The sequence below is a fragment of the Neltuma alba genome, unplaced genomic scaffold, assembly GCF_004799145.2.
Source record: "Neltuma alba isolate B1F8T4 unplaced genomic scaffold, ASM479914v2 tig00011380_pilon, whole genome shotgun sequence".
NCBI classification, from domain to species: Eukaryota; Viridiplantae; Streptophyta; class Magnoliopsida; order Fabales; family Fabaceae; genus Neltuma; species Neltuma alba.
Window position 1 is genome coordinate 54,911 of NW_021636073.1, and position 72,089 is coordinate 126,999.

Consider the following 72,089-nt stretch of genomic DNA (forward strand, 5'->3'; position numbering starts at 1 on the left):
CTCTACTCACTGAAATCTAAGGACCACTTTGAGTAACTGTAAGTTATGACCTGGTTTACCTAGTTGAATGGAGTCATCAACTCGAGTCAAAATACTCTCTGGAACACCTCCAGGGAGTTACTAAAATAATTCCAATTAAATTCTTTTATCTTGATTCAATCATTATGAAGAGTTATTAGAAATATATTTAAACTTGTATTAAACCAGAAAACAAGTTTTACTGTGCAGAAAGCAATATATTGATCATAATGACTCGTTCACTTACTAGATATAATAGGTGATCATAATTTTTACATCCTATGAATAGACTCAAGACTTGTGTGAATTGTTGAGTGGTCCGTGTAGGGGGAGTGATTAAGTGATTACATACTATAAAAGTCTATGACTGTAAGTGGTTTCATTAGTACCCGAATCCGACTAGCAATAATTGAGATTGTGAGTGGTTTTATTAGTGCCCAAATTGAATTAGTAGGATTGTAGTGGCTTCTCAATTGCCCAGATCAAATTTGAGGGATAGTGGATTCGGTTGTATGGACTTGGATTATGCCTTAAGGTATGAAAATCCTCCAAGACCAAATGATGCCTCAGACGATAAGGAGGCAAAGAAAGGTACGGATTATGGGAGCGTAGCCACATCTTATCGCTTCTGCTTATACAACAAAGGATCACTAGAAGCATTAGGGGAGCAATCCCTAAATGTAAGACGGCCAAAGGATACCTGGAAGCTTTGCATAAGCAGTTCAAGCCGACAAACAAACAGATGGGTGGTGCCATCATGGCTAAATTATGTGTTATGAGGCTTACAGGTATTGGTGGTGTGATGCAACATATAATGAAAATGAGAGACCTAGCCTCTCAGCTGAAATCCTTTGAAATGGAACCTATTGAGCAGTTCCTAGTGCAATACTCACTTCCTGCTCAATATGATGCTTTCAAGGTCTCGTACAATACACATAAGGAGAAATGGTCAATGGATGAATTGCTATCCATGAGTGTTCAAGAAGAGACTAGATTGCTAATTAGTAGGAAGGTGCACAAAAGGAGGCTTATTTAGCATAAAGTTCCAAGGCTAGCAGCAAAAGGGGAAAGAAAGAAAAGAGGGAGAAAAAGAAAAAGGAGAAAATCCCTGCTGTTTTAGCTGTCTACAAAAGGAATGCCAGATGCTTCTTCTATAAGAAAAAGGGACACATGAGGGATGAGTGTCTCAAGAGGAAGGCATGACTAGAAAAGAGAAGTATGTTTACCTCGTATGTTACTTTGAATCTAATTTTTCTAGCTTTAATGATGACACTTGATGGATTGACACTAATTCAATGATCCACATTTTGACTCCCATGCAAAGATTTCTAACAAGCAGGCCTCCACATCCTAATGAGGAAATCATCCTTTCTAGAAGTTGGAAAGGAGATCCTATGAAAGTTGTTGGAACTTTTAGCATAACTTTTTTGAATAATCATGTTTTGGACCTTTATGAAGTTTTTTATGTTCCTGGTTACAAGAGGAATTTGATTTCTATGTCAAAACTGATTCTATTTGATTACCATTTAGTTCTTTCTAAGAAATTTATGACATTGTTAAAAGACTCTGTTTTGACTGCGAACTTAGTTATGATTAATGGTTTATTTAAAGTTATTTTTGATTTGCCACAATCCTTTTCGTTATGCATGGTACTAAAAAAAGTGTCATTGATGAGAATTGTGTTAGCCTGTGGCATAGGAGATTGGGACATATCTCCATTAAAAGAATCAAAAGGTTAAGTAAAGATGGAATTCTCTCATGTTTAGACTATTCAAAATTTGATTATTATGTGAACTGCATAAGAGGAAAGTAGACCAAGTCACATAGAGGGGCTAAGAGAAGTTCTAAATTGCTAGGAAATTATACACACAGATATTTGTTGTCTTGATTTGATTGTGCATGGTCAAAGGTGATAAATTACTCATGATACATGTATGCCTATATTCTTTATAATAAAAGTGAGGCGCTAGATGCTTTTAAGGAATATAAAGCAGAGGTAGAAAACAGATTGGAAAACCAATCAAAATTGTGAGATCTGATCGAGGTGGTGAGTATTATGACAGTTACACTAGTGAAGGACAAGCACCTGGTCCATTTGCTGATTTTCTTTGAGAGCAAGGTATAGTAGCCCAATATACCATCCCTGGCTCACTTGATATGAATGGTGTAGCTGAAAAAAGAAATATGACCATATTAGATATGCTTAGGAGCATGTTGAGTAGCTCTAAACTTCCAACTTCCTTGTGGAAGAAAGCAATCAAGACACCCACATACATATTAAACAGGGTTCCAACAAGGGTAATGTCCAAAACACCCTTTGAAATCTGGAAAGGTTGGAAACCCAGTTTAATTCATTTCAAGGTATAGGGTTGTCCTACTAAAGAGTGTACAATCCACAAGAAACAAAACTAGACTCTAAGGCTATTAGAGCTTACTTTGTAGGCTATGCAGAAAGGTCAAAGGATTATAAATTTTATTATCCTCCACCTTCTAAAAGATTTGTAAAATCTAAGAATGCCAAATTTCTTGAGAATGATGTGATTAGTAGGAGTGATTGTTCACAAGATAATCACATAGAGCAAACCACTAACACTAATTATGAGGGAGCATCAATAGTTACTCTCCCGCTGTTGGAGTTGACATTGAACATGATGTGAATCCTATAGCTCAAGTTGACAATACTACACAAGAGGAACACATACAAGCTGATCAAATTGTCACACAAGTGGAACTACCACAAAATGTGATAGAGGATGTTCCTAATCAGCAATCTGAATCAACCCAAGAGGTTGAATTAAGGAGATCAACTAGAGAAAGAAGGCCGGCATTACCTAAGGCCTACATAGTGTACTTTGCTAAAGTTAACTGTAATGTAAGTGTTGAAAATGATCCATTAACGTTTACTCAGCCATGAAAAGTGCAAACTCTAAATTGTGGCATGATGCTATGATTGATGAAATGAATTCCATAGCAAACAACCATATTTGAAAACTTGTAGAGTTGCCTAGTGGGTCTAAGGCCATTAGTTGTAAATGGGTTTACAAAACCAAAAGGGACTCACAATGTAACATTGATAGATAGAAGGCTAGGTTGGTTGCTAAGGGTTTCACACAAGTGGAAGGAATCAACTATAGGGAAACATTTTCACCTGTATCCAAGAAAGATTCATTCTACATCATCATGGCATTGGTTGTGCATTTTGATATAGAGTTGCACCAAATGGATGTGAAGACTGCATTCCTCAATGGTGAACTAGAGGAAGAAGTCCATATGAAATAACTTGAGGGATTCATTACAGAAGGTAAAGAGCAATTAGTATGCAAGCTAAAGAAGTCAATATATGGTTTGAAACAGGCTTCACGACAATGGTACTTAAAGTTCCATGAAGTGATCACATCATTTGGTTTTGTTGAGAACATCATGGATGACTCTATATACCACAAGGCTAGTAGGAGTAAGATCATATTCTTGATTTTGCATATGGATGACATTTTGCTTGCTACGAATGATCTGGGACTATTGTGTGAGGTGAAATAGTTTCTATTCAAGAGTTTTGACATGCAAGATATAGGTGAGGCATCTTATGTTATTGGCATAAAGATCCATAGGGATAGAACCCAATGTCTTGTAGGCTTGCCTCAAAAAGCTTATATTGGCAAGATTCTTGAATGATTCAAAATAAAAAACTGTTCATCTGACATAGCTCCTATTGAAAATGGAGATAAATTTAGTTCAAATCAATGTCATAGAACCGAGCTTAAAAGAAAACAGATAGAAAGGGTCCCATATGCCTTAGCGGTAGGAAGCTTGATATATGCACAGGTTTGTACAAGACCTAACATCACTTTTGCTGTGGGTATGTTTAGGAGATATCAAAGTGATCCTAGGGAAGCATATTGGACAGTTGCAAAGAAGGTGTTCAGGTACCTACAAGGTACTACACACTACATGCTCATGTGGAGAAGAACAGAAAATTTGGAAGTAATTGGATACTCAGATTTAGATCTTGGAGGATGTGTAGATACAAATGAATCTATAACCGGTTACCTCTTTCTATTAGCAGAAGGAGCTATATCATAGAAAAGTGCAAAGCAAATCAAACAACTCTTTCTGCTGGTAATACTGAGTACATTACATGTTTTAAGGCAAGTTCACAAGTAATCTAAATAAAGAATTTCATTGCTAGGCTCAAGATTATAGACTCAATCTCTAGGCCAATCAAAATGTATTGTGATAACGCAGCTGTGGTGGCCATAGCAAATAACAAAAGGAATAAAAGTCGAAGCAAATTTGTCAAACTTAAATTTGTCAAATAACACAGCTAAGAGAAAGAGTTCAAGATGGCCAAGTTTCAGTTAAATGCATTAGTACAAATGATATGCTAGCTGATCCTTTGATAAAAGGGTTGAAAGCAAACATTTTTGTTCACATGTACCTCACATGGGACTTTGTCCTTTATTTGATTAGTTGAGGTATGAGAAATGAAATCAAATTTACAGTTACGTTTATCATTTCTAATTTATGATTGTATACATTTGTGATATTGAAATTGATAAACATTGAGACAAGAACTGAATAAACATTGAGTTTATTTATAAAGCGATACCCATTAAGTATTGATGCTACTTGTAATGCATGGAAGGTAATACTCAATAAAAGAGGACTTATCGTCATAATTCTTGTAGCATGACCTTAGTTAACCTTGACATGGCAATGATATTGAGTATATGGGCCTAGGCGAAAATGATATTTTTATAATATTATGATTATTTAGATATTATTAGGATAATTAATAAATATCCTGAGTGTGGCCCATAGTCATTTTGGGCCCACTCTAAGGTGGATAATTGACTCAGTTAATTAAAGTTAATTTTCTAATGGTGAAAAATAACATACAGTATATTGAATCTAGAGTGAAACTCTAATTCTCTTCTCTACTCACTCTCTGAGGGTTCCCCACTGGTGACGACTACATTCCAGTCACCATCATTGTGCCCAATCACCAACTGGAACATTCCCCGTATTGTTTTCTCTAACAGTGTTCTTGGATTCACAGCTCCTTATCATTCAGATCAAGTTCTACATCAAATCAACAGAACTAATGGCGAGAGGTATTTATAAGTCTTACACTGAACTCTTTTGAGTATCATATACATGTATATAATTTGGATTGATTAAATAATATATATGTGTTGTTTTGCTAACTGGACCTACTTTGAGAATTGATATTGGTCCTATATGCAAGACTTATTTCACATGTTTATTAATTTTTTTTCAAATTAATCCTATTGATATTCTTTCAATAATAATTAGGTATGAGAGGAAGAGAAGGAATTAAAGAAGATGATTAGGATATTTTAGGAAGAAAACATATTATACTAACTACTTTAACTAACATTTTTAATCTACTCAAATCAGTTAATTAAGTCTTGCATTAAAGATTGGAGGAGCATGGTCTAAGCTGTGGAATAATGAAATCTAAAAGGATAAAAATGGTCCCATATGTCACAACAAGAATCCAATATGGGACCCTCTCCGTGTCCATATAATTCCTCTCTGGGATAATGAAATCTATAAAGGATCCAAATGGTCCCATATGTCACAAGAAGAATCCAATATGGGACCCTCTCCGTGTCCATATAATTCCCCTCGGGTTCTCGTTTATCATCATCGGGTCATTTCTTTGCAAACTTCAGCAACTTGTCTCTCCAATAATGAAGTTTCCACTCCTTTCCATCATTGTTTTTCTGACTGTAAGCTTCGATTCCCTTTCTTGTTTTCACTTTTGCCCCCCAAATAAAGAGCTAAGCTGATGAATGTGTGTCTCTATATGACTCCATACACATACACAATATGCGAAATTGCAGATTGTGTTGGCGGCAACACATGCGATCTTATCTCCTGAAATGTACTGGAAGTCCAAGCTTCCTAATACTCTCATGCCTGAACCCCTCAAAGATCTCCTCCACCCAACTGGTTAGCATAGTTCATGGGTTACTTTTTTGAGTTTCAAAATTCACATTTCGTTGATTGTTTTGGTCCATATTGGCAACTCAGGTTTTAGCACCTCCATGCTAGTCATTGTTGGGTTAAAAGGCATCGATAAACTTTTGATCGTTTATCCACGGATTTTATATGGCAACCGCATCTTCCAACTTCTGCAACGCAAGACCCAACTCCATTACAACAACTCCAATGAGAGTCTCTTCTTTTTGGAAAAGGACTTGAAGGCCGGTCATAAAATGAACTTGCTCTTCGTGCACACCTCCAACCATGCCTCCTTCCTGCCTCGTCAAGTTGTAAAGTCCATTCCCTTTTCCTCAAGCAAGGTATATTAATAATGTCAGATTCATTATGCTGAGAAGAGATATGCATGTAACCAAATCATACATGTTATCTAATATAATTCTTTTGATTTGTGGTTCTTTACGTATACTAACAGATGACTGAAATATTGAACAAGTTTGCCGTTAAACCTGGCTCGGTGGCTGCCGAATTTATGGAGATTACTATGGAAGTTTGTGAAGAGCCAGGAATGAAAGGGGAAGAGAAGTATTGTGCGACATCGTTAGAATCCATGGTTGATTTTGTGACTCTAAAGCTTGGGAATAGTGTGAATGCTTTGTCTACAGGAACCATGAATCAAACAAAGGAATTAGAAGAATACACAATAATGCATAGAGTGAAGAAGGTGGCGGAGACACAGGTGGTGTGTCATAAGCTCAATTACGCGTATGCTGTGTTTTACTGTCACAAAATAGAGAACACAGTTGCCTATGCGGTGCCGCTGGAGGGTGCTGACGGGAGCAGAATGGAAGCTTTGAGTGTTTGTCACAGAGACACATCACATTGGGACTCAAATCATTTGGCCTTCCAGTTGTTAAAAGTGAAGCCAGGGAGTGTTCCTGTGTGCCACTTCCTTTATCAAAACACAGTTATGTGGGTTCCCAAACAAAATTAATGTGAACTTCAGTGCTATGCTTCAAAAATAAAAGGCACAAATAGTGTCTGAAACTAGCATGTCAAATGAATTTTAATATCCTCTCTATCTTTAAGATTTCTATGTACTAATATTTGCAGGTGGCATGTCTTTGTTTATGTATTTTGATATATGATTCGAAATTTGGATATATACTCTTTAAGTTCTCATTTTCTTTTTACTTGACATCAGTAAAAGCGCATAAAGAATCTCACATTGGCCTCTGGCATGCAATTTGGTTCTTCTCAAGACACAAAAACGACTCTCTACGCAAAGAAAATAGAGTTGAAAGCAAACAGGTGATATATATCATGCGTTTAAGGAGAGGAAGTGGATCATGTGCATAATTGATACTCCTCTCATCCTAAATATAAAACCCATTTTATAGTATAAATTACACTATAAAATAGGTTTCTAGGATCAGAGAAGTACAATTTAGCCAATAAAAGTACACCCCGAAATATTTAATAATATTGACGCTAGAAATCCACCGGTGGATTTCATAGCCATATATTCATTCGAACACAAATAAATTAAATTTAAATGGCTGTTAAAAAACTCATAAACTTTGTAATCATTAAATATATCATGTAAATCTTGAAGGAAAAAACAACCTCTACCCTCGAAGTGAACGTTAAATATTTCTTTCCAAATATCTCAGGGCATTTTTATTCTAGATAAAATAGTGCACCATCTTGAATCCTCATGCTAAACCATTCCCAAAGTTTAATGTTATTTCTAGAGATGGTTTCTTTCATTTTAATTTGCTTTCTATTGGTTTACCTACAATATGTACTCTGTAAACTTTGCTTCATTTTAATATCATTTTATTTTAAGCTCAAAAAAAAAAAAAAGAAATGGACCGACACTTTTAGATGCAAAATTAAATATATAATACTATTTCCCTTCACAAACACACACATAAATATATATGGTTTGATATATGATTTAGTTACTTGCTTATACGTTGCATATTAAATATTTTTAAGTATTAATACTATTATTTAATATTTCTGTTTAATTTTTAGTATATTAAAATACTTATTTATAATCTATATTGTTTTTTAAAATATATTTGATACTATAATATTTATAACATATGTTTTTATTTGTATTTATAACATTGGTATTTTTAAATATATAATATTATTAAAAATTCACATATATTATATTAACATTTATGCTATAATTTTCATTTTTAAATTATTATTTTTAATATAAAATGGATTACAAATAAAATCTGTTTTAAATTTTAAGCCTGGTTTTTTTGCCACTTTTAAAATTTTATTTTTATGTTTTCAATAACAATAATGTATAATTTATAAATATACACACAGGCACCCATGCACATGTAATGTAATATTATATTATAGTTGTTTTTTTATATATTAGAATAGAAACATTCATCATATTCCTAGATATCCATGTTGATGTTAGATTCAACAGAGATTTAGGTTATTTGAATAAGTGAAAATAAGATTGTTTTAAAGGGAAATAAAAAAATTTTTATTTCAAATTTATAATTATATAATTTTTGATCAACTACATTATAGATTGGATTGGAATACAATATCCCTCTAATTATTGAAGTAGATTTTAAGATCAAATTAATTATATTTTTGACCAAGTCATTCTATCATGATATAATTAGTAAAAATATAATTATCCAAAAGATTATCTGTTACAAAATCTAATTATTCTATTGTACCCTAATTTTCTGATTTAGGAAGAGTAGACAGAAAAAAAATTTATTAAAACTATTTAAAGTCTAAATAAAAATGGGAAAAATTTTGAAATATTAATTTTGAGGATTTATAAACTTTACTAAAAAATTTTATTCCCCAAAAGTGACTTAAATAATTTTAAAGTTATCTTTTAGAGCAAAAAGGGTCTATTTTTTCCAGAAAATTTAAAGAAAAATAGTTAGGGATTTATATTTGAGTTAAAAATTTTAGGATAACTATTTTATGATGTAGATAAGCTAATTAAGACATAAAATTTTTAAAACAAGTTAAGAATTAACTTCTGAAATTAAGTGCTATTTTTCTAGAAAATTTCAAAAAAATAATCGGGAATTGATTTTTGACCAAGAATTTTTATGAAAATTATTTTAAGAGTAAAGAAGCTATTGGATAAAAAATCCATATAAAAAATTGTAGAATAATTTCTGATTTTATTTTACAATTACAGAAAAATAGAAAAAGAATGAAAAGGAAGACAAAACTTGTTGAAGGGCATAATGGTAATTTCAAGGATACTAGCATCTCCTTCTGTCTTCGTTTTGCGACGAAAACCGGAGGAAGAAAGGGAGAGGAACCGAGAAGAAGCGGAGAAGAAGAAGGTAGCGATCGGAAGCCTGAAACTTGTATGCAATCTTGGATTCTGACTAAGGTGAGCCTCATGAGTTCCTTCCGATTTTCATTTTCTTCATTTGGTGCTGTTTTTGGGGGGTGATTGCAGAGAAAGAAACCTGATTTTAGTGAGAGAAAGTGAGAGAAAAAGGATATCTTGATGGATTAAGGGTAGGAAATGCTTGTGGGATGCTCGATGCCGTAATTAATGCACTAAAAGGAATCCTTTTAGGTTGTTGGAGACTTTCAGAAGTTATGGAAGGGTAATTGCTTAATTGAAATATAATCTCAATGGATATTCAAAGTGTTTGGTCGAAGGATATAGGAAACAAAAGAAGTTAAGAATTGATACACATGTTGATGTTTGGGGTTTTGAATTAACGATAAGATTGATTGAAATGTCAAAGTGACAGCTCAAAAATATTTTGGAGGTATTGTTAAAAAAGTAATGGGAAAATGATTAAGAAAAAAGTAAGGAATAGACTGATAGTTATAGAATGAAAAGAATGAGAAGTTTTAGAGATTTAATGATTGAGATTAGAATTAAAGTTGGCGGCTGTTTTGGGAATCAAAGAATTTAAACTAGGAAATTGATTTGAAAATTATTGCTTGAGGTTTGCTTGTGGTGGGTGGAGATTTTAAAAGGATAAGCTAATACTTATGGTATTCGAAAATTATTTCAAAGGTATGGGATGAAATTTGTAATGAATAAAAATTTATTAGAAGGGTTGTTTGTGGAATACTAGACCAAAGTTTAAGAAGGTTAATGATAGTTAGAAATTGAAATTTGCTTGGTTTGGATTAAATGATAAACATTAAGTTAATTGTGAATTAAAGCTAAGAGAGCTCATGGAATTATTTTGCAAGAGGGATTAAGCTATTAGATGACTTGGGGAATCTTAGAGATTAGGATAGCTTGAAAATAAAATAAAATCAATTAGTGCGATTATGTATATAATTGTTTATGTGTGTGTCCTGGCCATGGCTGTAAAATTAGCAGTGTCATATTTTAATTTTTGTTATTTCATTGGAATTAATTTTTAAAAGTATGAGTTTTGAAGAGCCATTTTGAAAAAAAAAAAAAAATTTGCTCAGTTTTTTCCAGGCCAGCAACCTGATATTAGTGGTTTACAGTCATTATATTAACCCTTTTAGTATATGTTAGAGTGAGGTGTCACATCCATATAATAAAATCCAATTTCCTTCCAACATTGGCTTTGCAAATAATGATAAATAGAGGTGTACGCGGACAAGTTCATTTGTCGATTGTTTCTACATTGTGTTACACCTTTTAAAATATTATATAGATGGATGACGCAACTATTTCTTTGTTATATTAAATTTCTCAAGAGAGGAATTGATTAACTCAGCGTAAAATGAGTTTTCTGAGAATTCTTCTTTCTATCTCTTTAAGAACCTGATGCTAACATTAATGATGATACCCTATTTGATATTGTGCCACCAACCTTGTAAATTTATTAATTTATTTTGTAATTGAAAATGTATTTAAATGATTTTATTATTAATCATGTCATTATATATATTATTGTAGGATTATAATTAAAAAATAAAATTTTAAATTACCGATTTAGTTGCCATGAAAAAAGGTCAATCACTAATTCTGTCACAAATCATTTAGCAACATATTAGTGCAAAATATTTTCATCGCTAATCTTTTTGTAATGGCATTAGTGTCATATCCTAGATTTTAGGTTTAGAAGTTCAGGAATACATTTTAGATAAGAATACTATAAAGCCTAGTTGAGAAAGATCCTACCAATATCCTGAAAAGATAGAGTGGTTCTTACCTCTCAAAGACTCCTGCTTAAATTAAAAGTTTTTCAAGAGCTAAAGCATAAGTATTTTTAGAAGCTCCGAAAAGTTCTAAGTGCTTATATAAAGAGAGCATGGAGTTATTAATTGTAAAGGAAGAAAGGTACAAGTTAGGAAAGAAAAGATGAAAAGTGTATAGGAACCAAATAATAATAATTGAAAATTTAGGGTATTAAGTGTAAATAAATATCATGAAAGTAAAGGCTAATACCCAAAACTGGTTGCTGATACAAAGAATATTTTTAGGCTAGAAAGTAGCTAGAAAGAACTTATAAGTTATTTTAAGACTCAGGATATGTTTAACAACATTATATGAATGGCAAGTTATGTTAATAATTTTTGAAAGTTTCAATCCATTAAGTGTAATTGTAACAAATTTAATCAAAAAAATAAAGAAAAATTACGAAAATTCAGGAAAAATAGGAAAAAGGTTTTTAATGGATTTTAATGTCTATTTGAGGTATTTAAGATGAAAATGCCTCAGGAAGTAAGCCTAAATTAAATTGACAACATAATTGTAGGAGCAGTAAGGCCCAAAATGATGTTATCCATAAGAAGTAAAGAGAAATTATCATAATTCAAAATTAAAGTATTTATGATTATGGAATTAATTATGGTAATTAGAAAATTTACCATGGTAAAAGAAGATTAATCTCAGTAAGGTAATTAAAATTAAGATAAATATTATGGTTATGGAATTAATTATGGTAATTAGAAAATTTACCATGGTAAAAGAAGATTAATCTCAGTAAGGTACTTAAAATTAAGATAACCAATATGAAATGTAAATAATATTATTAAAACTAACCATGATTGGAGAGAAATAATCATTGTTAAAATTAATTATAGTTAGCAAAGGTAATTATGGTTAAAGAAAAGTAACTATAGTTAGCAAAAAGTAATCATGGTTAAAGGGGATAAATAATGACAAGATTAGGAAACAGCATCACATCCAAGGCCACAAGTGGGAGAGTCAAATTGATCTCATGGGCAAGAATGGAAGATTAAAATGGATGGTCAGGACTTAATCTTGAAATGTAAGGCTAACGATTAGAATTAACAATTTTGGCAAGATTTGATTGGTTGAAGCCAAAATTGCCAACTTGGGATGGAATTATAGATTGACGATGGCCCTCTCCGGATTTGTACATGGTTTAAGAAATATAATTTTGATGGATTTTATTTATGGTCTTAAAAGCTTGATTTAATATTGTTTTTGGAAGATACTTGATTTTCAAAAGTTTTTGCAATTTTGGGAAGCTACTTTTCCAACGGGAGATGCCCAATTTTTTATAAAATTAATAATTGATTAGTTAATGGATTAGTCATGGGAATATGGTTTTGAATCAAGCCTTAAACTGTGGAAAAATCATAGAAAAACAAGCTGATTAAAGCCTAATGACCAATATTGGAACATAAACAGGCTATGTCTAAGTCAAGTATTTTCGTGCGGCAGCTTCGAGAAGTTGGTAAATTTGATTTCACATATGAATTTCTCATAAAAAAATGGAATGGGAGAAAGACCAAGAGAATAACCTTAGGAAGTCAAGGAAAAGAGAGTGAAAATTTAGGTAAAAAAGAACAAGCTTGAGAAGCTAAGAGTCTTAGCATGTTCAGTGGCTCTAATTAACAAAATAAATGGTGTATGTTGGGTCTTTAAGGTCATGAGATATAAAGGAAGAGGAATTGAAGGTTTGGTCAAGTAATCTCAAAGAGCGAAAGAAAGGAAGGCAAAAGGAAGTTTGTAAAGCTTAAAAGTATCAGCTTCACATGTTTTGTATTTAAGTTGTAATTATGTTATTATTATATGCTTCTCAGATTTCCATGAGTTGAATAATTATTTTATGTTGGACATGTGAAATTATTTTCTTGAATTATGTCATGACCGTGGTTGACAATTCTATGCTTATATGAACATGTTCTTGATTGTGTCCTTTCGTAGTGCTATTGTTATTGAGTCAATGATGGAAGCATAACTTGATTGCTTGAATGCTGATTGTTTGCTACTAGGATTTACTTGAATCTCACACCATCGACTAAATATGCTAGTTTACAAGCTTCCAAAGGAAAAGCTAAAGCAAATTGGAAGTCATAGAATAGCCTTGAAATTATGAATTTATCATGCATGTTTTTTATTGCCCAGTTTGTGCTCTCTTCAGAGTATAATCACTATTTGATTGTATAATATATGGTGAAAGATATATATCCAGTGCTCATAGGCATGTGAAAAGTAGACACATAGAGGGTTCTAACAAGTCCTAAATTAGATCAATTGGATATAAAATAACATGAGTTATGAATCTTTAAATTCATGACATAGATTCAGTCCAAAAAAACATATTTTAGAGCACACTCATACAATGTTTCTAGAGTTAATTATGTTTTTTCAAATTTGGACAAAGATCTAGAAATAATAGAACACAAAATTTAACGGGGCAAACCCTAATATGAAGGATTAAAAAATCTCACAAACAACAAGAAATTCACAATAAAAAATAGAGTTTATAATAATCATCTGAATCTGATTTGTATAAGGACAGAAAGGCTTGATATATATATATATATATATATATATATAGAGTTTCTAAAAAGACCTAGAAAAAATAACTTGGCCGATAAATAATATATCCTATAATCTCAATTATAAATACAATAGAGATAAACATAATAAATAAAAAAAGCATAATGGGCCATAGGATATTGAGGCACAATCTCAACTCCCTCTGGTCTGATCGGCTAGCTATAGGCTCTGCACTGGTGATAGACTCATCTTCTTCAACAATGAACTGATCATTATTTGTACTGCTGTATCCTTCATCTCTCGTGTTTCGCCACCTTTCAACGTCTTCTTTACACAATACACGCCACCCACACTGTTCTATTTTAAAAATTGACTTCTTCTGTTCACCTTTGTTGTAAATGAAAAATACCATTTGAAGTGGTTGTTCCACAACAAATGAGGAAGAACGAATGTAGATGATACATCGTTGATGACGACAACTAGACTGCACACAAATGCTACAACAACGAAATGAATTTGAATATTCATCTTCAGAAACTCTATAAGTCCAACAAAGGACGCCAGCATCATCAAATTCTGCAGCTTCCAAATCATGTTCTAGCACTAAGCATACGGCTATGCCCCACCATTCACTTGATCGGCATGAATCAGGCAGTTCTATTGTGAATGACACATTTGTTGGAGTATACTCATAAGGGAAATCTTTCGCACAATAATAGCTTTGATTGTGAAACCATGATGGCACTTCATTACCAGGAATAGTTAATAAGCGAGTAGGTTGCATAAAGAAGTCAGACTGTGATGAAATATTATTCATGTTAGATGTCAGGTGTAAGGGATAGTAAAATAAGAAGAGCAAATAAAACAGAAATTTAATAGATTCAAATAACTCACAAATTCTGAATCCCAAGTTACAATGGCAGACACATAGTCGCTTAAAAAGTGACATTTCCAGTCATGACCTGAGATTTCACTTCGGCGTAGTCGAGTCTATAACAAAAAAATTGACATGATATAGAATTATAATGACTAAAATGAAAGAAATAATAGTGAAGAGAATTAAAATAAACCTGAGATTCGAAGTGCTCAATGAATTCCCATAATTGTTGTGAACATGCATAATGTTTCAATGATGGACAATCACCAGCTTGTATAATCGACAGGTTTTTTGGAAGTTGAGGCAAAGACTGGAGCCTTGGGCAATTATTTAAACCAATAGATTCAAGTTTTCGAAGTTTGGAAATGAGGCCGGAAGGAAATTCAACAAAGTTGTTTCCACTCAGATCTAATGCCGTCAATGAAGATAAACTGCTGATTTCATTGGATAGTGATTCATCATGAAGATTGCAATAACTTAAATGTAACGTGACCAAAGATGATAGGTTTGAAAAAGGAGACCCTGAAAACATTGTTGAAGGCCTTTGAAGCCTAAATGCCCGCTTGGGAAGGGAGTAGAGATCCCATGATGATGATGATGATGATGATTGTGAATAACCACTGCATCGGCTAAGAGACAATACTCTTAGATTACGGAGGGATGAAGGCACTTCTTTTAGAGCAGTTCCACTCACATCAAGGTCTTCCAATGCCTCATTTTCGTTCAAATTTTCTGGAAGCCTTGAAAACTTTGGACAACCAGAAATATTGATGTTCTTTATAGCTTTCAATTTTTGAAAATCACTTGGAAGGCAAACCAGATTTTTGCAATTCGCTAAATTTAATATTGCAAGACCAATCAAATTGACGAATGATTGAGGCAGTTTTGATATAGCAGTCTCCTCTAAATCAAGCAACGATAAATGTTCCATACCTTTACCAAACTCAGGAAGTTTCTTAATTTTTGAACAACCAGAGAGAATAAACAACTCTAAGCAATTCATCTCGATTTTGGTTGGAAGGGTTTTAATACTTTTGCAACCTTTAAAATCAACAATGACAAGTTTCTTGTGTTGCCCTAGAGAGTAGTGAACTTCAACAAGCTTTGTACACCCTTCAAGAATCAATCTTTGAAGATTAGGAGTTCCATCAAAATTTGGTGTTCTGATAAGATTTGTTGAATGACTCAAATCAATGAACTTCAAACTTTGTAGAAACTGAAAAAAAAAAACCAAAAAATAAATAAACAAACAAAAGCCTTCAAAAGTTAACAACGAGCTAGCCAGTAATACGTGCATCAAATCATAGACCTAAAAAAATTAAGCCAGGGACCTTATTAATTACCTGAGTTCCCGTCCAAAGTTCTTTCAATTTGCTGTGTTGCATTCTAAGATCAACAAGTTCATTCAGTTGAGTCTGACTTGGCAAGAAATCTAAAGGATACCCCTCCCATTCTATGACTTTCAATGTGGTTGAAAGGCAATTAAGTCCACGAAGGAGATTCAATTGCATGCGTGAATGTGAATGACTTGATATCATAAGTAACTTGAGATTACTCATACTTGAAAAGGCTTCAGGGTTGAAATGCATTGCATATGGTTTGTCAAATCTTACCACTATGCCATAGATTGCTTCAGTCCCCTATATATAAAATAATAAATCAAACTTATTGCATATAAAATGCATAAAATAAATTATTGAATCAATAGAGCACAATAAAAGTGGCGGAATGTTACCCTCTTATTCCCTAACACATGATTAGCATCCTCCAAGGACCATATCCTACTACGCTTGCCTGCATCATTTGGTGATTCAAGAAACACAATTTTCTTACCCATTTCTCGAAGCATGTCATGCACCCACAAGCACCCTTCAAATTCAGTTAGCAATGATTTCTCAATAAGAACCGGTATTCCAATTCTTGGGTGAAGACCACAATTTTCTAAAATTTGGATGACATTATCCTTGGCCTCCCCATTGAAAAAGCAAGCAATATCTAAAAATATAGTCTTCTCATTATATTCTAGTCCATCAAAGCTTACTTGAAGTATCTCCAAAATGTCATTTGGAGGAACCTTACTAAGGGTATCCTCCCATTCTGATTTACTTCTTCCACAAAGAAATGAACCGAATACTTTGAGGGCCAAAGGAAGTCCTTTGGTAGATTTAATCAAAATTTTAGAAAGCTCCAAATAATCTCCATTTGGATGATCTCCTTTGAATGCTTTTTGAAGAAAAAGTTGACGGGACTCATCTTGACTTAAGAAATTCATCTTATATTGAGAAACACCATACTGAACTAAAAGATGCTTATCTCTGGTTGTTATTATTATTCTACTCCCTTTGCCAAACCATCCTTTCTTTCCAGCCAAATTCTCAAGTTGGTTTATGTCACTCACATCATCAAGAACAAGTAGAACTTTTGTATTGCGCAACTTCCTTCCTATTAACTCTCTTCCATCGTAAGAATTACCGACTTCCGTTCTAGTTCTTCTTTTCGGGTGAGAAAGAAGTTCCTTTTGCAATTCAATTAACCCACCATTTTGTGCAGATTTCTCTCTGATATTATGAAGAAAGAAATGAACTTCATAATTCTTTTTTATTCTCTTATAAACAGCTCTAGCAAGAGTTGTTTTGCCTAACCCTCCCATTCCCCATATTCCAATAAACTGAACTCCCTCCGATGTATTGGCTAGAAATGAATCAAACTCTGCTATCTTTGCATCAATACCAACTAATCGATCATCATTTAAGTGAGTTTTGACCACACCTTCATCATTTGAGTTGAAAGATCGTTGATCATCTAATTTTGACCTCAAAATTTCAGCAACATTTTCAATGAGTTTTGATTCGTACCTACAAAGGAAAACAGAATAATTACATTTATCATCAAAGTTAATTGAATTTTAAAGTTTTGCAAAATATTACAAAATACTTTTACTTGCACTAGGGTGTTTGGCTTCTTTAAAAAGTGCTCTTAAAAAGTATTTTGTTGCAATTAGAGATAAACTTCTCCACGTATTTATTTTATATACCGTAAAAGTATTTTTAAAACCATGATATTGATTCCATGCATACACACTGAAATGGATTAAACCAGAGTTCTCAAAAGATGCATTTAGTGTCAAGAGGGAAGAGGGGAACGCAAACAAGCTCCTTCAAAAATGTTTTAATAGAAAAGGTCGATGATGGAGCGGAAAAAGGAGGTTAGAGTTTAAAAATAATCAATATTATACAAAACCCTTTCTAATGAAATAGTGGAAGATGAAAGTAATTTGATATCATATTGTTCATATTCATATATATATATATATATATATATATATATATATATATATATAGCACGTGATAATCAATGCTGGTCAACTATAAATAGGTGTCATATTTGACATTTCAAATACTGACCAAACATGAGAAACAAGGGCATTTATGGGCTAAATAAAATAGCAGAACTCAAAGCTAGGAGAGTTATGAGGAAAAAGTCAAGTTAGGATAAAAGCATAATTTTGAAATGTTTTGAACCAAACACAGTAATTATATAAAAAAATCCCGAAATTCATAAAATCAAGAAAAAATGGTAAAGAGATTTTCAAGGTAATTTTGATGCCTAAAAGGGTATTTATGATGAGAACGCCTCAAAAAATTAAAAAGTGAAATAAAATAGCCTTTTTTTTTTTTGCTAATTAAGTAATACAGGCTAATTTGAAGTCCTTATAGTTCCTTTCAATTTTGAGTCTGATCCTTAATTTTTTTTTATTTTTATTGAGTTCTTTAACTTTCTGCCGTTGGATTTGTTAGCCCTACAGCTAAATAAAAACAAACATCATTAAAATCTCCACCGTTATTTTTTTTTATTTGTCGTCTGCTCTTTACGAGGTGTGTCGGATTAATATCGCAACAAATGGAGAGAGATGAGAGCAAATGAAGGTTACCGTGAAAACTGGAGAGAGATAGAAGTTTTAGGTGGAGAAGACGTTTAGCAGTTCTTTCTAACGGAAATTCTAACGGTGTTTATTTTTATTTACCTGGAAGACTGACGGATCTAAAGCCAAGAGGTTAAAAGAATTCAATAAAAAGGGGGAAAAAAAAAGGCTCAAGAACCTCATTCAAAATTTAAAAAAAAAACTATAAGGACCTCCAAATTAGTTTTCCCTTTAAAAATTATGTAAATGTCCCAAATAATTATAGAAAAATGAATAATAACCATTTTGGGACTTTAGAAAATTTGCGGAGAAAATTATTTTCCAAGAGGTAGAACTACTAAGTTTAAAATTATTTTTCAGACTTAAAAGTGTAATTTCCCGAAAATTAAAGGAAAAATAATCAAGGGTCAAATTTTGGCCTGAGAATATTAGATACAGTTTTTTAAGAGGAAGATGAATTTTTTAAAAGAGTTTTATGGATCTTTATTAATTGGAAGTTAATTATGAAATTTAATTCCATATATGTTAAGAAATAATCCAAAATTCGTACCATAAATCCAAAACTTACAAAATTCATCCAAGACCATTCCTGAAAGTCAAAAGTAGTCTTACCCATGGTCAGCTAAAAAAAAGAGGACTTCTTTTGACCATTTGACCCAAACGTTTAAAAAAGAGAGAAAACAAGGAGGCGAATTTGAAGGAATTATATATCAAATCTAATTAATTTACTTCTTTTCACCCTTTCGGTCGTCATAGCCGGCCAGTAGAAAAGAGAGGAGAGGATAAGGATGAGGACGAGGACGACGATGATGACGACGACATCGATAGAGAAGAAGGAAGGAAGGAAGGAAGGAGATAAAGTTGTAACAAGTTATTTCCTAAGTGATTCCTACATCTAAATTACTACCTCCGGTTTCTAATATAAGATCCTATTTGACTTTTATTTTAGTCCTAAAACTCTAATCCACTTTGTCTCTCATATTTATATATATATATTTTTTAAAGTAGTCCTTCTAACAATGATAGTTCTAACTAATACATTTAATTAGTAAAGATATTTTAGGAAGTACAACACTTATTTATTACAAATAACTAACTTAATTTTTTTCCTTAATCTCCTCAAATTAGTCAACTAGCTCTTATAATTAGGACTAGAGTTAGTACTATCTAAGCTTGGTTTTCTCATTTGGCACTTGTTTTAATGCCTAAACCTCTCTCTTAATAATTGTTAGCAAGTGGTAGAGAGAGAGAGAGCAAGAAAACCAGTTTTAATGCTCATCACTTTGATTAACACTCTAGGCTCATTAGATTTGGATCGTCTATACTCATTAGATGGTCCAGATTTAATATCTTTTTTATTTTTATTTATTCAAAATAATTTTTATAATATGTAGAAAATCTAAAATAGAGATAATCTCTTAACTATCATTTTTTAAAATAGTTTTTCTATTTAAAAATAATTAATTAAAAAATTTTAAATCTGGACCATTCAAATCAGATATAAACAGTCTAGATCTGATAAGCTTAGAGTGCTTATTAAGATAATGATCACTGAAACTGGTTCTGAAAAACAAGGGTGTGAAATTGAAGGAATCAAGCTTTGATGAAAAAGGCATCTAGTGCTGTGATCTATTGGTTGTTGTTGGTGTTTCTCATATCTGTTGTTTTAAATTTTTGACAGTATGAAATTCTAGGGAAAAGCTTACGCAATTTTCCAAAAATTATGTTTAGCATGATGATATGATGATTAAATAAGGATTAGAGGAGGTTAATATGACATCAAAACAAGTGGTTAGTGGAAAGAAAACAAAATCAACATATTTTCCAATTTTCCAATTTTTCCATGTGGAGCATTTAAAACGCTTTAAATAAAACTTGAATCATTTCACTTGGAGTTTTTGTGATTTAATTATAAATTTTTAAAACTTGCTCAAAATTTCAAATTGACTAAATAAATAGTAACTTGAGAATCAATTTTTTTGATTAGAAGTTTTTTATTATTCTCCAGGGGTCTGAAATGGACATGTATAAATGGTTCAGATAGTGTCTCTTAGGCTCTAATATATGTAATGTGCAAAGATGAGATGTGATATCTTTCACGTAAAAATAAACGTCACCTTTCTAAAGGAAACAGAGAATTGAAGATCTAGTATACATCTTTATGCAAAATGATATCTTTATGATAGTAAGGTTCAGCCAAAAGGTTGTGTATCTACAGTAAAAATTATTCTTTATCTATAAAATGATAATAATGATAGCTGGTAGTATTGCAGATAAATAATTTCTATTCCTGCCCAGAAATAAGCTTTAAGTTGCTTAAGTCACGGTTATTATTATTATTTTTTTTTTTTGGAAGTAGTAAAATTACCTATAATATCTAGAGTTCCAGCCAGATATGTCTGCAACTTCTTTTAAAGCATCCCTCCATTTGCAAACTTTGTCATGCGCAAACTTTTGTTCAAGCTCTTCAAAAGCCTTTTTAAATCTTCCTCTTTGATGCCGAACATCGGATGGATCTATACCATAAAAGATTGGAAATATATGAAGACCCAACTCTTTCTTAGAATGAAGGATCTTTAGGAGCTCATCTAAGCACCATCTTGAAGAAGCATAGTTTTCGGAGAGTACAACAATTGCACATAAAGATTCTTCAATTGCTTGAAGCAAACTTAGGTTAATAACTTCTCCCCTTTCAAGCTCTTCCTCATCCCTAAAAGTTATTAGTTCATTGCGACACAAAGCAGCATATAAGTGGTCTGTAAAACACTCACGAGTGTCTTCTCCTCGAAAACTTAAAAACACATCATACTTGTGCCTCCTGTTTGAACCAGAAAAGCTTGAAGAATACTCAACTCCATGATTATAAAGTGCCATTGCAAGAAAGCAACTGAAACATTCAAAATAGAAATACGTCCATTAGCGTCGTAAAATAGAAAAAATAGTAAAACTTATAGAAAATAAAATAATCGAAACATCAACAGATAGTTAAGCCAAGGCATTGTTCCTGCAAGATTCACTCTTCATGCATATAATAAATCGAAGCATAACCTTTTGTATATATATTCTTTCTCATCCTTGAATATTTCAAAACAGAATTTCGCGATAGAAAATACTGTTTGCGCACAAGTGAAAATAGGCATAAATAACAAAGATTCATTTCATTCAATAAATCAAAAAGATGATCAAAGGAAACACAAACCTAATTAATGGATGAAATAAGATTGAAAGATTTCTTTGATATGAAACTTGATCAGATGAACCGTAGTCTCCTACGAATTTATTGACAGAAAAATGGCAGAATAGTGGGGGTTCAATGAAATCGAATTCTTGGTCAAAAAAGAACATCGATGGCGGCTCAAGTCAATTTCTTCAAAAACCATGCCTTCGTGTTCCACTGGATAAGACTTGTGGTTTGGAAAGAGATAAGCACTGGCTGTCTTTTGTTTTCTTGCAGTCAAACGTAATGCGAGGGATGCATGTCTCTCAAAGACTTTTCGTTTGAGAAAATAGCATCTAAATATTCTAGAGATGTAGGGTCATCAATATATGCGACAAAATTGTAAGAAGATAAAATTAAGGGATAATTAATATGTATATACATCCTTATATTTTTAATCAATTTTTAATCATGTCCTTATAATTTTTTTTTTCATTCTATAAAGTCCTTATACTTGTTTTTGTTTAGGTCTTTGTAGATTTGTTCTTTTTATCAGGTTGTTATAGTTTGGCTTAATTTTAAATTATGTGGCTAAAGTTTGTTCATTCTTTATTCCTTAAAAGTCTAATAAGATTCTTTTATAAAAATTTTGTTTTAACATTCTTTTAAATTTTTGAATTAAACATGCATTTATAGCTATCTTATAATCATAATTTTCATTTATTTTTGTAACTCTAAAATTCTAATTATAATAATGAAATTTTCTAAAAAATAATATAACTGAAATTAATTTATAATTAATTATGCAAATTATGTTTTTCAATATTACCTATTTAATAAGTTTAAGTTGAATTGATAAATAAAATTAAAAAATACAGGGACCTTATTAAAAATCAAGCGAACTTATAAGGACATGATAAAAAAAAAAGACTATATGTACCAAAGTAAAAACAAGTAAAAGAATAAAGACCTTTTCAAGGACGTGATTAAAAATTGGTTGACATTATAAAAACTTGCAAATTAATTATCCCTAAAATTAAAAAGTACTACATCTAGTTTTTAATATAAGATTTATTTAATTAATTTGAGTAGCTGAAAAAATTATTTAAATTAGATATTTGTAAAAAATGTACATTGTGGTTTCTTTAAAATACACTTTCAAATTGTTTGCATTAAAACTACGTACCTTATGATGAAAACTTCCTTAACATATGTAGTGAATATAGATAATATAGGAAAACAATCATATGCATGGGGATAAAGTGCATTAAAATATTATATTTAAAATCAGATCTAACCCAAGTGTGTTTAACTTGTCCTGTCTTGACATCCCATTCTTGTCCCAATCGTTTAGGGATGGGATAAAAGTGGGATGTGACAAAATTATTTTGAGACGAGATAGGAGTGAAGAGTGTCCTATCTCTACATATTATCTTTCTATTTGATTTTTATAAATTTGCTTGATTTGTCATTGTAATAGTGTTATGTAATAATATTTATCAATTGTTATTTTAATTATTTGTTTACAAGTTTTGCATGGGTTGCATTATATTCTTTTTTATGAACATTTTAAGTTTTTTTTTTGTTTATCAAGAATTAAATAAAAAGTTTTCTTCTTTGCCATTTTTTCCTAATAGTTTTTATATAGTTTTTATTATGAGTTCTAATACTCCATATATAGTTGGTTTTTAAATTAAGAAAGTCAAAAAAAATTCAAAAAAAGAGGCATTCCTATCCCATCCCGGTTATGCCCTATCATGATGGAAAGGGACACAGGACAAAAGAGTTATCCTGTCCTGATTATTGGAAGGCGTTCGTCCCTATCCTGTTCCATAAACACCCTTAACCTAACCTAAAACTAGTTTTTTATATTAAGAATTGGACACTGGAGGTAGTATTACCATTCTATGGTTTTATTTAATTATCGGGGAATAACACTTCTGACCAATAGATCAATTAGTTTCAAATTACCAATGAATGTTAAATCCATGTAAGTATATGTGTTAAAAGAACAAACTTTGTATAATGTTATTTCATATTATAAAGTTGGAATATGATCATTTGTAAAATTTTTAATATCTCAATGTGAAATTTTGAAATATATTGAAAATCTTGTTCAAATAAATATATATATAAATATATAACGGATTCAACGCTTATCTTCTACAGTATATTGCTATACTGATCTTATAATTATAGGGGCAAAGTATTTCGTTTTGTATATCTGATTATTAATGATTTTAAACTATAATTACATCGATGCATTATAGTACGGTTTGAATTATATCATTATAAGGATGAATTTAAATCTTTTGAAGTATAAGGACTTATTTGAAAATTAAGTTAAAATATAGGGATATCAATTTTTTATTGGCCTTTTTATGAGATAATTATGACAACTTATTTTACTTTTCATTACATATTCAATTAATTATATCTTTGAACTTATTATTTCATCCATATTTTGAATTTGTATGCGCCATATGCCCATATGTTTTTAAATTTTGATAGAAGAAATAGGTAAAATATTAACTAATTTCTTAAAATTTAAGTTATTTTCATTTTCTTCAGCACATATAAATTTCTTTAAAATAATATTTATACACATATAACGAAACATACAGTTACTAGAGGCCTACTTGGATCATGATTAAGTCCTATATATTCATCCTTATGATATATGCACAATTTTAGACTCTTTTTTTTCACCTAATTGGACAATCTTGATTTGAAGTTGCTAATTTTAATATTTTAAATGATAAATTTACTTTTCTTAATTAGAACAGCGAAAATTATAAGACTAAATTAAATTTACTTTGAATTGTCCAAATTCCATTTGGTTGGTCCAACACGCTATGGAATGTGGTTCCCACCTATTTGTTTGTTGTAGCACCATGTTAAGCCTTAAGACAGCGCTGTGTTAAAATTGGCTCGATATTTATGCTATTTTGTCCTTTTCACTTTATTCTATATTTTTATTGAGTTGTAGTCTTTCCTTTTTACAAATCCCTTTTCATCATTGGCTCTTTAGAAATATTCATGGGGAATGATAAGCTTCATCTACGGTCTGCTTATTATTTGGTCTTATTTATTTATCTTGCAAATAAAATGAAAATTGAAGAATGGAGATTATAATAAACAAGGACCAAATAACGAACTATATTATTCATAATAACTTTCAATTTTTATTATTATTGTTAAAGACTTTGATCCTTTTCATAGGCAAAAATTGTGCACCGATTCCCATAAATAATTCATTTCATTATTTATTTATAATTCTCCAATTGGATCGCGAACCTCTGTGAATCAGCAAATAATGAATTGAGCTCCAAGGGATGGGGAATTAATATGCCCATTTGTCTTACTGTTTGGATAATTGAATTGTATCATTACGTAATTGTTTAGATGTCACTTGGAAATTGAATCATATCAGGTGCACGCACACACATATATTGCCAATATACACTACAAAACAAAAAAAGATTTTAGGCGACGACTTTCGGCAGCAACAAAAAAAGTCACTGCTGAAAGTAGACTTTTAGTGGCGACACTAAAAAGTCACCGCTGAAACTAAGACTTTCAGCAGGGACAAAAATATCGCCGCTAAAAGTGAACTTTTAGCTCTGACTTTTTTTGTCGCTGCAGAAAGTATATCTTTGAGTGGAATCATTGGGTTCACTTTTAGCAGCGACATTCTATAGTCGCCGCTGAAAGTACACTTTTAGCGGTGACTATTAGTGTCGCCGTTGAAGGTTTGACTTTCAACGGCTACACTAACTTTCAGCGGTGACATTTTATGGTCGCCGCTGAAAGTGTAATATAATAATATATATTTTATTTTACAATAGTAATAAACAAATTCAATCCGGCTCAGTGGCAAGAAAATTGGACATGAAATGAGATGGTCACGAATTCGAACCTTGAAGAAGACATATTTAAAATCAAAATATTTGGATGATAATGTGGCGGGGAGGAGTGATGTGGCAATGACATGGAGGTGGCTAGTGATGACGTGGCACCTAGTTGGTGATGAGGTGGAGGTGGCTAGTGATGACATGGCTGCCAGTGGTGATGATGTGGCATTGGTAAAGCCAAATGTTCTTAGATATCACTTTTAGCGGCAACAAAAAAGTCACCGCTGAATGTCCCTTGTTTGTTGCCACAAAAAATTCTTTATGTTGCCGCTGAAAGTTTTTTAGCGGTGACAAGAATGTTGCCGCCGAAAGTACCTTTTGGTGGCGACTGAAACAACATTCCTAAATAAACAGATAAACCTAATTTTTTTATAGTAACTTTAAGAAATAACTTTTTATAACCAAACCATGCTAAATACAAACTCAAATTATATCACAATCATCTACACTAACTAGTTTATAATATTGTTATCCGTGATAGAAAAGAGTAGCACCCAATCATACATCCTATCACGGATAAAAGAACTTTTCTTAACTCATTCAAATACAAACCATATGAGAAAGGATCAATCTTATCTAATATGGTTATAAAACAACATATAATATAGCTCATAAATCAAAATATTAAAAATTAAATGTTAATTCATACTTTATAATAAATTCATAAATAAATCATATGCGAATATGCGATCCTAGACCTCTGGCTACCTATCAGCACACATACCACAATAGTACACTCAAAGGACATAAGAAATAATAATACATGAATCAATTAAAACCAATTTATCCTAAGGTAACAATATGCAGGATACAACATAGCTCATAAATCGAGGAGACGCTATAAGTTGCTAATGTAACTTTACTCTTCCTTAGCCTTCCCTGACGTCCCTTCTTTAAAGCTTTCACCTGAAAAATGTTAAATAATAGGAATGAGACAATGTCTCAGTAACTAAATCCCTACCTATCACACACACTAGTATGGGCTAGCGAGGTGTCAGGTGGGATACACAGAGTTAATAATAGTCAATAGACACTTATCTAACAGTTGAACTCATAATAACCATATAAGTCAAATATATCCGCCAATCTCATGCAACTAATGATTTCAAAAGAGATAACATACTTTTTATTTATTCAAAAGATATAAACATCAATGAAGATACCATGTCATATGAAACCTATGAACCCAAATTCATCCTTATATCCTCCTTATTTCCGCCAACTGGACCCATGGGCTAAATTCGTTCCATTTGACTAGCTACTCTGACAAGCTCACCACTCGAGTGATATGGACCGGCCAAAGACCACAGAGCACTCGGTGGACCATAGATTTCCCCTCGAAGAACTAGTGGGGTGTCGCAGTCCCTCAAAGAACTAATGGGACAATAATAGTGGCCAACCATAAAGCTCCGTATGGAGGCCGATACCACGTGGTAAGTATATAAATCTCAATAACTCCAATCATCTCCTTCCCCCACCCAAACCAGATGCACAGGGTTCAAAATAACACATTTATATACATAATCAACTGAATTCCAAAATAAGACCTTATAGTCATAATCATTAATTTCTAACAATACAAATGATTTCAATCCTTTTCAAAACAGTATCCCATCAGACAGTTCATACAAAACATAATATATATATATATATATATGAAACTTGGTTATAAAATTACTCACCAACCTCATACCAATACATGTAACAGATAGAAATTTAGTTACCTGGTCTCCTAGCTAACAGTCAACTATAACTAGAGTCCAACCTCGAAAATGCCACAATAGAGTTTATATCTACAAACAAAATTAAAATATTATCTCTATAGTATTAGAGTAAGCTACTCACAAAATTCTAGCCTCTAACTGCTCCTCTAAAAGCTTTAATTTTACTCAGAACTCTAGTCTAAAAGACATTTCTCTAAGGTTTGGAATGAGAACATATATATATGATTTAGACTTGATTCCTAAATTTTCCTTGCTTAAATATCCTTTAATTATTAGATTATATTATTAGAATTATCAAATTCATAATGTAAATAGACAAACTATAAATTTATAACTTATATTCCATCTTTGAAGGACTTAGACAAATAGACCTAGTATAAACCAGGTTATTCTCACTACAGAAGTTAAACCCTTAATCTAACCGTTGAATTTAATTTCCTATCTATTATGATACTATCCTCCAAATTATAGCTCAATCTAACGATGAATGAACTTTAAAATGCTAATTTACTATTTAGGACTCTATCTGCTAAATCTAAAAGATACAAGTTAAAAACGTACCTAATAACTTATAACTCGAAGATCAAAATGATGATCCAATCATCGAAATTGACGAATTGGATGGCTGACCAAATTTTAGTCTAATCCAACAGTTAATAAACTCAAAACTAGCACTTTTCTAAGACTTCCTCAGATATGTGCGAAAATTATTTGGTTCATCTTTAACTCTTCCCTACTACCACCTATATATAGGCTCCTAGAGCTTCCTCTTCCCATCATTTAGTCGATGTGGGACTTATTAACATTGCTATTTTATCTACTTCCTATCATTTAATTAATGTGAGACTTCTTAACATTGCTATTTTATTTATTTTCTCATACACACACATTAAATCAGAATTATTTTAATTACATATATGTATATTTAACATCTACCTACTCTATAAAAATTTGCTTAAATATTAGATATATGAAAATTAGGATGTTACAGCGACAGATGTCACTGCTAAAACTTCTAATAGTCACCACTGAAAGTGTCTTTCAGTGGCGACCTTTTTAGTCGCTGCTGAAAGTTTTCAGCTACGATTACTACGACAACGACTTTTTAGTTGCGACTTTTATACTTTCAGTTAATTTTTTTGTAGTGACAATTGTTACCCCCTCCACCTCTAAATGAAGGATTATTTGTAAAACAAAATATGTGTTGATTTTATTAAAAATATATTTTGATCATTTGCATTTAAAAATAACTGTATTGGTTAATAGATGTCGTTTGAAAGAATAAAAAAGTGAGGAGGACAAAAAAGATTGAGATTTTTTTAATACTTTTGGAGGAGTACAATATTTATTATGACATAATGTGCAATTGTAGCTAGCATTTAGCAATCATATTTCTCTTCTTTAGTTTTGAACGAAATTACGATCATCATATAATAAAGCTTATTTATGATAACTATATTGTTCTAAAATAGATCTTTTGGATCATTTGCATGTAGTTCCAAAAGAGCTAAAGTTTGTAAGCGCTACAGCTTTATATAATTTTGTAGAACTAACTGAAGATTTATTTGGTCATAAATATAAAACCGCAATTTATTTTATTTTTAATATTTATCCATTTTAGGCCCAAGTGGTTTCTATAGTGATTTTGCACATGTTAAGAAGTCTCCATTAAAAGGTAGTTTCAATGCACATGATTAATAGAAGTATTTTACAAAAGATATCATTCATTTATTATGAATAACTAATTTAATTAATTTTTTATTATAATATTACTAAATTAGCAGTTATCCAGATTAAGTACTGGAGTGGTATTTCACATTGGCCCATGTACTACTATGATACTTTTGAGGGAAAAATATGTTGTCTTTATACAAGCTCTTGAAAAAGGGGACATATATATTTCAAATAAATTAAGTTCAATCGATGGTTAAGTAAATAGCAAACAACGAAAAAAAAGGGGAACTAAAAAGATCAAATATAATTGACTTAATGTTGTTTTGAAAAAAGCGCATGTTGACTTGTAATTAAATTCACATTCACATGCACATTTACAAATTTTTATATCAGCTCTTATAATATAAATTAGAATTTGTAAATTTTCAGATAGGTATTTTTTAATTTGCCACTATTAGTTTTTAAAATGTGTATGTATACTTATAAGTATTTAACCTAATAGATATAAGTAACTTGATCTAAGTTTGATGTTTTCAAAAATATATCAAATTACAGGAGCTACTTTAGTCTTTAAAAAAATTTGGAATAACTGTTCTACCAAGAAAACTTCGAAAAAAAATCATTGTTCAAAAGAAAAGTATACGTGCCAATTAATGTGTCGTGAACAAGGAGTTGAAGTGTCATTCTATAAAGAACTTTCAAAGCCAAGAAAATTCGTTGTAACTTATCCAAGAGAAAAGCATGTGAATATTATATATATATATATATATATATATTATTAATGTGCCGTGAATTTGGGTTTGTAGAGTCGTCTTATAAAGAACTTTCAAAATATAGAAAAATTGATTGTGATTTATTCAAAATCCCCCCCAAAAGAAATTTTATTGGCCATATACATTGCAATATCTAGAATTAGATATTATAGATGGGAAAACAGGGGCCACAATTTTATTCAACGTAAATAAAACGTTTACATAAAAACGTTGGTCAATCATATTGAACCAAAGGAGAACGCCAGCTCAAATCATTTGAAACATGAAAATTTGGTAATAATTGAGCTCCTAGACAATGTACGAACGATGTGCAAATGATGGCAGGCCAAATAACAAAAAGTGATTGCTTTATGGCTCCTCGTGGCTCCACACGGTTTATCTTTTACCTTCTTTTCTATTTCCTTCTTGTAGACCCAACTTACGTGGTAAACACCACGCCTCTTTCCTCCCTCCTTCATGGTAGCTGGTAAGCATAGACGGAATAATTTAAAAAAAGTAGTGCAGCATAAAGTAGGGAAAATTGGGCAAAAGTCCTCCCATTGAAAATTTTATCAATAAAAAAGACCTAAATCAAAGTGTCGGTACTCTGCGTGTCTAAAATTTGCATAATATCAGTAATTTAACTACCTTTTATATTACAAATTTATTAGGTCTAACTTACCAATAAAATTTGCAGTGGGTGAGGGATATTTTATGTAATATCCCAAATTTTATGAAGTAAAGCATGATGAAGGAGAAATTTTTTGAGACATTGTTGAGATTAAGACCCTTAAAATATGGTCTAAATAATTATAAAGTTAATTTCAGGAATTTAGGACATATTTTCTTGGAAAATTCAAGAAAAAATTGTTAGAGGATAATTTTTGAGCTGAGTATTAAAATATTTTTGGAAGCATGAGGGAAAAGGGTAGAATACTTAAATACTCATACTTATATATATATATATATATATATTAATTTATCCTTGCCTATATAATTTATAGGATTTGATATTTGTTCAAATCCATTAAGAAGGGAGCCAAGGAAGAAGTAGGGGGAAGTGAGTACGAAAGAAAAAACAAAAGATAACAACTCTTTTTCTTTAATGTGATTATGCATTAATTGCCACATGCTTGGGTGTGCCTTTATGCTAATTGTGCATGCAAACATATAAGTTACCTTTGCATGATAATATTTGTCATGACAATATGCATTGGTTTCCATTTTTTTAAAAATGTGGGTACGATAGATAGCAATTGGTTATATGGATGTATGATGTATGTGCATCATTGATGGTATTTAGATGCAAGGTGTTGTTCTCTTTGGCTTGTGTAGCATGTTGTTTGTGGTCTTGTATGATTACATGAAGGAAATTTGTTACTACTGAGATTCTTTAGAATCTCACCCCTTCTTTCATGTTAAAAAAAAATCTCAGCTCAAAAATTATTCTCTAACTATTTTTTCTTGAATTTTTCAAGAAAATAGGTCCTAAATTCCTGAAATTAACTTTATAATTATTTAGACCATATTTTAAGGGTCTTAATTTCAACAATTTCTCAAAAAATTTCTCCTTCATCATGCTTTACTTAACTCCATAAAATTTGGGATATTACATTTTACTTCATTTTCCTCCCAAAATATTGGAATGATCATATTGATTGAATAAAGCATAAGGGTCCTATTTGTTTTTCACTGTTCTTGTTTAATATGTATGATTCTGTGCTTTGTTGTTGTGTTTTAGAAGAGGATCTTTCAGTAAGTTCGAAGAAAATTGCCCGTAATGAGGGGCCGCCTTAGATAAGGTATTGGGTTTCCTAATTCTAGCAGTTAGCTTTCGAAATATGATTCTCCCAAGACCCATAATACTAGATTGAATTTGAAACTAATGAAAAACCGAAAAGCCCAATACACATTCAATAAGTTTTCACCATTCGATACTTCCCAAAAGTTCAAGAAATTCCAAAAATACAAAATAGATTACGCATAACTCATTACACCGTCAAAAGCCCCAGAGTATAACCCATTCCATCTTCATATATTAAAAAATTTGCATAGTAAATCCGCCAATTAAAATCCGTGTAAGAACGAGGACGAAGCTTCAATATATTATAGTCCCCAAAACTCAAAACAACTTCTAACGGCACAAAACATTTCGGATTGGTAGCAGCCTTGACCGATTCAAGCTTAAAACGGCACCTTTTGTCGATTGAAAATGAAGAGAGAAGGAGAAATGGAACACTATATTCTTAGTTTGATGTTCGGAGGCTTCAAACAATTAACTATAGACCCTCCAGCTTTGATTCAATAATGAGGGTTAGACTTAACCACACCGGAATCCATTTAACATTCAAAGATCGAATTCATTAGGCTCACCTATGACAGCAGATTGCCATATGGATCTGATTCTAACACAGCCAATATGAAACAAGTTTAACGCAAGAGATCAAGCATACTCTAAATCAAGGATCAGAAACAAATCACAATACGAATCAATTGCATCCAAATCCCTAACACAGTAATCACAACATTCTTTCAACATCATACAACTATCATCTAAGACCTAGAATCGGAAATGCAGTGAAGAAGAGGGATAATAGATGCCACGAATTCCCCTATAAACTCCGAGCTCCAGCCACCAGCCCACTGCCCTAAGAGAACGAACGCCGCCTAGGCACGCCTCTGCTCCGTGAAATCTTCACCGAATGCTTGCACAGTCACAGCCACCGTGGCAGAACGCGATGGAGGATGTGGAATCAGTGGAAGAATCGGGCGAATGGTGCTAAAGAGGAAGAAATCGAGAGATGGAATGGAGAAGGCGGAGAAACCCAAGTGTGGAGAGATGGAGATTGCGATGGTGGATGGATGATTTCTGGGATAGTGAATCTGAATGAAGATGCCAGCGAGAAGTGGAAAATCCAATCCCATGTCAAAGCGGTTCGTTTTATATATACTGCTTTCTTTGCATTTTCTTCGATTTAGGTCCCTATTTGTCATTCATTCAGATCCTTAATTGCTACCATCATCCTCCCCCTTTTAATTCCCATTTTCTCTCAAGTTGCCTACAAAACAAACCCAGAAGTCAAATACTTAGGAAAAATCATGAAATATGACACTTTTATCCTTTTTACACATTAATTCCGTGCAATGACTCGCAATCCCAAATAATCATAATATTTGCATTTTAAGCTCAATAACATAATAAAATTCCTAAATCACATATAAAAATACATAACAAAATAGAGATTTGTCAATGATTTATATATAAGCTATAAATTGAGTAAAATCAAGACTATATAATACGCACATTTAAAGCACAAAGTATACCGGAGAAGCATTTTCTATGCGCTATATAAAAATATATAATGAATTAAAGTAAAAATAACCTCAATAAAAAAAATTTTCAACAGAGACTGGTGTAATGCAAAATGATGTCCCACTTGCCACAATCACTCCCGCCATATCCATGGTTCAAAGCATGACTTCTACATATCACAATTTAACCAACTAATTAAGAGTGAAAAAGTAATAACAATAGAGCTATGTATAACAAAATGTTACATATATTTTATTCGTCCCGTGATTAAATTTAAAAACATTAAAAAAAGAGTAAAATGTTTTGACTACCCTTCTAGTTTGTATTAATTACATAGACTTCTCTTCTATTTTAAAAATATACAGTTTAATCCAATAAATTACACCCATTAGAATAATCTAAAAAGATTCTAAAAACATTATTTTTAACTGAAATTTATATCAAAATAAATTTTACTTACTATTTTACCCTTTATTCTAATAAATTTCTAAATTATATTTTTACAGTTATATAAATTTCATTCATTTAAAGCAAATATAAAAGACTTGATTAAAAATTTAACTAATTTTTTAAATAGATATATATACTTTGACTAAACATGTTTATGAATTTTTGTAACAAAGATGTGTTTAAAAATTTTGAATTATAAATTTAAATAATTTATAAAATCTTTTAAACTTATGTTATTTAAACTCTACGATAAACAAAAACTATGTATTTGAAATATGTTTTTACAATTTAAAAGAAATCAAAGTAAATAATTTCCAATGAATGTGATAAAATATTAAAATTATAAAATTTTATGATTTAGATCAAAATTAATAAATTTTATAACATATTAGAAATTTTAAAAATATACATATTAAAATTATTTTTGATTTATAAAAAATATTTTTTGGAAAATATAAATGTCTAAATAATTATTTAAGTTAAAAAAGGGGCATTTTGATACAAAAAAAAAATTTAAAGTCAAGCTAATGGTCAACTAACAGTTTGGATGGATGGAAATTGAATATTAAATATAAGAGGGAGATTTGTGTAACATACATTTTAATTGTAATGGAGGTTTATATACATTTTCAAAATAGAGATGAAGTTTCTATAATCGAGATAAAATAGAAGGATGGTCGGTGTATTTTACTCTCAAAAAAAGATTTAATCTGTAATACCATGTGCTTGTGTCCATTTGTTTAAGCTTACCTTGAAGCAATTGTTTCAACTTTCCCATTCTCTAGTAAAGGATTCATCTTCAACAATGAACTAATCATTATTATTGCTGAAACTGCAGCCTTCATCACTTGTGTTTCGTCATCTTTCAACATCTTCTTTACACACCACACTCCATCCACACTGCCTTATTTTAAAATCTGACTTCCCATTCGAACGTACATTAGTGAAAAATACTATTTGCAGTTGTTTCCCAACAAATGAGGAAAAATGAATGTGGATAACACATCGTTGATGACGACATCTAGACAGCAAAAAAAATTCTACTGATACGGTACGAATTTGAATATTCACCATTAGAAACTCTATAAGTCCAACAAAGATAGGCAAAAGATCACAGTTTGCATATTCCATATCATTTTCTAACACTAAGCATATGACTATGCCCCACCATTCACTTGAACAGCATGAATTAGGCCTGTTTACTATAAACGACACGTTTGTTATATGCTAGTAAGGCAAATCTTCCACACAAAAGTAGTTTTGATTGTGAAACCATGATGATACTTCACTACCAAGAACAGTCAATATGCGAGTAGGTTGCATGAAGAAGTCATCATGAGGCTGTGATGAAAAATTATTCATGTTAGGTGTACAATAATTCACGTGTAAGAAATAGTCAAATAAGAAAACCAAATAAGCTCGAAATTCAAGAGAATTCAAATACTCAACTTGCGATTCCCAAGTTACAATTCCCGAGAAGAGGTCGCTTAAAAGCTTTATTTTCCATTTTTCACATGAGAATTCACTTTGGTGTTGAGTCTGTAACAAAAAATTTGGCATCATAAATATGGAATTATAATGACTAATGTGAAAAAAAAATAATGGTGAAGAGAAATCAAATAAACCTGACATTCAAATTACTCAATGAATTCCCATAGTTGCTGTGAACATGCATAATGTTCTAATAATGGACAATCACCAGCTTGCATAAATGACAAGTTTGCTGGAAGTTGAGGCAAAAACTGAAGCCATGGGCAATCATTGACAGCAATAAATTCAAGCTTTCGAAGGTTTGAAAAGAGGAGCGAAGCAAACTCAACAAAATTTTTTCCTCTCAAATCTAATACTGCCAATGTTGATAAATTGCCAATTTCACTTAATAGTGATCTATCATGAAGATTGCAATAACTCAAACTTAACAGGACCAGAGAACATGATGGAATTGAAAAGGAAGGAGACCACATAAACGTTGTTGAACTTGAAGGCCTTCGAAGCCTAAATGCCACTTGAGAAGGGTAGTGATGCCACGATGGTGAAGATTGTGGATAACAAGTATTGCATCCGCGAAGAGATAATGCTTTTAAACTATTCGGGCATGAAGAAACTTCTTTTATAGCAGTTCTACCCACATAAAATTCTCTCAATGCCTCATTTTCAGTCAAATTTTCTGGAAGTCTTGAAAACTTTGAGCAATCAGAAATATCAATTTTCTCTATAGCTTTCAATTTTTGAAAATCTCTTGGAAGGCATTCCAAATTTTTGTATCTCTTTAAAGTCAATGTAGCAAGACCGCTCAAATTGACTAGTGATTGAGGTAATTTGGATATAGCAGTCCCTTCTAAACCAAGCTCGAATAAGCGTTCCATACATTTACCAAACTGAGGAAGCCTTTTAACTTTTAAACAACTAGAGAGAATAAATTTCTCTAAGCACTTCGTCTCCAATTTTGTGGGAAGAGTTTTAATACTTTTGTAACTTTTAAAACCAACAATGACAAGATTCTTGTGTTGCCCCAGAGAGTGGTGAACTTCAACAAGCTTTGTACACCCTTCAAGAATTAATCTTTAAAGATTAGGAGTATTCTTAAAATTTGGTGTTCTGATCAAGTTTGTTGAATGACTCAAATTAATGAACTTCAAGCTTCGTAGAAACTGAAAAGAACAAAAAAGACAAGCCTTCAGAAACCAGCAACTAGCTAGTGATACATGCATCAATTACAGACAAACAAATTTAAGCAAATGACCTTAATTACCTGAGTTCCTCTCCAAAGTTCTTTTAATTTGCTATGTTGCGTTTTAAGATAAACAAGTTCATCCAATTGAGTTTGCCCTGGTAGGAAATCTAAAGGATACTCCTCCCATGCTATGACTTTCAATGAATTGGAAAGGTAGCTAAGTCTATGAAGATTCAATTGGCCACATGAAGAATGTAATATGATAAGTAACTTGAGATTGCTCATACTAAAAAGGGCTTCAGGATCCAAATGTATGGCATGCGGTTTGTAAAAATTTACCACTATACTACAAATTGCTTCAGTTCCCTATATATAAAACAATGTCAAACTAATAATAACATGAAAAATGCATGGATTATATTACTCAATTAAGAATGTAGTTACAAAAAGGGAGGGAATATTACCCTCTTATTTCCCAACACATGATTAGCATCCTCCAAAGACCACATTCCACTATGCTTGCTGGCATCATCGGGTGACACACGAAAAACAATTTCTTCAGCCATTTCTTGAAGCATATCATGCACCCTCAAATGCCCTTTCACTTCAGTTACCAATGACCTCTCAATAAGAACACCTATTCCAATTTCTGGGCATATATCACTATTTTCTAAAATTTCTATGATTTTATACTTGGCCATTCCATTAAAAAAGTAAGCAATATCTAAGAATAAAATATTCTCATTATATTGCAATCCATCAAAGCTCACTTTAAGTATATCAAAAATGGAACTTGAAGGAATCTTCTTGAGTGCATCCTCCCATTCTGGTATATTTCTTCCACAAAGAAATGAGCCAAGCACTTTTGAGTGCCAATGGAAGTCCTCTGGCAGAATTAATCAAAATTCTAGAAAGCTCTATTTGGTTGATTTCCTTTAAATGCTTTTTGAAGGAAAAGTTGACGGGACTCAACTTGATTTAAAAAATGCATCTCATATTGAGAAACACTATGCTCAACTAACAAATGCTGATCTCTTGTTGTTATTCTTATTTTACTCCCTTGGCCAAACCATCCTTTCTTTCCAGCCAAATTATCAAGTTGGCTTATGTCACTCACATCATCAAGGACAAGTAGAACTCTTGTTTTGCACAACATTCTTTTGATTAACTCCCATCATAATAATTACCCACTTCCGTTCTAGTTCTTCTTTTCGGATGAGAAAGAAGTTCCTTTTGGAGTTCAATTAAACCACCATATTGTGCTGATTTCTCTCTGACATTATGAAGAAAGTAATGAACTTCATAGTTCTTTTTTATTCTCTCATAAACAGCTCTTGCAAGAGTAGTTTTGCCTAACCCTCCCATTTCCCATATTCCTATAAATTGAACTTCCTCCAATGTATTTGCTAGAAATGAATTAAAATCTGCTATTTTTTCATCAATTCGAACAAGCCAATCATCATCATCATATTCATCATTTGAATCCAATGGTGGCTGTTCATCTATTTTTGACCTCACCATATCAGTAATTTCTTTAATGAGTTTCGTTTCATACCTACAAAAGATGATAGAATAATATTAGCATTAATTAAGTGTAGCCTAAAGTCATGATAATTTTTTGAAATAGTAAAAATTACTGATAATCTTCAGAGTTCCAACCAGCCAAGTTAGCAATTTCTCTCAAAGCATCCCTCCATCTTTGCACCTTCCCTTTGTCATGTGTAAATTTCTGTTCATGCTCTTCAAAGGCTTCTGCAAAACTTTCTTTCTGATGCCGAACATCAGACAGGTCTACACTATAAAAGATTGGAAATACACGAAGGCCCTGTGCTTTCTTAGAATGAAGGATCTTTAGGAGTTCATCTAAGCACCATGCGGAAGTAGCATAGTTTTTAGAGAGAACAACAATTACAGAAAAAGATTCTTCAATTGCTTGAAGCAAACTTGGATTGATAACTTCTCCCCTTTCAAGCTCTTCTTCATCTCTAAAAACTATCAGTCCACTGTGACACAAAGCAGCATACAAGTGGTCTGTAAAATTCTTTCCAGTGTCTTCTCCTCGAAAACTTAAAAACACATCATATTTCTTCTGTCTCCTATTTGTTGTACGAGAACTACTTGAAGAACACCCAACTCTTGATCTTCAAGTGCCATTGCAAGAATTCTGAACTTGGACGATTCAAAATCTAAATACAAACATGAGCATCAGGATGTGTGTAAAACATAATCAAAAAGAAAAGACTACACAGGAAAAAAAAAGGAAATTGGGAACTTTAACATATCGTGTAGAGCAAATAGAGCAGGACACTAAAGAGGAAAGAAAGTGAACCAATTTTAAACCAGTCTTTTAGATGGGATATGTAACCTCTTGCACAGATTCAAAGAAAGTCATAAAACCCCAAAATGCCTGATGAAAGAACTACGAGGACATCAAAAGCCTTCGACCCCAGGAAAATACTCCTAACGTTTCAAGAAAACAAGAAACAGCGATGATTTGATACCCGAGAAGAAAGAAGAAGATGAAGGTAAATAACAAATGACAGTAGCGGCGTCCTCGTTAATTAATATAAAGTGGAATCTTTTAAACTTATCTAATGGGTACAGGTGAGGCGGGGCTGTCTTGTGTTTATATCTATGAAGTATATATATGAGCTCTGTTCATACCTCTCTTTTAAATCCATTCTCACTTTCATGTGTGATAAAAAAAGTTGTGATTTTTATATTTATTTAGATAAAGATAAATTCAAATAGTCTCAATCGGCTTCACGCGGTTTTCCTTTATTTTTCGCCTTCTTGTTTTTTTTGTTTTTGGACCGCTACTTTTCACCTTCTTTTATTTCTATCTTTTTGTCATTTTCTTTTGGATGGCCATCTTAATTACGAAATTGACTTCTCTTTTATATCTTACTCTTTTGTCCTTCCTTTTTTATTTTCATTACTATTTATCATAATTTTAATGGTTCAAATTCAATATTTTATAAAACTATCATTATAAATTTATAAAAAAAATATAAATAAATTTAAACCGTAAAAATTTGAATTGAATAATCCATTAATGAAGTAAAAAATAAAAATTTTTAATAATAATTTATTGTTGTAAATTATTTACTTCAAATTTTAACAATATGTTGAGATCAAATTTTGATAGTATAAATCTAAAAATTTTAAATTATAATTAATGGTGAGGAGAATGAAAGGGAAAGGAGAGAGGAAAAAAACATTAAGATAAAGAAGACAAAACCAGCTCTATTAATTACATGGCAGACACTACGGGTCATTCCTCCATTGTTAACACTACTCTTTCCTCCCGGCTTTCGTAGTAATTAAGCCGGGCTAAAATAGAAAATAATTAAAAAAAAAAAGGTAAAACAAAAAATATTGGAATGGCTATAATTGTATTGATGAATAAAGTAAAAGATTGTCATAGTGCCACCTTCTTCGGAAGGACATTATATTAACTCCATGAGACGACTTTGAACACCATCAAAATTTTAGGATTCCAATATAAAGCCTAATTTTTAATAAAAAATATGAAAAATAATTTTTACGCTGAAAAATATTTTTCACCACTCTTTCCTCCCTCCTTCGTAGTAAGCATAATCAGAATAATAATTAAAAAGAAGAAGAAGTACAACATAAAGTAATAAAAATTGGGAAAACATTGATACTAATACTAATTAAATGTCAAAACATAGTACTAATACTTGTTACGTATAAGAATTCATTTGGCCCGCGCCTGTGCAGCGCTGTGGCATGATAGCTTTAACAGGGTTCGATCCTGCTCGCAAGCTCTGCTTGCTTACTCAAAAAAAAAAAATATTTGGAACTTTAACAAATCGCAGAGCAGTATTAGCTGGACATATTGAACAATCTATTCCTAATTTGATGCTCAAGACCGAATTCATTAAGCCCAACTATGACAGCAGATTGCCATATGGATCTGACCCTAACGCAGCCAATATGAAACCAGTTTAATGCAAGAGATCAATCATACTCTAAATCAAGAATCAGAAACAAATCACAATACGAATCAATAGCCATCCAAATCCCTAACATAGTAGTCACCACATTCCTTCAACATCACACAACTAACATCTAAGACCTAGAATCAGAAATGCAATGAAGAAGAGGGATAATACATGCAATGAACTCCCCTTAAGCTCCGAGCTCCAGCCGCTAGCCCACTGCCCTGACAGATCGAACGCCTAGCCCCGCCTCTGCTCCGTTGAAGCTTCACCGAATGCTTTCATAGTCACAGCCGCCATGGCGGAACGCGACGGAGGATGTGGAATCAGTGGAAGAATCGGGCCAAATCGAGAGATGCAATATACCACGGATTGCTTCAGTTCCCTATATATAAAACAATAAGTCAATCTAATAATAACATGAAAAATGCATGGAATATATTACTAAATTAAGAAGGCAACCACAAAAAAGGGAGGGAATGTTACCATCTCATTTGCCAACACATGATTAGCATCTTCCAAGGACCATATCCTACTACGCTTTCTGGCATCATCGGGTGATTCACGAATAACAATTTCATGAGCCCTTTCTTGAAGCATGTCATGCACCCTCAAGTACGCTTTCACTTCAGTTACCAATGATTTCTCAATAAGAACATCTATTCCAATTTTTGGGCATAGACCACTATTTTCTAAAATTTCTATGATTTCATACTTGGTCATCCCATTGAAAAAGCAAGCAATATCTAAGAATGTATTCTTCTCATTATATTGCAATCCATCAAAGCTCACTTTTAGTATATCAAAAATGCCATTTAAAGGAATCTTCTTGAGTACTTCCTTTCATTCTGGTATATTTCTTCCATAAAGAAATGAGCCAAGCACTTTGAGTGCCAATGAAAGTCTCTTGGCAGCATTGATCAAAATTTTAGAAAGCTTAAAAAAAAATCTCCCTTTGGTTTATTTGCCTTAAATGCTTTTTGAAGAAAAAGTTGACAAGACTCAACTTGATTTAAGAAATTCATCTTATACTGAGGAACACCATACTCAAGTAACAGAAGCTGATCTCTAGTTGTTAGTATTATTCTACTTCCTAAGCCAAACCATCCTTTTCGAGCCAAATTCTCAGGTTGGCTTATGTCACTCACATCGTCAAGGACAAGTAGAACTTTTTTTACGGCATAACATTCTTCTTATCAGCTGGCTTCCTTCATAACAATTACACACTTTCACACTGTTTTGTTTTTTCAAACGTGCAAGAAGTTCTCTTTGCAAAGAAATCAAACCATCATCTTTTGTAGATAACTCTCTAACATTTTGAAGAAAGCAATGAAAGCCAAAGTCTTTCTGTCTTTTCTCATAAAAAACTTTAGCAAGAGTAGTTTTCCCTAACCCTCCCATTCCCCATATTCCTATAAATTGATCTTCATCCTCCAACCGACTTGTGACAAATGAATCAAATTCTGCTAATTTTTCTTCAAGCCCAACAAGTTTATCATCATTTAAGTGAGTTTCGACCACACCAACATGATTTAAGTCAAAGGGCGGTTTAGCATCTAATTTTGAACCTCACCATTTCAGCAACAATTTCAACGAGTTTTGTTTCATACCTACAAAAGAAAACAGAATAATAATATCATCATTTTAAGTGAAATGACTTTTAAAATTGCATACATGTGTTTGGATCTTCAACTTACTTTCCCTCAAGTCTGATTTATACCAGTGAGCCATCACCTATATTCAAACCTGGATTCCTAACTATTAGTGATCAATATTAATTATAAGATATTTTTACTGGCATTGACTTAGCCTTATAGTCATTGCATAGAATTAATTTAACCATAGATTGCTCAAAACTCAAAAGATGCTTTCGAAGAGTCAAGGAGAGGGGAACAAGCTCTATTAAAGAATGTTTTTATATGGTTTCCCCAAAAAAAAAAAAAGAATGTTTCACTACTAGAATGGAGGTTAATATATATAATAATTTATTTTACAAAATGCATTATTCATAAACGTGCATTGGTTTAAAAAACTATAACAAGGCTACACCCAATTTATTAAAAGTTTCATATGTTATGCAAAACTTTTTCTCATAGAATAATCGAAAATAAAAGTAATTTGATATTCATGTTGCTCATATAGCACTTAAATATAAATGTGACTTTCATTTTTCTAAAGGAAAACGCTAATTGGTGAAGATGCATTATCTTTATGCAAAATGAAAATTTTACTTTTCTTGTCTTACATTTTGGCCAAGATCGAGTACTGAATCTTTATGATACTAATTTCCGCTACACAATATGTATGTTTACAACATTGCAACCTTTATATCTATCCGTTGGGGGGAAAAAACTTTATGTCTATACATATATCAATTAACCTTTTCTCTAGGCCCGTTTTGTTTCTTATATAAAGGTCAATTTATCTATTCCTATCTTATAATATTATTGTAGTCTCACTTTAATGTCCAATACATGGTTCAATCCAAGATATGACCGCCAAAAAAGTTAACCACTTTAACGATATCATCACAGATTGAACACAGTTGTGGAACATACCACCAAACAATTAATATTACTGCAGCTAAACAATTTCAATTCTTGCGGGAAAAAAAAAAAAGTTCTAATTAAGCACAGCCTAAAGTCATAAAAGTTACTAATTTTCAGAGTTCCAGCCAGACAAGTCAGCAACTTCTGCTAAGCATGCCTCCATCTTTGCACCTTCCCTTTGTCATATGCAAATTTTTGTTCATGCTTTTTAGAGGCTTCTGCAAAGCTTCCTTTCTGATGCCGAACATCAGATGGATTTACACCATAAAAGATTGGAAATACAAGAAGGCCCAATGCTTTCTTAGAATCAAAGATCTATCGGAGTTCATCTAAGCACCATGTGGAAGTAGCATAGTTTTTAGAGAGAATAACAATTGCAGAGAAAGATTGTTCAATTGCTTCGAGCAGACTTGGTTTAATAACTTCTTCTCTTTCAAGGTCTTCCTCATCTCTAAAAGTTGTTATGTCCTTGTGTCCAAAGCAGCATAGAAGGGGTCTGTAAAATTTTTATGAGTGTCTTCTCCTCAAAAATTCACAAACACATCATATTTCTTCTGTTTGCAAATTGAACAAGAACCGCTTGAAGAACACCCAACTTCTTGATCATCAGGTGCCATTTGCGAGAATTAAGAAGCTGAACGATTCAAAATATAAATACAACCATCAGCATTTGGAGGTTTGTGAAATAAAAATCAAAGTGCAAAGACTAGAAAGAAAAAAATGAAAAAAGGAAATTAAATTAGGGACTTTAACAAATCGCATAGAGCGATTAGAACAGGATACTGAAAAGGAAAGAAAGTGAACCAATTTTAAACCAATCTTGCCTCTTGCACAGGTTCAAAGAAAGTCGTAAAATCTCAAAATGCCTGATGAAAGGACTATAAGGACTTCAAAGCCTTTGACACCAGGAAAATACTCCTAACGTTTCAAGAAAGCAATAAACAGCGATGATTTGATGCCCAAGAAGAAGGAAGAAGATGAATGTATATGACAAATGACAATAGCAGTGTCCTCGTTAATTAATATAAAGTGGAATCTTTTAAACTTAGCTAATGCGTGCAGGCAGGGCAGTGGTGTTTTGAGTCTATATCTAATTATCTATGAAGTATATGTATGAACTCTGTTCTTACCTCTCTTTTGGATCCGTTCTCATTATCATGTAGGATGAAAAAAGTTGTGGTTTTTATATTTATTTGGATAAACTTAAAGTCTCAGTCGGCTCCACACGGTAACACCTTTATTTTTTGCCTTCTTTTATTTCTATCTTTTTGTTATTTCCCCTTGGATGACCCTACTTAATTACGGAAATGCCTTCTCTTTTTTTACCTTACTCCTTTTCTCCTTCCTTTTACTATTGATTCTAATGTTAACGGTTCAAATTCAATATTTTGTAGAACTATCATTATAAATTGATAAGAAAATATATAAATGAATTTAAACTGTTGAAGTTTGATTTCAACAATCCGTACATAAACTAAAAAAAAAATTTAATGATAATTTATTGTTGTAGATCTAGTTACATCAAATTTTAACAATTTGTTCAAATTAAATTTTAATAGTTTAAATCTAAATAGTTAAAATTATAATTAATGGTGATGAGAATGAAAGGTAAACGAAAGGAAAACAAAAGATTATAAGATAAAGAAGATAAACCAGCTCCCTTAAATTACGTGACAGACAACGAGGATAATTCCTCCATTATTAACACCACTCTTTCCTCAGTAATTAAGCAAAGCAATGATGGAGAGGGTTAAGGTGCACCCAACACCTCCGAAATATTTTCTTAAGTGTATTCAATATCCCAAAATATTTTATAGTGTAACTAGAACCCCCAAACATTTTTTAGGTGTGTAGCACTCTGAAGTATTTTTTTTGTCTTGGTGCTTAATGTACCAAAAAATATTTTTAAGTGTTGGACACATCTAAAAAAAATATTTTGAGGTGTTGAATGCATTAAAAAAGACTTCACAACAGTGAACGTATATAAAAAAAAATACTTTAAAATGTTAGCTGTATTATAAATAATTTAGAGTGTTCAATACACTAAAAAAAATACTGTCAGATGGTACTGTTTTATTTTTAATTGTTAGACTATTGGAATTTTTCATGATAAATAGCAGTATTAGTTGCCAAGTATTTACATTTTGGGATCTATTGGTCAAAAAGAAAAGGAAAAGAAGAGGAAATTTGGGGTCAATTGGTCTATTGGCACTCCTTGCACGGCATTTCATCTTTAGATGAAATTTCCACTTATCACCAAAAAAGAAAAAAGAAGAAATTTCCACTGTATTTTACGAATTTTTTTTAGAATCATACAAATAATAAAATAAAGAAAAAAGATCATAAGAATTGATCTTGGTCATAAAGCCTGCTACTAAATTAATTTTATGTCAAATAAAGACAAATGAGTCTTCTTTATGGTTATTTACAGCTATATATAGAGAGAAATTTATGTAAATGATAACCAACTTTTCCGAGCTTTAGAAGTTCTCCTTGACTCGCTATAGCCCTATTCGCGTTGGATTATTAATTCACAGAATTTTCTTTCAAATAAATTATAATGACTATTTCTAATTTTTGATGGAGAAAAAATCCTTTTAAGAATAAATTTTCTAGCTTTTGTTAAAACTAAAGAAACTCTTAATTTCCATCGAATAATAAGGAGTTTGTAACAATAATTAAGATTTTGCCTATAAGTTTTCTTTGTATGAAGTTAGGGTTAAGGTAGATCTAGCATCTTAAAATATTTTTTTTCTGAAATATTTTTTCAAATGCTTCTAACCCCTAAAGTATTTTTTGATGTATCTAATTATTTTTTCCTACTTACTATAATGTACGTGTTGTCAATATAATTTGTTAAAATGGGGCCATTTGGAAATTTTTTTATAAGATGACTCTACAAACCTTTATTCACATCACATAGTCAATAATTCATCCGCATAAATCGTTCACAAACTCCATTTTTTTAAAAAAAAATAAGGAAAAATAAAAAAAAGACTTTGGAAATAGAAAAACTGTAAAAATGGATCCGTTACAATATTAGTATTAGTTTTAATAATAACTGATAAGTAAACGCTAACAATTTTTGTGAATGGGTCTCCATATGCAAATTTTTAATTTTCATGGTCTTTTTTTGTTTTTTTTTCAAAAACTAATTTGAAACCCCTCTCTTGGAGCTAGAGAAACCTGTCATGCAAATTGCTACTTGCATAGAAATGATATTAGAAAGTTTAGAATTCTGCCAAACAAATATGGAAAATTTGCACGAGGCATATATGCAAGGAAGTACATAATAGCAATAAAGATTTAGATTGCATATACAGGATAAAATTTATGATTTTCAAAAGTTAAATTGTTGAATTATCTTTGATAAATATTCTTCATTGCCGAATATTAAAATTTGGGGATCTACTGATCAAAAGAAAAAAAAAATTTTGCGGGATCAATTGGTCAATTGGCACAGCATTCCATCTTTAGATGGTCCCCTGACTTTTACCAATTTTTTATTCATAAAAATAATAAAATATTTTTCACCAAAAAATAATAATAAAATAGAGGGAAAAAATTATAAGCATTGATTCTAAATAATTCTATGTCAAATAAAGCAAAAACGAATATTCTTTACAATTATTCAGAGTTGTGAGTGTGTTTTAGTTATTTAACTTTTTATTGGTTGGCATTCTTTTATCTTCTGTAAATAGTAGTTAAAACACATGAATTCATGTTATTATGCACATTTAATTTCCTATAGATTTTATTGCTTTTCTAATTATTTTTGTCTTAATTATCAGATCAATCATTATGCGTGTGGGGTGCACGATAGTATTTTCTCATTCATTGGCCTTTTGTCTATCACCTTTTCAAAGGACCTTTAAGGAGATGAAATCAAGCTAAAATAGACAGTAATTTTAAATGTGATGAATATAAATAAACTGAATAATTGCACGCAGATAGCTTAGTTAGCTTCAATATAACTGGAAAAGTTTTTGTATAATTTGTCCCTCTTGATTTTTTAATTAAACAAAAAATAACAGAAGGAGTAAAAAAAATATCATTGCATATTTTGAAGATGACTTTAATCGATTTTATAAACAGGGTAGAATAAGCTTCATACAAATATGCGACAGGTATTTCCATTGCATATTTGTAATAGAAAAATAAATATATCGACGATGAAGGTGACTATATCCACATGATTTGAATATAAGAATATATTAAATTTTTTGGTTTACAAAAAGCTTGTATATATTCTAAAAATGGAAAAGAAAATATCTGTGTAGATGTCTTGCTATTTTTCAAAATTTTCAACTCAACAAAAATTATGAAAGGAGTGGGAAAAGATAGTGGACACATTTGGAATAACTTATAAATAACTTGTCATGATTTACGTAATACGAGGTAAATATTTGAGAGGAGTTTTGTCTCATTTTACATAAAACATGCTAATAAGTATTTTTGAACGTTATCCCAAATAGGCCCATCCTTATAAAATCGTGCAACAGTGGATTCTGTTTAATTAATTGTGGAGAAGAAAATTATTATATTATGTTTAATTTGTTGTAATCAAATTTATAATTATATTATGATTTTTCTATTATTATATTTGTCAATCTTGACTAATTCTTGTCAGTATAAATTATGAACAACAACGACCAATTAACATGTATCTGTTGCAAACTTTAACTGCACATTATACTTTTTTAATCCAATTAAACTGCATATTATACTTTTTTAATTATTTTGACGATATTGATGAATTAAGTTCTCTTATTTATAATTTCTCATCTTACTATATTGATGTAATTTCTAAAAATAATTTTCTTTCTTTTAATATTGCTAATATGGATTATCCGACTGTTTGTGATATTTATACCTTTTATTTTAATATATTATCTTATCATAGTTAAAAAATAATAATAAGTCCATCTGTATGCGTTTACTTTGAATGGACTGAGATGATGATATTTCCATGGTATATTTTTATGCCCATCATATTATAAGGACAAGTCTTCAGAGATATCAATTACACAAAAAGAAATACGACCAGCTTTTCAAATTTGTTTACAATATCTGCCCATATTGTAGAACTATCAATAGCGAAGTCTAGTAAGAAACAACCACCAAGTTTCATTCGTTATATTTTTTTTGTAATTATATTTTCTTTTATGGACCAAGTCAGGTAAGAAAACATTAACAAAGTTTCATGTTTTTCTTTTTGTTTCGAGCATCAACTAAAAGTGGGCTCTGTAGACCAAAACTTTTGCTTCTCCCTTTTTGAAGAACAATTACTAATTCATATTTTTGGTTTTGGGGTTCATTTGCAGATAAAAATCTTGAGTTTGCATGTGCATCATGCCATTTATAGTGTAGGTAGCATTATAAATAGAGCCTCTTTTGTTAAGCTCCATATCAATCGTTCGCTTCTTGATAGCCTTCTAATTTCACTCATGGCATTTCCGATCATCATCTATTTGTACTTTTTCTTTCTTTCTTCCTCCCTTTCTTCTTCTCTTAACCCACCATTATGTAATCCTCATGACTCCTTCATGCTTCTCCAATTCAGAAACTCTTTCTCTCTTAATCAGTCTGCTTCAATGTGGTGTGATGAGTTTTATGATGAGGACTACACAAATACCATTAAGTTTAAGAACTCATCTTACCCAAAAATAGCTTCATAGGGAAATGATTCGAATTGTTGCTCGTGGGATGGGATCACATGTGACTCCATATCTGGCCACGTGATTGGCCTTGATCTTAGTTGTAGTTGGCTCCAAGGTCAACTCTATCCAAAGAATAGCCTCTTCCAACTTTCTCATCTCCAAACACTCAACTTGGCTTACAATGATTTTAGCGGGTCTTTGATATCATCTCAATTTGGTGATCTTTCCACTCTCATGTATCTTAACTTAAGCAATTCTGGTTTTGCTGGTGAAATTCCTCCTAAAATTGCAGAATTGTCTAAATTGGTCTCTCTTGATTTGTCTTGGAATGAATTTTTCTTAGATGAATGGTTGGATTTAAGACTTGAACCATCCATGTGGGAGAAGCTCATTCTAAACATGACCGGACTATGAGAACTTGTTTTAGATGATGTAAATATGTCTTTTATTGCACCAAGCTCCCTGTCTTTACTCATGAATTTGTCATCCTCATTGGTCTCTCTTAGACTTTCTTATACTGAGTTGCAGGAGAATATTATAAGTGACATTCTCTGCTTAGAAAGCCTTTAACTACTAGATTTGTCAAGTAATGAATATCTCATTGGTCAACTTCCAAAGTCCAATTGGAGCTCTCCTTTATCACTTTTGGATCTTAGTGAAACAGCTTTCTTAGGAGAAGTGCCTAATTCTATTGACCACTTGAAATATCTTAATCATTTGAGTCTAGACTTCTATAATTTTGAAGGGCGGATTCCTCTTGGTTTGAGCAATCTCACTCAATTGACTTATTTGAACCTTGCTTCAAACAAGTTTAGTGGTGAGATCTCATTCCTTTCAAACCTAGAACATCTCACATCCTTAGACCTTTTTTACAATAATTTTTTTGGTGAAATCCAGTCTGAAATCTCACAATTGTCTAAATTGGTCTCACTTGACTTGTCTTTCAATTTTGACATGACGGGGAGTTCATCACTATGACTTGAACCATCTACTTGGAAAAAGCTTATTCTAAACACAACTAATTTAAGAATGATTGGTTTAGACTATGTGAACATGTCCTCTATTACACCAAACTCCTTGTCTTTTATATTACTCAGAAAATTGTCATCCTCTTTGATCTCTCTTTCAACTGGGAAAACTTCTTTGCAAGGTAATATAACAAGTACCATTTTTTATTTAGAAAATCTTAAATTTCTAAAGTTGGGAGGGAATAGAAATATTCAAGTTCAACTTCCAAAGCTCAACTAGAGCTCTCCTTTAGTGGAGTTAATGATGTATGACATACCTTTCTCTGGAGAAGTACCACATTCCATAGGCCATTTGAAGTCTCTTGAAACTTTACATCTTAGATATTATCAATTTGAAGGGCCTATTCCTCTGAGTTTCAAGAATCTCACTCAACTAACATTTTTGGACCTTTCCTCCAACAAATTTAGTGGTGGGATCTCATTTCTTTCAACACTTGTAAATCTCACTTCCTTAAATCTTTCCAATAATAGTTTTAGGGGTCAAATCCCATCATATCTTCCAAACTTCGAATATCTCTTCAAGTTAGATCTTTCAATGAATAATTTTAGTGGTAAAATACTGGATGTGTTTGGAAAGCTTGGTGAATTAGACTAGTTGGCACTTAATAGTAATAATTTTAGCGGTCAAGTCCCTTCATCCCTTTCAAATACAAGTATCACATTTCTTGATCTTAGCTTCAACATGTTGCATGGAAACCTCCCGAATCCATTCTTTGGAGTAACTTATTTCTCAGTCTCAAACAATAAATTTAGCAGGGATATCTCCTTTCTGTTTTGCAATGGAAGCTCACTTGTGATACTCAACTTGTCTCACAACAACTTGTCAAGACCTATTCCACAATACCTTGTTGGCCTCCCCAATCTCTCAGTTCTAGACCTACAGATGAATGGTTTTTTTGGAACTTTACCAAACAATTTTTCAGAGAGTAGTGCCTTGCAAACTTTTCATTTCAATAGCAATCGGCTCAAGGGATCGTTATCTCTATCTTTGGCTCGTTGTACTCAGCTAGAAATTTTTGATATTGGACACAACAAGATCAGGGATACCTTTCCTGGTTGGCTTGATGATTTGCCAGAGTTACAAGTACTTGTTTTAAGAGAGAATAAGTTTTATGGAGCCATTTCTAGTTCTAAGACCAAGCATCCATTTCCTAAGTTAAAGATTTTTTACATTTCCAACAACCATTTTAATGGATCTTTGCCAGCAACATACATCAAGCAGTTTGAAGGAATGATGAAAATAGATAATGTTGAAGCTGGTTCGCAATATATGGAAAGTAAAAATTATTCAAGATATAAGGATTCAGTGATGATCACACGGAAAGGTTATATCGTAGAGTTGAAAAGGATATTGACAATATTCGCCACTATCGACTTGTCAAATAATAGATTTGATGGGGAGATTAAGCCATTGGAGAGCTACATGCACTAATAGGCTTAATCTTTCGCACAATAGAATCTCTAATTCTATTCCAAGATCAATTGGAAAATTGACAAGTCTAGAATGATTGGATCTATCATATAACAAGCTGAAGGGTGAGATTCCTCAAACATTGACGAATCTCAACTTTCTTGCTATTTTGAACCTTTCGCAAAATTAGCTTGAGGGGATCATACCAAGAGGTGAACAATTTGATACATTCCAAAGAGATTCATATGAGGAGAATTCAGGATTGTGCGGTATTCCATTGTCAAAATCTCGCAATAAGGATGAAGGAGAATCACCAACACCAATCTTTGATGCTGATGAGAAATTTGGATTTGGTTAGAAACCAGTAGCTTGGGGATATGGATGTGGAATGGTATTTAGACTCCTTATAGGCTATGTTATGTTCTCCATTAGGAAACCTCAATGGCTTGTAAGGACTTTTGGAGGTAACACCAAGAAATAGGCCAAAAGCATGAGAAATAGAGGTCATGCAAATGGAAGAATAAATTACCTGAGAATGTGGTTTTCTAATTAGTTACAAGCTATAGGTCTTTATCTTTCTTATTTTCTTTGTTCATATCATGTCAGTTGAGAGTGTATCATCTTTTGTTTTAAATGTAATAGCCTATTATTCTATTTATGTAATTTTAAGTGATTTGTTATCACTGCTTTGTTTTGTATTTGTTGAAGGTCAATGAAATACGTACAAGTTTGAGACCAAAAAAAATTTTGTTTCTTATGCTAGCGCATAGGAGCAATTTGTGTTAATAAGTTGTGAGTTATTTCATTTCAATTAGTACACCATACAAAAATAATTCTAAAGATTCAATTATGAAAAGTTAAATTTACATTCAAATCAATTAAAGGGTTTAGTTTTATGACAACACTTTATTTTAAATCTTTTTTTTCCTCAATTGTACATTTAATAAAACCTTTTGCAGTTAAAATAATTGAAGGATACATAGTGGGTATAATCTTTTTTTTTTAATGAAACCAAAAATAATCACTTAACTCTAGGAAAAAAACATATTTTTAAGAAAAACCTAAATAGAAACCTAAAATAAAAGCTTATGCCTTATGGTAAAAAATAAAAGCTAAGCCAACTTTAAAATGCAACAAGACATGGTTCTGGATTACTTTTTTTTTTTTTAATTAATTGGGTCCAGATTAACCAATTCGACAATATTCCTCTAATCTAATTAGAGTCCTTTGACCTATTGTGAAAAATTGTTTGGGCCAAGCATTGTGATTGAAAGTATATTGGTCCATTAGTTTTGGCCCAGACATATGCAGCAAAATGGCTAACACCTTAACATTTTTTTCTTTTTTGATGATCATCCTACTCTCACACATCTGAATTTAAGCCTCTCTCTTTTTATAGGTGAGATTCTTCCTGTATCTATTTAGAGTAGTTTATAAATAGTAAATAGCTTTACTTATCAATGATTTAAAAACCGTACCTAACCAATGTTTGGACTGTTCCGACCGGTAACCGGAATACTTTCACTGGCTCGTTCCATGTAATTGGCCCGCCTTGCCATGTGAATTGTTTCGAGCCACTTTGAGCTGGCATTTGGACTAGAAGCCGGCGTTAAGCTGGGAACCGGGACGATTTTGCAAAAACTGTATGACCTAAGTTTGTTATGCTTTTGCGTGGTTGGGGAAAAAAAACTAGATCTGAGTTGAGACTATCTAGATCAAAGAAGAAGAAAGGAGGAAAAAAAAAAAGGAGATCAAGGGAGAAGACGGAAGAAGATATCATAGGAGAGAAAAGAAACACAACCTTAAAAACCCTAAATCCACTAACATTGCAAGCTGTGACGGCCATGAATGAGAAAAATGAAAGCTGCTAGGACGGCCCGAAAGTGAAGGGTTGATATCTAAAAGGAGGATGGTCGGCTGACGGTGTAAAATTGGCGGAAGTGAAAAGTTGCTTTGAGTGCTGTAAAAGTAAACCATTATTCAATGTTAGTCGCAGTCACATCACATTTACCTACGGATCATCTTTTTGTTTCAGGTTTTTTTTTTATTTCTCATACTTTATATATATTTAGCATACTATTTTCAATGATTTTGAGTTGTGAGGTAAAATTATCGCGGTCTGATTGACAACACAATATCCCATTTCATATTAAGGATTTCTGCTCACACTAACCTTTTGTCTTTTCTTTCTTTACCACTAAACTGTGCCAAAACAAAGCAACACCACCCACAATATATAATAGAGTACCCATCATCATCCTATAATCCCAATTTAAATCACTAACACGCACCAAATAAAAGCACAACTTTTCCATTGATTAACTTGTTCATTTTAGACCAAAAACAAAAGTTTGGTAGTACCAAAGGTAAAAATGATTTTTTAAATTCCCATTCCCAAACACAATCAATCAGTCAAGAAAAATAGTATAGGAGAGGAGAGGAAAGAAAGTTCCAGACCTGAAAATTTGTAGAGATTCAAATGAAAGCTCTCTGGAATTCACTAACGATAATGGGGAAGATGTTTCATCATCAATAACTACTTTCTTCTTTCTGCAACTATAGCAGCCTCACATTATGCGAGAAACTCAGCACCTTTTCTTTCTGTTACGCTAAGACAATAAAGTCTTTTTAAGTTTCTTAATATTACAGTCAAGTCCATTGGGACTTCAAAGAATTATCAGATTTAAAGGAACTTTTTTGTTGTACGTTTTCTTATATGGGATCTCAATGTCATTTTCCCTAACACCTTTGCCTTTCAAAGAAGGTGGGCCCCGATGGCAAACTTTTGCTTTATTCATCAATAATGGTCATTCCAATATATTTTGTGTTTTACTTTTTTAATTATTTTCTATTATTGCTTTGCTTAATTACTACGAAGCAAGGAGGAAAGAGTGGCGTTAATAATGGAGGAATAATCCTCAGTGTCTACGATGTAATTAATGGAGCTGGTTTATCTTCTTTATCTTACTCTTTTGTTTTCCTCTTCTTTACATTTCATTCTCATCACCATCAATTAGAATTTTAACTATTTAGATTCAAACTATTAAAATTTAATACAAACAAATTGTTAAAATTTGATGTAAATAGGTTCACAACAATAAATTATTATTAAAAGTTTTTTTAGTTTATTTACGTATTGTTCAAATCAATTTTACAGTTTTAAATTTATTTATATATTTTTCTCATAAATTATAATGTTTGAAATGTTAAAATTGTAATTAATAGTAATGAAAATGAAAAGAAAGAGGAAAGGAAAAAGAGTAGATAAAGATGAGAAGTCAATTCTGTAACATTCGTCTAAAAGGGTTTATAAATAAGTTTTCAATCAATTTATAAAAATATAAAGTAAATATATGAAAAAAGTTTTATCATGACTTATATAAAATATATTATCAGTAATTCTAAACATGATGATAAGTGGGCCAATAATTAAGTGGGGTCATCCAAAAAGAAATAACAAAAAGATTAAAATAAAAGAAGACGAAAAAATAAAGGTGAATCGTGTGGAGCCTGATTAAGACTTTTTTAATAATTCATATTTTTATTTGGAAACTTATTACAATTCTTCTAATAAAATAAGAAAAAAAATAAAGAGAGATCATGAATAAAATTACACACTTTTCCTATGTTAATGCCAATATTCAGAATTTCAGATGACAAAACAAAACGCGGCCTCTCTTCTTTTCCCTTGCAGTCAGTCTTGACTCCTGACAAAACATTCACCCTTGCACAAGGTGGGACGTTTGCTTTTCTACACATCCCGAGATCTAGGCTTGATTTTCTGCAACCTTTCTTTTCACTCCTTGACTAATTTAATTGAAAATTCTTCTTCTTCTTTTTTTGTCTGAATTTGAAAATTATTTTGACCTTACTTTCTATAATTTTGGTGTATTAGTTTTTTTTTTTTTGAAAAAACGGTTATTTTTTCTCACCTATCCTGTGTCAGAAAAAAAATAAAAAAGGTCTTTCCTCCTCTCCTTTTAACTTCTCCTAATGGGCTCCTCTTATCTCTACGGGCCCTCAGCCACAATCCTCCTTCCCTTATGGAACAAATTGAATTGTGGCTCGACGTGAAAAATTATTAAAGATTAGGTTAAAATTGATTCATTGCTTTTCCTTTTAATATTCCTTAATATATTTTTTATGCATAAAAAGGTACTAGCGTTATACAAATTTGGTACACACACAGCACGGATACTCTGGTTTAATTTTTTTTTTACCGATAAAATTGTTAATGAGAGGATTTTTTTTTAATAATTAATTTTCTTACTTTATGTCGTACTTCTTTTTTTTTTTAATTATTATTATGATTATGCTTACCACGAGGGGGAAGGAAGGGACGAGTAGATGCACCGTGTGAAGCCTTAAGCAACTGTGAAGCAGTCACAATATTCCTTAATATATTTTTATGCATAAAAAGGTACTAGCGTTATACAAATTTGGTACACACACAGCACGGATACTCTGGTTTAATTTTTTTTTTTACCGATAAAATTGTTAATGAGAGGATTTTTTTTAATATTAATTTTCTTACTTTATGTCGTACTTCTTTTTTTTAATTATTATTCTGATTCTGATTATGCTTACCACGAGGGAGGAAGGGACGAGTAGATGCACCGTGTGAAGCCTTAAGCAACTGTGAAGCAGTCACCTTTTTAGGAAAAGTATTTTTTTAGTGTAAAAGTTATTTTTATACTTTTTTATGAAAAATATTAGGCTTTACATTGGAATCCTAAGATTTTGATAGCGGTCAAAGTCATCTCACAGAGTCAATGTAATGTCTTTGCCTTTCGAAGAAGGTGGGGCGCTATGGCAATCTTTTACTTTATTCATCATAATAACAAATCACTTAAAATTACAAAAACAAAATAATAAGCCATTACATTTAAAACAAAACACATATAATACATTCTTAGTATTGCTATAATACTTAACAGACATGATACAACTAGACAAACCAAGAAAAGAAGAAAGATAAAGACCAAGAACTTGCAACAAAATACAAAGCCACAATTTCAAGTAATTCATTCTTCAATTTGCATAAACCCTATTTTTTATGCTTTTAGTTTGTTTCTTAGATTAACCTCTAAAAGTTCTTACAAGCCATTGAGATTTTCGAATTGAGAATGCAATACACCCATGAGGATTTCAAATACCATTTCACATCCACATTCTAAGGCTATTGGCTTCCAACCAACCCAACTTTCTCACTATCATGCCATTTTGCAGACACTTAATTACTTGCGATTGCAATTCCATGCTGGAAAAAAAAAAGATCATATTGAAAAACAAAGTGATAAAGAAAAGGATGGGCTATGGAGTGAACAGATGACGAAAAATTATTAAATTTAATTATTTTAATAAATTCATTTTACAATATTTAGTTTATCCAGATACATCATCTTTATCACTATGCAGACATACACGTATTGAAATATTTACATTACACCCGTAGTTAGCTTTTGCTACGACATTTTCCTCTGCATTTCAAATTCTCTTTCACGCTCATCAATTGTTTCAGAGGCAGAGCCAAAACATATACGATTTTTTTTTTCAAAGGAAACCAGCAGTTTAATTATTATAAATTTAAATAATTAATTCAGGAATAATGAACTGATAGTTGAAATTAATTAAAAACAATAAATATGTTAGAAATATATCTTTATTTTTAAATATGCCGTTATAATACATGAGAAAAAAGATGCAAGAGAATATGTGAGAAAATATGATAAGAGAAAAATAATTATGGATAATATTGAAAAATACATTAAATGTTAAGACAAATTCAAATTAAAGCTTATAAAATGAATCACACTTCTATCTAAATTTGAAGTTTATATATAGGACCGGAGGAGTACAAAATAGGCCAAATCAAAAGCCAATAAAACCCTCGTCAATCATACAGTTTGCACTCATGCAGTCTAGTAAAATGTTACTCTATTCCTACTTATAAATCACTTATATCTTAAACCCGCAAATCAAGAAATACATTGAATTGATAATTTTTTTTCACATGTGCCCTTGTTAAATAATGGGGTATTAAAACTACATTTTATATTTTCTCTCACCTATTTATTTTATCTCTCCCTATGCATTTATTAGATTATGAGGAGTAAAATTTAAAAAAACTCATTAATTACTTTACAAGTAACATATATTTAGAAACAAACTTTTTTCCTATAAATAAGTTATAAGGAAAACTGATTTGGCAGTCTTTATGCTTCTATCAAATTTGAAATCAGGTCCTTATAATTTTTTTTCCATTTTATTAGATCTTATTATTAGCTGAGTTAGTAACTAAGGTCCTTCCGTTTATAATTGCCGTTACTTTAAGTGACCAGCAGTGATGTGGCGTGACTAAGCACCATCTTACTTACCTAACCAGCAGCACCTCTTTCCTCATTTTCTCTCTTCCTTCAAGCCAGCACCATCAACTCTCTTTCCGCCACCATCGTTTTTACTTCTTCCTGCGGAAGCTTTATCCTGTTTCAAATTCCTTCTCAGACGGCGATGCGGATCTAGCTGATGACAGTAAGAAGAGGACCACGATGTTGTGAGATTCATCGTCTTCATCCTTAAATTTTTTTTTGGGGAAAAAATTAGCACATTTGAATACACGATAAGTGTTTAGATGGAAACCAGATCATGATTTTAAAAGTATTTTTACTCTTTACAAAGTAAATATGCAGAGAAGTTTACCTCATTTTATAAAAAAATATACTTTTTAAAAGTACTTTTGGAAATTGTCAAGCACTTTTGGAGGAAACCAAACTATAGTTTGGAGTATAGTTTTTGGAGACTAGATTTTGTGAAAAAATGATTCTAATAAAATGTGAGTATTTGGATAATGTTATCAGAAAAACTTTTTATATGTACAAATTACTAAAAAAAGATATAAGTTAATATAATAATTACATAAAAAATAGATTTTATAATATATTTAAAATGAAGGAATAAAATTGTTAATAATATATTTTTACTAACATATATATAAGATAATGTAATTAATAAATAATTAATATGTGTATATATATTTATAAAATATAAGATTAAATATATTTATAGAAAAATAATTGAGGGGTGTTAAAGTCATATTATCGTTAGGATCCACTCTGATAAACATAATCATATTTTATAATTTGAGCCAAAAATAGAATGAATTCACTTATTTTGAAATCATGGTTTGAAAACCAAAACCATAGTTTTGGTCTAAAACCATGATTTGTTGATTTTTCTCCTTGATTGACAGTCCCAAAACCATAGTTTCATATATTTGTCAAACAGGCGCTTAAGTCCAATAGTGAAACGTGGAAGAGGTTCGGCTACTCTAAAAAAAAAAGTTAATAAATAGAGAGAGAATCTGATGATTTTGAAACATGGAGTGAAACTTTTACGAGAAGAGATAAAGATAACGTAACGGTAGTGGTAGGGAGAGAGAGAATGACGTGTGTGAGAGAGATGATGATGCCAATTTGAAAGAGAACTGAGTGGAGGCGGGGGAGAGAGAAGATGAAGGCGTAGGTGTGTGAAATGAAGAAGATGATGGTGGTCAGACGTTGAACAGTGCCACGTCAGTATTGTCACCTCAAAGTAACGGCCATCATAACGGAAGGACTTTAGCTACTAACTGAGCAAAGAATAAGGATCTAATAAATTGAAGAAAAAAATTATAAGAACTTAATTCTAAATTTTATAAAAGAATAAAGACTGTCAAATTAATTTTTTTTTAAAAAGTGTTTGGATATCCTGAAAAGTGCTTCTCAAAAGTACTTTTTTGTAAATCGAAATAAATTCCTCCATATATTTACCTCGTAGACTGTGAAATCACTTCTGAAACCATGGTTTGGTTTCTATCCAAATACCCCCAAATTATAAATAGGAAGAGTGGTAAAAATAGTTTTAAAATGGGAGGTCGTGGGTTCTGGCCTTAGTGCCTATATATTTAATTAAAAAAACTAATAAATCAAAGATCAGTGAAAAAAAAATATGCTCGTAATAACGAAAGCATTCTTTATGACGGAACCGGTCCTTATGGATGATTATCTATGAGTGGCGAAACAAGATAAATAAATAGAAATAAACTGAGTCACATCCCTCTTTCTTCCTCTATATCTGTTTTTTATTTATTCTCTATCTTTAATTTGTTTTTTGATATAATTTAGAATATTTTTAAGTCACTTTAGACTTGAAACTAATTTATGTCGAGTCAAGAGTATTAAGATCAAAACCCTCCAAATAAATATATTTCCAGTGATTTAAACTTGTATTATCTTCTTTATGAAAATAAGACTACTTACTCTCTCAACCGATAATTTGTTCATTTATCTTTAATCCTTGATATAGTTATAGCAGTAAGTTTGACTTCTCCTGATTTGTTAGAGACGTAAATGCATAATATATTTAAAATGACTTGGAGAACTGGGTTCAAGAAAAGCGCGTTGACTGAAACTTTTTTCCCCCACTTGACTTGGAGATTTGCTAAGTAGATGTATTAGTTTAAATTAAGAGTAGCGTGGGCCCAGACCCCGGAGGAACACGGCAACGTGGTTGGAACGGATAAAGGAAGACTTGAGCTGACTTTGATTACCTCATTCTTATTATTTATAAAAGCAATCAAGAAAAATAAAATAATCAATATCGTAGAAAACAAGCAAAGAAGGAAATTTGAATTTCCCCTTTAACACAAAGGGACAATCTTGACAATTCAAAAGCTAGTAGGGTTCAACACACAATTTTCTATAAGGAAAAAAAAAGCCATTAGGCCCAATAGGAACACTGCAAAAATTTGAATTTTGAAATTTCCATTTTATATACATTATCTCTTTAACTTAACTTTTGATATTTTTAAAATTAAACAGTAGATATGAAACATTTAGAAATTTAATATTTATCTTTCATATATATATATATATATATATATCCGCGCTTTTATACATGTTTGCCCAAAGGAACACGGCAACGTGGTTAAAAACAGGTCAAGGAAGACTTGAGCTGACTTTGATGATTCCATTCTTATATTCATAAAATCAATCAAGAAAATAAAATGATTAAGATGTGAATTTATTTCAAAAAAATTCCACTCAGGAATGCTGGGCATCTAGAAGTTTTCTAGGTTCAAATTTTTGTCCTAAAAATTTATAATTATAACAATTTTGTCTTCTACGATCAAAAAATTAACAGTCAATGTTGATATGATTTTAAATTTTGAGGTAAATTTGTACCAAAAAAATTTAGGTGCCCAATGCTTTTGAGTGAAGAATTTAGGCAACTCAAAGATATATATATCTTTCAACATTATTAAGTCAACAATGTTCATATATTCTTCCTCGCTTGTGAATAGTTAAATGATAAAATGAATTGATGAGAGATTCTAAACATCAAAGAAGACAGTGCTGAGCAATTCTGGCAATCTCAGAAGCTCTTTGATTAAATTAGCATCTAGAAAATGCTCAGCGATAAAAATCCTTAAATTTTGAATCCCTTAAAAAATTGTGATAATCTGAATTTCAACAAACCATCTGATTGAAAAATTAATAAAGTGCTAAATATTAGGTTATCAGCATTTAATTACTATGTTCAACATCTCCAACAACAAAAAAATCACAACACCTGTAAATAGGGAAAATATGGTACAATCCTTCCTAGAATTTGTAAAAACCTTTTAGTAATCGTAATCTTTTCTCATATCATCCAATTAATAAGTTGTTTAGGCAAACTTTTTTTCCAGCGAATAAAAAGCTAGAATAAAGTGAAAACATCTTGAAACACGTAATTGTAGAATATGAAGTATTTATAATACCTCCAACATAAAAATCAAACTGCCTTATAAATAACAAAATAATATTTGAAATAGATAACTTTAAACGATTAACTACAAGTGAAGGTTGCCCAATAACGATCCTTTTAATTAGGTTGACAACAAAAATAAAATCAGTGCAAAGAATTTGTAAGTGGATTTTTATTGTTATGGACAAAAGTTAAAATTAATCGATAATTTGAGTCAGCCTAATCCAGCCTAATAGATCGAGGATAATTATGTTTTCAAGAAGAACTTCAGAGACACAAACCGTCACACAGATCAATAACTAAAATCATTAACACTTTTTCTCTATACATTTACTCTTTTCAATTTTTAAATCAGCAAATCAAAATAGTACTTTTATTTTTTTTGGGCCTGAATCAAAATATTACTTTAACTAAAAGTCAAAAGGCTCAAAACGCATACATTGCAAGTCCTCTGTAGACTGCATATTAATAGATTAAATTAATTAATAATACCCTTTCAGTTCCACATGTTTCATCCAATGCAACTTTATATTTAACCAAATGCAATCTAATAGAAGATCAGACACATATCATTATAACACTCAGATATATTAAATTAAGAAGATCAATAGAAAGATAATCGGTAAATATTTAGCGACGACATAATTTTACAACAATTTATATAATAACATAATTAAGAATATAATAATTGAAATATATTTTTAATTGTAAAATAAATTGATATACTTGCGGAGTTGATGTTAATGAAGGTATCATCATTATTCATGTCATCATTAGGTATATACTAAGAAGAAGAAAATAATTCTTAGAAAATTTGTTTATATTTCGTTAAAATCAATCCCTTTTGATTATTAATAATAATTAAAAATATAATAGGAATATTAATAACTTTCTTATATAAACTGACATAAGAAAGAAATAATTTTATCATATATACAATATATTGAAAGATATAATATATGATAGAAATTTAAAACCAAAAAATGAATTTATATGAACACAAACTAATATTGAAGAGAATTTTATATTTCAATTATTAAACAATAAAATTTAATCATGATATAATTAATATACATGATATAGATTGATTTTGGTCTTCATTACAAAAACAAGGGGTATATACAAAGAATTTTAAAAAAATAAATTACATAGGATACATATACAAGTAGGAGTATATTATTTATTACAATCTATTCAAATCAATTTTTTATATAGAATAATTTATTATATTTTATTATAGTGGCTGTTATTTGAATAACAAGATTTTTTTTTTACAAATTATAAATGGTTTTCATCAAATATATAAAAAACTTATAGATAATACAATATGATGTAATATAATGCATATATAATTAAATTGTATATCTTATCAATGTTAATTAAAAAATAAATTATAAAAATATTTATAAAAAAATTATTTATGATTTAAATTATCATTGGAAATTAAAATTATATTTAAAATATTTCTAAAAAATAAAAACATTATAAAATAAATTGTAAAACAAATATTTAAAATTATTTTGTCATTAAAATAGTTATGATTAAATTATCATAATAGTTTATTTTTAGTTTTAATAACATATGTATATATAATTGTTTTTATAAAAGATATTATATATATATATATTTAATTTTGCATAATACGTGAATAGGTTCATTATAGCTCAACAAGTAAAGCCACACGCGTGCACAAATGAGGTCACAGGTTCGAGCCATGGAATCACTTTGAGAAGGAATTATATGGTGGCGACACATGGCATCACAAGGTGAAATGTGAGGTCACAGCGACACGTGATGGTCGTCGTCAAGGTGGCAACGACTTGTGGAGGTGGCTAGTGGCCATCATCGGTGATGACATGGCGATTGGTAGAGACGCTATGTGGCATTTTAATTTTTTTTTCTAAAATCAAGTTAACGATAGAATTTTCCATCACCAATCCAATGCTAATCACATATTTTTTTTGTAGTGTAGTTATTGGTTCATTTTCAAAGAGCATCTCATTATTGATTTTCTAAAATCCAAATTTGTATTTTTCATTCTATCTTTATTAAAAATACAAAACAAAGTAGTTTAGATTTATTTATTTATTTTTATAATCAGTTTTATGAAAGAAAAAGATCCCTTTTCAAACCCTTTCTTTTTAATGCTTTTATCATTCAATTAACTTGGGAATTAATAAAGGCTTCTCAAGAGATACGATCCAAGTTGTGCTTTATTACATAATTTGGTTTATTTTGATTTAACCCAAGGCGACTAAAAATGTTCAAATCAAGTGGTACCGTTGCTGGGGAGCTAAGTAACTAGTTCATTGGTAAATTAAGTGTCATTTTTTTCCTTCCTTTTTCTCTTTATATTTTAATTTATTTTTTGTTTCTAGTTTAGGTTGCCTTTGCATGTCATTAAAATTTCTTGTTAAAAAATTAAAAAATTCCTGATTTTATTTTAATTTTTTTATTTTGTTTTATTTTATTTTATTTGCATACCTTGCATGGCATTTTGTATTTGTACTTGAATCTTTATTCGCTTTTGCACATTGCTGTTGTAAATTTCTTCTTTGTACATGAACAGAAATAAAGAAAGCTCACTTGATGATCTTGAGCTTGACATACCTTTGAAACAACTTAAAAGAAAAAATAAGAAAAAGGGTCAAAAGAGTGATAAGAAACTTCTTTTAGAGCAGCACATTACCTAACCGAATTCTAGACATAGCTGATTGTATTAGTAATGGGGGTAATGGTGAAAATGGTGAAAACAAAAATAGGGACAATAGGGATAATAATGGTCATGGGGAAAATCGTGAAGATCAGAGGAGTCTTAGAAAAATAAAAAACTCTACTGTGAATTTTGATCCCTATAGTTTTAACAATTTTGATGCTAATTTTGAAATCAAAGGTAACTTGATTAATGCTTTGCCTAAATTTTTTGGCCTTTCAAGAGATGATTCCTATGGACACATTGAAACTATGATGATGGTATGCTCTATTATGAAGCCATAATGTAACAATGGTTATCTCCAACTTGTTACTAACCTTTAAAAATCCAAAATTTAATAATACTACCCATGGTAGAAAAGAATCTTGGTATAATCTTTGAAAAGGCTACTATGGTTATAAAAAGAAATTTAGCTTTGTCAAAAACGTTAACCACGATAGAAAAGACTTGAATTAATTATTCAAAATGTCCATTATGATTATAAGGGTTTTATTAAATAAATTATATGAAAGTTGTAATTAATAATATTTCACAATAACTGGGCTTTGGGCTTGGTGAGACTCAGAATGTTACATTCAACTTTAAGCCCGTAATATGATATTTTTGAATAAAATTCTTCCAATTCAACAGTAATCAAACTATTTTCAAAAGTTATTGTGGGTCCACAATTCACAAACACAAGCAACCCAGCAATAAAAGTAACTAAGTCCATAAGTCTTAGATAAATCAGAATATGGAAAAAGAGTTATAAGTGACAATATACAATACTCATCACATGACAAAAAAGAGGCTATACAAGATAAACTTGATAGCTAAGCTTCCGTCACCTTCCCTTACGGACTGGTCCTAGAGTTATTACCTGAAAATTATTAAACCACGGGGTGAAACAAAAGCCTTAATAACCAATAATTCTACTTATCAGGCATACAAGTAAGTGTTTAGGAGGTGTCAAATGGAACAGTTACAAAAACGATAACATTCACAATTATCACATGGGTATGTATATATATATCAAAATACAATATCTCACTCTCAATTCCACTTTATTTCCTTACACCTTAACTCGTCTGACTGAACCCACGGACTAATACTGACCCATGTGACTGGTAGCTCAATATAATAAGCTCATTGATCAAGTGATGTGAACAGGTCAAAATTCACATGGCACAAGATCGGACTATGGGTTCCCCCTCTAGTCTACTAGCAAGGTGTCACATGCCCTACAACACATGAAGGGCCAAAGGATCATCCAGTGTACATCTAGCGTCCGCCCACCTTATTACATCTATAATATGTACAAAATTCACTTCCTTATTTTCCATATAATATGTCTCCCATCAATCAACGTTCACCATCCCCTCCCGTATTTATATTCATGAGAATAATTTTTACTAACAATATAATAACTTTCACATTTACCAAAATCGAGATTTCGAAATTTCAATAATCAACATTAATCTTGAAAACCATTTCTCAATAAATTCTTATTCCGCATGACAAATTTATAAATTCATAATTTCATAACTATTTTTTAATAACATAAAATATCTCAAGACAATTTCAACAATAATGCCTTTCACTACTCAAATCATAATCCAATGGCATTTCAAGAATCTCATATAATTCGAAATTACTCACAAACATAATATAAGCATACATAACGAGTGAAAAGTGGTTATTTTCACCAAGGCTATAAAAAGAATTACCACAAAGTCAATCTCGTGCTCAAACCAATAATCCAATTATTAATCTACACAATTAATATAATCACATATCAATATAAGCTAATTAATTAAGCTTATATATATAGTTAAATTTCTAATTTAATTTAACTTCTATTCTAAATTCTCACAACTCTCATAACCCAAAATTAAGTATTTTAGAAATAACTTATAATTCTCTAACAAGCTAAATTATTTATTTACATCCTCCAAATTATTTAATCTAATAAATGAATTTTTTTTCAAAATTTCTAAATATGAAATTATTATATTTTAAATTCTAAAAATCCCATTTCAAGTTTAAACTTCAAAATCAAACCATAAAAAATTCAATAGTATCTCAAATATTAAAAAAAAATATAATCTAATCCAAATTTCAATTGTATAACTATCAGATTCTTTTTCTTCACAAATAATAGAATTTTAGCTAAAATACTTATTTTAAAACCTCTAATTACCCAATAAACAAAACTAAACCGCTTAAAATTTTAATAATATGTTAAACAACTCAAATAAATTATTTAACATAATTTTGATCACTAAAAATATGATAAATCTCATAAATAACATACTCCCTCCGTTCCTTATTATAAGAGACGAATAAACCGAATTACGTTGATCAAAAAAACAGTTAAAATTAGTTAAGAACAATTAATATGTAAAAAGTTAATTTTTTTTCCAAAAATGCCCTCATTAATAAGGAGAGAGAACATGAGAGAGAACAATGGTAATTTATTAAAAGAAAGAGAAGTGGGAAGGAGAGAGAGTGTGAGTGTGAGACAATAAATATGGGTAAAATAGGAAATCAACACAAAAAAGTAGAGACAACTTTTAAGTGTCTCTTATATATAGGAACATGCTATAAGCACCAAATGTCTCTTATAATAAGGAACGGAGGGAGTATTTTTCAGCTAAATAAATCAATTTAAAGTCTAAAAACTGACAAATGAACAAATCTAAACGATAGAAATGATCTACTATAATAGATCTACAATATTATGGTTAACACTCATCAAAACTCAAAACTTATCTTATATATAAGTATCAAAAATTTTTCTAATTACTATAATAATATTACTACTAGGAAGTGCAAAATATATAGAAAATATTCATAAAGAAACTTTGATGAAAAGAAATAATCTTATATACCTAAATTATCTCTAAAGCTTACCCTTTCTTTCAAAAATGGCAGACAGTCCTCTCCACGCTCCCTCTCTCCGTCTTTCTCTTCCTTTCGTTCCCTTTTTCTTTCTCCCTTTCTTTTCCTCTCACCCCTTTTTATCTCTAACTTTCACCCACTCCTCATCCATTTTTTCATCACTCATTTATTACATCTCCCCCCAATTTCTTCTTTCATTTATTATATTATTTAATTATTAATAAAATATATTTTTTATTTATATATTTATTTTGATTTTAAATTACAAATTTTTTTTAGTATGTTACACATAGGGTGCAAATGTAGAGGAACTCTTGAGCAACGCACTTTGCCATTGAAGGAAAAGCATAGGAATGACTAAGAATTTTACCCCAGTACTATCCTACACTTACTTGGGAGCAACTAAAGACCACTTTTCTTGAGAAATTCTTTCCTACGTCTCGGTCTTCCAAGCTAAAGAAAGCTATCTTTGAAGCACAACAAGAAGAAAGGGAATCATTCTATAAATATTGACTAGGTTCTTAATCATGATGTCTTGGCGCCTAATCATTAATTGCTGAAGTCACAATTAGTTCACTACTTCTATTAAGGTCTCTTGCTATATTATCAAAGGACTGTTAATGCTGCTACTAATGGTTCGATTCTTGATCTTACTCCGCAAGGTGTCTGTGACCTCTTTGAGAAGATTGCCACAAATGACCAATAATATGGCACTAGAGATAGACAATCTATAAGAGAAGTAGCTTCATCCTCTTCTAATGATGAGCTTAAGCAATTTATGGAGAAGATTAATAGGAGATTGGAGAAACTAGAAAATGAAAGGGGCCCTAGACATTGTAATACACTGGGAACCTTCCAAGCATTTGTAGCTCCTAATTGTGATTATTGTGGTTCTCCCATACACATAAGCCATGTATGTCCTTCAAGACATGAAGAAGTTTTCGCCAGGTTTCGGGGACGCACCACGAACCAGAAGTGGAATCTCTATTCCAACACATATAACGAAGGGTGGAGATAGAACCCTAACTTTAATTGGGGGGATAATGATAACAGAGGGCCGATCCAATTTCAAGAGGGAACTAGTAGACTTGGTGCTTCTTCAAGCCAGTTTCAAAAACCTTCAAGGATGGTCATTTCGCTCCAGAACAATTCACTTTCTCAAATAAAAAGTGATGAAACCAACCAACTATTGAAGAGTATGGCTAGCCAACTAAGCAATATGAATAACTAGTTGAAAGAAGATAAAGCCTTGAATGATAGCCAATTCTCATCTATTACCACAATTTAAAAAAAATACAAGGTGATAATGCAACAATTTGCAATAACTTGAAAGAGTTAGAGATGAAGAACAACACTGTGACATCTTATCTAATTCAAGTGGCCAATATTATGAGTGATCTGCAAGCCAGAGGTGGAGGCATACCCTCTAATATAGTTATCAATCTCAAGGCCCTTAATGCCATCACTCTGAGAATCGAAAGGAAAGTACCCTTCATCACTGAAGAGGATGAAGAGGATGTGGATAAAGAAATAGAAGCCGAGCCTGCTTCACATTTTACTATATTAAGCAAGAAATCCGAGAGCTCTAAAGAAAGAGCATTGCTAGCTAACAGGAAAGAGCCTACTGAAGGGCAAGAAGAAGAGAAGAATTATACTGAAGTGGTTCCAGATGACAAGTGCGCAACATTAGAGCACAGTGAATCAAGCCAACAAGGGACTATCATACATAAAGATAAAGAGGTAAGAGTCAGTGATATTCCTTTCCTTAATCTTTTCTTAGTTCACAAAAGAAAAAACATAATGAACAACATGATAATGAATTGATTGGGATGTTTAGTAAATTAGATGTTAACATTCATTTGCTTCAATTGATTAAGAAAGTGCCTCAATATGTTTAAATTTTTGAAAGACTTGTGCACAAAAAAAAAAAAAATTTAAGGCCATATGATAAGGTTCAATTAGGGTCAAATGTGTCTGCTATGTTTAAATCCCCTCTCCCCGTCAAGTGTCAGGATCCAAGTTTGTTTACCATACCTTGCACCATTGGTAAGAGTACTATTCCCCACACATAATTAAACTTAGGAGTTGCTATCAATGTGATGGCTAAGTTAGTTTATGAGTCTTTAGTGGTTAATATTCTTAAGCCAACAAATGTAATACTCCAAATTGCTAATGAGACCATTAGGCATACACACGGTATAGTTGAGGACATCTTGATAAAAGTGAAAGACCTAGTCTTTCTAGCTTACTTTTATGTGTTTGGATATAGCTGATGAGTTTAGGCGTAATGGTTCTTTGATACTAATTAGGCCCTTCTTGATCACTACAAATACTAATATTAACTTGCCAAGAGGTACTATTACTATGTGTGTAGGAGACCATTATGTGCATTTCAACATAAAGATTCCATGAAAAGATTGTATGAAGATAATTCATTGTTTGGTGTTAGTGTTATTAATTTGATTGATGATGCTTCTAGTGAACATGGGTTGTCTCTTACACATGCTTATGCAGATGGTTATATGCTACCCTCCACTTCTCCAGCCCATTCTTCTCCTTCCCCCATGTATGGTGATGACGTGAAGTACCCAGAGTTTCTCATGTGGATTGTACTTTTTTCATACCATGTATTTATGAAGTTAACATATCAAATATTGCTCTTATTTCTAATTCAAATTGGCTTGAGAAAGGTATTATGGGTTAATACTGCAAGTACCACTAAAAGGATTGATAACTCATCTGAGCTAACAACACAATTAATCACAAAGGTCAGTCCCTAAAGCTACTGTAGTAGCTCTTGCCCATTCCAAAGCCAACAAGAAAAAGCAGAAGCAAGCCAGACTTGTTGAATCCATCTTGCAAGCTAAGCCTCACATCTTTTGATGTTAGCCACCTTATTGGCCTTCTCCAAATACTTGACATTCCTATTGATGATTTGAAGTTGAAAAAAGATGAAGGAGCAAGACTATTAGCTATTGGTGAGTCAGTTTGGGTTCAGTTCTCTAAATTCGAGATCCTAGATCATGAGAGGAAAGCAAGATATATTGGATTTGCGGTGATCGCTTATGTTTGTCCACATGAAAAGAAAGTAGTGGTGAAGATTGCTAAACAGCAGCGGACTTTACCATTCATGTTATAAGCTTCCATAACTCGTCAACTTGTCCCCTTTCTTCCCATGATTCATTTTTTTTATGTCCTATGATTGTTGGTGATATCTGTTTGACATGTTAATATTATTTTAAGTGTGGAAGAAGGGGTAATCCAATAGAAAAAGTAGCTGTAGTTGTTTTTAATTCAATAAATCTCTCCTTGTAGTTTTCTCTCTTGTTGTTACTTCACATTTTCGTTATGGACTGGGGACAATGCATAATTTAAGTGTGGGGGAAGGTTTTGTATTTCTAAGTTATTCTGTTGCTTGTTGTGGTCTATAACTGGTTGAATCTTGCTGTTTTTGCTGCTGATTTTGATGATTTTATTGCTTATTATACCTCGTATCTGGATTTTTGCTACTCCTTGTTTTGAAAAGAGAGAAAATGGCTTTCACTATTGCAATTTGGAGTTATGACTGTTTATGATTTAATATAATTCTTTGTTTCATGATACTCTTATAGTCAGTAATTTGAATAGTTTCATTAATGCTTTGTGATTAGTTTGGTATCTAATTGGCCAATGTGAGTGAATTTCATAGAGTAAATCTTGTTAGAAGAAGTTTGGGCCTAAATTCCTTTCCTTGTATGATTATCCACTTAGTTTTTCATTCTGCAGAACTTGTTTCAACTCTTAGTTTAATTATATTGTGATTATATGATGAATATGATTGAGGCATTCTTATTCAGATCCCTATTTTTCTAAACACAAGCCACTTTCATCTACACCCTTTGCATACATTTTGTGAGCCTTCACTTTATTTTTATTATTATTTTGGGCAAGTGACAATGCGTGTGTATTTTAATTGCATTCTCAAAGCACCTTAACATATTTTGGCCTTGTTATATCATAGGATGTTGCTACTGTTTTGTGTAAAGGTGTTTGAATGCCAATTTCAAAAAGAGAAAAAAAGAAAGAAAGAAAGAATAAAAGGACTGAAAAGGGGGAAAAAAAGAGTGAAAAGTGAAAAATTGAAAATTGAAATTAAAAAAACAAAATAAAAAAGAAAAAGAAACAAAGAAGAGGAGGAAAAAAAGGGAAAAGAAAGAAGGAAGGCATTCCTTTAGTCATGTGAAGTGGCAAAAGTATTCCTGTGAGGGATGATTTCATGAAACATTAATGGTATCTAGAATGCTCATCATTCATTATGCATGCATAGTTCTTATCATTTTTTTCCTTTCATTCCATGTGGCCTAAGTCCATCATTACAACCCTTTGAAGTCCTCATGATTCATTGTATAATTGTGTTAATAATTGAGATAGTGGAGTTGTTGCAAGCCTATGATAAAATGTGAATTAAGTAAATTTGAATGAAAAATACCCCAATGAGGTGACATGAGTGAAACACTCATCCTTTGAGTGATTTTTCTCATTTGTTCACTTTCAAGGTTGATTGCATACTTGACTAATCCTTTATATTGGTTTTAACTATGAATTTTGCTAGCCTGTTAGATGTCATTGATCAAACTATTATATTCTTTTCATGAATTTATTAATTGCTCTAGGTGTTAGTTTTAGTTTTCATATGATTAATTGTTTTGCCCAGGAGTGCAAAAGTTCAAATATGGAGGAGTTGATAAATCCCTATTTTAATATGTTAGTTGATATCTTTTTGAAAATATTTATCAATTAAGGAAGAATAATTTGCATTGATTGTGGATATTTTGAATTAAATACTAATTGTATGAAGTTAGAATCTAAAAAAAATCTTATCATATTTATCTCCTTTAAATAAATAATAATTTTATTTTATAATAGTATCTCAATTTATCTTTTACAAGTCTTAAAAAAGGAAATAAATATAAACAGAAAGCTGAAAAAGAAAAAATAAAGGAAAAAAAAAGGAAGATTATTATTATATATATATATATATTTATATTGATTGAGTGTGGGGGACTGACATGCCACACACCAGCCGCAAAAGGCATCAGCCTTCGACCTCTGCTTCTTCGATAAAAAGCCACGGAACACGAGACCCATAGCATCAATCTCTGAACCTCTCTCTTCCCCCTCCTTGAATCTTTCGACTTCACCTTTCTTCTCTTCCATCAAAAGCGTTCCTCATTCCATCGCCACCGACATAATTGTCCTCCGTGGTCGCTGACTGAGTTGGCTGTATTCTTTATGATTGAATTTAATGACTTGAATTTGAGAGTTATAAAGGAGAATTAATTCTAATCTTTAGTTTAGACTATTTTATTGATGATTTCTAATTTGAAATTTGTTATATTAGTTTAGAATTAGGAATTGCTAGCTGTATTTCTTGGTTCGGATTGAAATTGTTGAGATTTAAATTGGTATTTATAAGTTTGAGTACTTAGTTTATGCATATATTTATGTTTATACCTTTGTTAATTTATTGTTAGTATGATTTTTATGCAAGTTATATAGAGATTATGCTTGAAGTGAATTTAACAAGTAATTAATATCTAGTTAAGTATTAATTTAAAAGGAATAACTTCTCCAAATCAATCTTAGTCATTTGGGTTACTCACATATCATTAAAAAGTTAGGATAGTCATTGGTTCATTTTCAAAGAGTATCTCATTACTGATTTCCTAAAATCTAAATTTGTATTTTTATTCTCTCTTTATTAAAACTACAAAAAAAAAAGTAGTTTAAATTTATTTCTTTATTTTTATAATCAGTTTTATAAAAGAAAAAGATTCATTTTCAAATCCTTTTTTCTGAATGCTTTTGTCACTTAATTAACTTAAGAATTATAAAAAACTTTTTAAAAGACATAACTCAAATGGTGTTTTAATTGTATAATTTGATTTATTTTTTATTT

At 31.3% G+C, this 72,089-nt stretch overlaps 3 protein-coding genes and 1 pseudogene across 4 annotated transcripts; 3 read left to right on the forward strand and 1 right to left on the reverse strand.

The window, feature by feature from the left end:
• Positions 1-5,694: 5,694 nt before the first annotated feature.
• Positions 5,695-7,167, forward strand: LOC114712614 (BURP domain protein RD22). 2 transcript variants are annotated; one of them, XM_028897161.1, is made up of 4 exons: positions 5,695-5,771; positions 5,886-5,994; positions 6,076-6,347; positions 6,461-7,167. In XM_028897161.1, exons 1-4 carry the CDS (start codon positions 5,733-5,735, stop codon positions 6,977-6,979), a joined length of 939 nt encoding a protein of 312 aa, XP_028752994.1. In that variant the 5' UTR covers positions 5,695-5,732; the 3' UTR covers positions 6,980-7,167. The 2 variants fall into 2 exon arrangements, with proteins under 2 accessions (XP_028752994.1, XP_028752995.1); XM_028897162.1 differs by having other exon boundaries at positions 6,482-7,167.
• A 6,496-nt stretch (positions 7,168-13,663) lies between these two features.
• LOC114712612 (TMV resistance protein N-like) lies at positions 13,664-21,774 on the reverse strand. Its single transcript, XM_028897159.1, has 7 exons — positions 21,701-21,774; positions 20,870-21,388; positions 16,315-17,434; positions 15,923-16,219; positions 14,773-15,795; positions 14,597-14,692; positions 13,664-14,498 (listed from the first exon to the last, which is right to left on the reverse strand). Exons 2-7 carry the CDS (start codon positions 21,373-21,375, stop codon positions 13,776-13,778), a joined length of 3,765 nt encoding a protein of 1,254 aa, XP_028752992.1. The 5' UTR covers positions 21,376-21,388; positions 21,701-21,774; the 3' UTR covers positions 13,664-13,775.
• A 25,017-nt stretch (positions 21,775-46,791) lies between these two features.
• On the forward strand, positions 46,792-49,399 carry LOC114712610 (receptor-like protein 7; annotated as a pseudogene).
• Positions 49,400-50,043: 644 nt separating this feature from the next.
• On the forward strand, positions 50,044-50,793 carry LOC114712611 (receptor like protein 27-like). Its single transcript, XM_028897158.1, has one exon. It carries the CDS (start codon positions 50,044-50,046, stop codon positions 50,791-50,793), a length of 750 nt encoding a protein of 249 aa, XP_028752991.1.
• Positions 50,794-72,089: the final 21,296 nt, after the last annotated feature.

Excerpts from the sequence above, each read along its gene's own strand:
- LOC114712611 (XM_028897158.1), top strand. The coding sequence starts at position 50,044 with ATGTTGCATGGAAACCTCCCGAATCCATTCTTTGGAGTAACTTATTTC.
- LOC114712614 (XM_028897161.1), top strand. The coding sequence starts at position 5,733 with ATGAAGTTTCCACTCCTTTCCATCATTGTTTTTCTGACT. Across the intron at positions 5,772-5,885 it reads CCATCATTGTTTTTCTGACT|ATTGTGTTGGCGGCAACACA; the intron begins GTAAGCTTCGAT and ends GCGAAATTGCAG. Across the intron at positions 6,348-6,460 it reads TTCCCTTTTCCTCAAGCAAG|ATGACTGAAATATTGAACAA; the intron begins GTATATTAATAA and ends GTATACTAACAG.
- LOC114712612 (XM_028897159.1), bottom strand. The coding sequence starts at position 21,375 with ATGGCACTTTATAATCATGGAGTTGAGTATTCTTCAAGCTTTTCTGGT. Across the intron at positions 17,435-20,869 it reads TGGAACTCTAGATATTATAG|GTACGAATCAAAACTCATTG; the intron begins GTAATTTTACTA and ends TTTCCTTTGTAG. Across the intron at positions 14,693-14,772 it reads TTGAGCACTTCGAATCTCAG|ACTCGACTACGCCGAAGTGA; the intron begins GTTTATTTTAAT and ends TTTTTGTTATAG.